Here is a 72089-nt window from a genome sequence, read left to right as displayed (position 1 = left end):
CTGATGCATGGACTTCATGGCTAATTGAATTGGGTCCAAATGAGATACTGTGGTTCGTCTCCTAGTACAACATCACCCGCTTTATCCAGGTTTGCTCTCGCCATACTCGGGTTTACCTTCTAGGCCTTACACATTGTACTTGGTACTGCGCTTCGCGCGTTTTGAGACAAATGGGGATAGACCAGACTGTCCCGATTATGGATGACTTTTCAGCGGATGCTGCCATTACCCCGGGTGTTACCCGAGCCGTCCTTAGGGCTTGGGTTCGAGATCATCATATGGTTAGGCCTTTACCTAATCCTGCCGGCGTTCAGACTTCCCCTGAATATCGGACCTGGTTCATTGCCACTGTCTGGCCGATTGAGAGACCAAGGAGGACTGCACTGCTGAGTGTACTTGAAGGTTGGGTTCAGGCTGACGCTGATGATGAGGCTGGGACTGGTGAGGAGATTGTGTTGGCTCCTCGGACAGGCGAGACTGGACAGAGTTTAACAGCTAGGGAAGACTCAGAGGATGTTGCCCCACGGAGGAGACGGGGCACCTAGACTCCTATAGGCTTTTGCTGTCTTTCTCTTATTTTGACTTTTATTTGGTACTTAGACTCTTGATGTATTTTTTTTTTGGATTTTGGACTTAGCCTTTACTCTTTGTTTGGACTCTTTTGCTTTATGCTTGACTCCAGATTGTTTGACTTTATTGCTTAAATTGAGAATGTCATTTGGCTTTTATGCTTTCCAAGCATTTTCCAACTTTATTTATTTGAGCTCTAATTTTTGCCTAAGCTGCCCTTTCGGGTTTTCAACTTAGCGAGCTACCCATCTTTACCTAAGCCGCCCTTTTGGGTTTTCGACCTAGCGGGTCCCGAATTTTGCCTAAGCCGCCCTTTCGGGTTTTCGACTTAGCGGGTTTTTTCTTTTTTTTCTTCTTTTTGCACTTTTTCTTCCTCTTTTTATTATTGTTGGCAAAGAAGAAAGAGAAATGATTTTTTTTCTATTAATGTTTAGACCGCGCCCAAAGAGGGATGCCTACATATCTCCGATATATAATTTCTTTTTTCCAAAGAGAATCAGGTCTAATGTAGTTCATCTTACATTATGCAATGATTGCAATTACACAAAATATCTTTTTAGCTGATCTAAATTACATGGATTTGTAAACTTCAAACCATCTAAATCAGTTAAGATGACGGCTCCGCCGGACAATATCTTCTTCAACACATAGGGTCCGGCCCAATGAGGAAGAAACTTCCCACATGGGTCTGTGATCGGCTGTCTAATTTCTTTCAGGACCAAACAGCCTTCTTCCAATTTTCGGTCTTTGACCTTCTTGTTGAAATGCCGTGCCATTCTTCGTTGATAAACTTGAGTTTGGTGGATTGCTCGCAATCGTTTTTCATCCATACCCAAGAGTTGCAAATGATAATTCTTGGCCCAATCTGCTTCGCTGATCTGGCTTTCCCAGATGATTCTCGCCGACTGAACTTCCAGCTCAATAGGCAATACTGCTTCCATACCATACACTAGAGAATACGGGGTTGACCCAGTAGGCGTTCTGATGGAGGTCCTGTATCCCCATAAGGCATTCGGTAATTGTTCGTGCCAAGCTCTCTGCTTTTGAACTGTCTTCTGCAAAATGACTTTTATAGCCTTATTTGCAGCCTCCACCGCCCCATTTGTCTATGGTTGGTAGGGTGAAGACTTGTTATGCTGAATCCTCTTCTGCTTTAACAAATCAGAGAACTCACTTTGAAAGTGGGACCCATTATCCGTGATGATTTCGAATGGTGTTCCGTACCGACAAAGGATGTTAGTACGAACAAATTGTGCTGCCTTCTTGGCATTCAAGACCGAATAGGAGGTTGCCTCAATCCACTTAGTGAAATAATCAACAATAACCAGGATGAATTGATAGCCATTGGAGGCCTTTGGATGGATCTTTCCGATTATGTCTATGCCCCAAGTTGCAAAAGGCCATGGTGAAGCAATGGGATTTAGATTGACCGGAGGTTGCTTTTGCAGCCTAGCAAAAATTTGACACTCATGGCACTTCTTCACGTGCCTCACGCAGTCTGCATTCATGGTCGACCAGTAATAACCCAGGTTCATAATTTTCCGAGCCAAGGCTATTCCGTGCATGTGCGGACCGGACTCCCCATTATGTAAGGAATCCATGATGGCTTGAGCTTCTCCCTCCTCAACGCACCTTAGGTGCAGGCCATTCCAACTTCTTTTATACAGAACTCCCCCAGTAAGGAAATACCCAGATGCTAACTGTCTCAATGTCCGTTGATCAGTTTTGGTGGATCCCTCCGGATAGGCTTCATTCTGAAGATAGTTCTGTATATCCCAATACCAAGGCTTGTCATCTACCAAATTCATGACGTGTGCTGGCTGTTTCTGTAGCCGGACTGTCAGAGGTCGAATGACTTGGTCTCCCCCCACATTAACCATGGAGGCCAAAGTAGCCAGGGCATCTGCAAACTGATTTTTGGCACGCGGTAGGTAGTGGAAAGACAGTTCCTCAAACCGTTGAGCCAATTCGTTCAAGCGTTGTAGGTAAGGAACAAAATGCTCTTCCTTAATTTTCCATTTCCTTAGAGCTTGAGAGACTATCAAATTGGAATCTCCGAAAACCCTAAGGACTTTTATCTCCTTCTCCAGAGCCGCTTCTAACCCCTTGATGCAAGCTTCATACTCGGCTTCATTGTTAGTGCAGTCGAAATCTAATTTTACTGCGATTGGGATGTATTCTCCACAAGGAGTTTTGAATACGACTCCAACCCCGTTTCCATGGTAGTTTGAAGCTCCATCGAAGTACATTTCCCAGATTTCACTTTCCAAGCTCAACAAGTCTTCATCAGGAAATTCTACCTCCGGCATCTGGTCTTCGACCGACAATTCCGCTAGTTGATCAGCCAAGGCTCCGCCTTTCACTGCCTTTCGCTGCACAAATTTTAAGTCATAGGCTGCGAGCACCGACACCCACTTAGCCATCTTACAGTCAAGAACCGACCTCTCCATAAGGAATTTCAAGGGGTTCGATTCAGAAATAACATATGTGGTGTAAGACGAGAGGTAGTGCTGCAACTTTGTACAAGCCCAGACTAGGGCCAGGCACAACTTCTCTATCTTATTGTATTTTAGCTCATATTCCAGCATCCTCTTGCTAAGGTAATACACGGCATTTTCTATCCTTGTATCTTCTGCTTGTTGAGCTAGCATTGCACCCATCGCTTCTTCTGTCACTGATAGATATAATAGCAAAGGCTTTCCTAGCCTTGGTGGTTGTAAAACTGGCGGGGATAGCAGATATTGCTTGACTTGGTCGAAAGCTTTCTGAAAATCCTCATTCCATTTGACTGCTACTCCTTTCCTGAGTAATTTGAAAATCGGACCACAAGTATCAGCCAACTGATTGATGAACCGGCTGATGTACTGTAGCCTTCCCAGGAAACCCCGAACTTCCTTTTCTGTCCGTGGTGCTGGCATTTCTAGAATAGCTTTGGCTTTCGAAGGGTCAATCTCTATGCCCTTCCGATTGACCATATGCCCCAGAAATACTCCGGATGTAGCTCCAAATAAACATTTTGTCGGGTTGAGCTTTAGGTTGTACTTTCGAAGTCTAAGGAAGAACTTCTCAAGTGCTGTTGTGTGTTCTTCAGCTGTTTTTGATTTAACAACCATGTCGTCCACATACACTTCTACTTCTTTGTGAATCATGTCATGGAAGATGGTCGTCGCCATTCTCTGATAGGTTGCCCGGGCATTTTTGAGCCCAAAAGGCATGACCCTATAACAGTAGGTTCCCCACTCTGTGATGAATGCCGTTTTCTCTTTGTCTGGCAAATGCATCATTATTTGGTTGTACCCGACAGCGAAATCGGTCAAGGAGACCATCTCGTGTCCAGCCATTCGGTCCATTAACAAGTCAATATGCGGCAGGGAGAAGTCGTCCTTCGGACATGCTTTATTCAAATCCCGGTAATCCACACACATTCTGACTTTGCCATCTTTCTTCGGCACCGGCACAATGTTTGCTAACCACGTCGGGTAGGCAATGGGTTCTATGAACTTGTTCTCCAGTTGCTTGGCAACTTCCTCCTTGATTTTCAAGGACCATTCTGTTTTTAGCCTCCTTAGCTTCTGCTTCACTGGCTTAGCCTCAGGGTATACTGGAATCTTGTGCACCACTATTGCTGGGTCAATTCCCGTGATGTCACTTGCCTTCCACATGAAGCAATCGGCAAAATTCTTCAAACATTTACTGACTTGTTCCCTGTTCACACAGTCATATGCAATGTATGTATGTTCATTTTCTTCTTTGCCAATTATCATTTTTTCTTTTTCATTTTTTTATTTCGCTTATTTCTTTTTCATTTTTGCTTGGAAATGCTTGGAAAGACAGACACGCGGGGTAGTCAAAAATTTGCAAGCCTTTATTGATTATGACGGAATCGTCTTCAAAAGTTACATCAAATTTGAAAACTGGATCTTCTAGATCCGACACAGATGACTCAGAACTGGAACTGGACTCTGACTCGGTTTCAGACTCGGACTCAATACAGGACTTTACTACAGACTTTGGCGCTAGTTTTGACTCGGGAGGGGGTTTATCAGCAGCGCGCTCCTCCTCGGTGTACCAATTGGTGAGAGGTCCTTCGCTTGGCTTGATCAGGTTGAGCAAGTCTCGATTCCCGTCACTTCCTGTGATAACTGCAACCTCGTCAAAAAGACTGGGCTGCATGAAGTCTTCTGCTTCCAGTTCAGTTATTATTTCAGGCTTGTTGCCCTAGACATCCGAGAATATCTCTAACCCAGGCAGCATCTTCTTAGTGGTCGGGCAGCAAAATGGTTCTTGGAAGCCACAGCAAGGAACTGCTTCTCCCGGTTTGCAGAAGTAACCATTCAGAGTCAAGAGGTAAGGCCGCATCTGTATACTCTCCTTCCTTCCCCTTCTAGTTCTCTCAGCACAGTCTTCATCGGTGGGCTCGTAACCCAGTCCATAGGTCCCTTCATTCACCGGACACTCCCAGGCTTGCAGTGCAGGATATTTCTTCCCGGACCTTGCCATAGTCATTCCTGGCAGATAGGACATTTTTAGCATCAAAGGAACTATGCAGTTTATTTGCACTGTCCCGAAATCAAAGAGAATTCGAGAGTTTGCTGTCTTCCCTTCTATAAACTGCACAGTGTCATATTGAAATCCCGAGAGGGGTAGGTTGGCAGTTTCAGGGTTGACCTCAAAGAGAGGCTGGCCCTTTGGCTTTTTCAACTGGCTGTAGTCATCTCCCTGAATGGTGATAACCTTGTCTTCATGAGGAAACTTGACCTTTTGGTGCAAGGAAGAGGGTACTGCCTTGGCATGATGTATCCAGGGTCGACCTAGAAGTAGGTTGAAGCTAGTAGGCACATCAATTACCTGGACTGGGACCTCCATTATGGCTGGTCCAATTGCCAATTTTAATGTTGCAACTCCCAATACTTCCCTCCTAGTGCTGTCGTAGGCTTTGACTATCTGGTCTGATGGAGTGAAGTCTGTTTCTTCCAACCCTAGACAGCTGGCTACCCTTAGGGGGCAGACGTTCAGCAATGACCCATTATCAATGAGAACCATGGGTACAATTTTGTCTCTGGTTTGAACCGTGACATAAAGGGCGTTGTTGTGACTGCCTCCCTCCTTAGGCAAGTCATCATCAGAAAACCCGATGCTTTGTATTTTAGATGATTGGGTGAGGGTGGACACTAGCACTTCAGGGCTAACTTCCACAGATGTTTGAAGTTGACTCAAAGCCTTGCAAAGAGCTTGGCGATGAGGAAAGGATGATGCCAAGAGTTCCCAGATTGACACTTTAGCCTGGGTCTTTTTTAATTGTGAAAGTACCGGGTCCTCCTTTGGCTCCTCTGCCCTCTGGTAGGGTTTATTTTGAATTTTATCCAAGACTAGTGGTTCATATTGTCTTCCGCTCCTGGTAATGGCATTGACCTCTTCAGTTAGGTCATTCAGATCTAGGACACAGATGTTATTCATTTCTAGGAACAGTTCGAAAGGATCGATCAGTTCCTGGTTAGCCATAATAGTATTTACCCCGTGATTTGGTAAGGGGTTAGTGCTAATGTTTGGCTTACTTCTGGGAATAATGGAACCGTTGTCCACCAGGTCCTGGATGCGGTTTTTGAGCGTCCAACATGCTTCGGTCTTGTGCCCATACCCCTGATGGTACTCACAGTATTCATCGGCTTTGTAATTCCTTGGTAAGGGGTTTGGTGGTGGCCTTGCTTCCAAGGGCTTGATGTAGTTGGCTTTGACAGCCTCTCGGAATACCACAAGGATTGGCATCCCGAGATCAGTATAGGTTCTTCTGGACTGATTGCCATTTCTCATGTTCCCCACACGTAAAGGGTTAGTGGGGGTGATGCTCGCCACTTCGTGTACTTTGCTAGCTTGGCTAGGTTTCTTGTACCTTGAGGTTCCTGAGTCTTCTTTTAGTTGCCCCATTTGAATCAAATCCTCTACCTTTGTAACAGTGGCAATGAGCGACTGAAACGTTGGTAGGTACTGGGTTTGTAGCTGCTGTTGGTAGACGAGTTGCAGGTTCTTTATTATTATGTCTACCTGTTCTTGCTCAGAAGGCCAGTTAATCATCTGGGCAGCCTTGGCTCTCCACCTCGTAAGGAACGAGGAAAAGGGTTCATTGTTTTTCTGCTTGGTGGTTTCTAATTCCTTACGAGTAACGTCCACCTCTATATTATAGCGATATTGGGAATTAAACGCATTGCAGATGTCTTCCTAGGTTTTCATTTTGGACCGGTCTAAGCTGACAAACCATCTTAAAGCAGCACCCGTCAGAGATTGTTGGAACAACTGAGCAAGGATCTCGCTGCTCAATCCAAATGGGTTAAGGGCACCCACATACATTTTCAAATGAGTTTTAGGACAAGTGGTTCCATCGAATTTGTCCATGTTGGGCATTTTGAATTTGGTTGGCAGTCTTGCCTCAGGGAACAAGGACAAGGAGTCCATGTCCACCACCTCCTTGTGTGTCTTTAGAGCAGTGACAGACCTTTCCAGCAGTTCTAGTTTCTCTCTTATTTTCTGAGCTTCCAGCTCAGAAGCAGTTCTGGCAGACATGTCATCTAGGTTTAGGGCAGGGTTTGTGGGTTCAGCAGCAGGCCCCTGATTGGAGGTGGCAGGTCCACTTCCCCCAGCGGAAGCCCCATTTCCATTACCATTGCCATTACCCAATTCAGCTATAAGGGCGGTCCTTTGGGCAGCCAGTGCCTCATTCATTCTGGCCTCCAGTTGTTCAATGAGGGTCTGGATGTCAGTAAGTGATGCCATTGATGCAGGTAGGGTTGTTGGAGTTGCAGGTGAAGCTGGTGTAGCTGGTGAAGCTAGTGAAGCTGGTGATAGTACTGTAGGTGTGGCTGGCACTGATGTTGGCACTTGGATTGTGGGCACCTGTAAGGATAAGGGTAGCTGGATTAGGTACAGTGGTTGGTGTATCAGGGTAACTGATGTAGATCGACTCTTTTGTCCAACTGTGCATGACTGAAAAGAGTGTTTTGTGTTTCTCTTAATGCGATGCTATGTCATGAATGCGCACAACATCACGCCATAATCTGTTTATGATATGATTCACATCATTGGGTGCATACAGTCCTAAAGGATAGGTTCTATAGGCTATGACGCAAATAGAGAATAGGCTTATAAAGGGACCCTTGAACCTTGAGCATGGATATACCTAACCACATGTGAAACAAAGAGTTTCGCGTGGGTCCAACAGTACGCATGCCCATGGGCCACCCCCAAAAGGATTAGGGATGGTTTGCGGTAACAGGGAGGACGCTTTGGCTGTCCGTCGACATAATCAAAGAGACCTATCGATCAGTGCTACTTGCTATCCAGACACAGAAATTTGAACAGAGAGAGAAGAAATTCATTTGAAATTCATTTTTTATGCAATGGAGAAAAAGATTCTCAATCGTGCAAATAAATCAACAAATTTAAATGTTTTCATCAAATTTGTCAATTAAGTTCAAATCTCCTCCTCAAGTATTCTTAAAGAAAGAACACCTGATTCGTGCTAGGGTACCCTATAAAACAAAGCATAGTAAAATAAAACCTTAAAGAAGGGCTGGTTAGTTTACACAGCAGTTGTAGTCCACTTATGCAAAAAGATTGCACAGTCCCCAGTGAAGTCGCCAAGCTGTGAACCCCCACCCCAAATATCATAGCATATGAATGCATGTGACTAAGGGCAGAAATGCACGTGAATGTATGAGTCGCCACCTTGTTTAATTATTTTAGGGTAAACTAGGAAAAAGCCCTAAGTGACTCCAATTTTAATTAACCTAAATGCTAGATTAATTAACCCAAAGTTAAGGCATGGTCTACAAACCCGAGGTGGATCCCGAGACTATGTCATGCTGATGAACTAACCAAAACAATGAATGCTTTGCAAGGAATATGAAGCAATTGGACCAATGAAAGTGTTTATGTGATTTTGACTTGCCGCTCGGGGTTAAATCCCAAACGTGCCTACGTACTTCCGTTTGAATGGAAGATCAAAGTCCACGTAGTTCGATATGCCTCTTTTAGAGGGCTTTGAATGGGGATGCTTTATGCATGAGTGTGTGTATGCTTTGTGTATTTTGTTTAGGCATTTTGCCAAAGAATTGATTGATTTGATTTTAGGCATTTGATGCCAAAAATGTTGATTTTAATGGCTTTTAGCCAAAAGGATTGATTTAGGCAATTAGTTTGCCAAAAATTGATGTTTGGGCTTATTATTGCCAAAAGATGTTTTGTTGGGCGATTGTCGCCAAAATGATTAAGGCATTTCTGCCAAAAGTCAGTATTTTAAGGCTTTTAGCCAAAATGTGTTGATTTAGGCAATTTATTGCCAAAAAAAAAGGTTAGGCGATTGTCGCCAAAATGATTGATTTAAGGCTTTTAGCTGAAATAAGTTGATTAATTTAAGGCATTTGCCAAAGAATTGATTTAAGCGATTTGTCGCTGAAAGTAGTTAATCTAGTTTATAGGCAATGTGTTTGCCAAAAATTGATTAACTGGATTGTAATGTAGGCAATTTTATTTCTAAGAAAAACGTGTTTGAATTAAGGCCTTTTAGTCACAATTATTGATTAATTGGACTTAAGCCGAATTTGTTCGAAATAAAGGCAATTTCACCATAGTTATTGATTAACTAGGCTTTCTTAGCCAATATTGTCGGATTTAAGCTTTAATACCACGATTATTAATTAACCGGGCATTTAGCCTAAATTATTTAATTGAGGCAGTTTACTTGCCTAATGATGACATGGATGCATTTATGCAGTTGTAGAGTTATTAGGAGTAGAAGAGAAGCATGCATGAGGTGCTAAAATTAAATAGGCAGAGTTTAGTTCATGTACCTGATTTAATCGTCAACCGCTTCTTAACTCCAGGTTAAGCTCCTCGTTAAGGGAAAATTAATTAATTTGATTTTAATGACCACTTAACAAAGCAAGAAAGCAATTAAAGCTAAACTAAAATGCAGAAAAGCAGTAAAGAATCGCAAGGAGCGTAGGGGAGAAGGAGCGTCCGTCAACACAGACTGAGTGAGTAAAACGGAGGGCCTCGGGGCCAATTTATAGGCAAAAACGGACTGTTTCGGCGGCCTGGGCCGCTGGGTTCAGCGGCTCGGGCCGCCGGGTCCGGCGGGCGGGATCGCCGGGGTCGGTGGCAAGACGGCGGCCGGAGCCGCCGTGCCTGGTAACTTTGCTAATTTGACGCTCCGGGGGCTTTTTTGAGAGTTCCGGACCTCTAAAAAATATTCCGAAACCAGTTCCGCGATCCTCGCGATGTCCCGGACGTTTCAAGTACCATATTGGCATACTTTCGGTGAACTTCCAAAATGGCCTTTGGTCCGGTCGGACTGTTTGCAGTCCGGGAAAATTGGCTCTTTGAGCCTCAGAATTTGGGTATTCACAAACATACAAAGTTCCCAAAATATATTCAAAACCCTAACCATGTAAAAACAACTTAAACAAGTGAAATTATGATTGCACTAACCTTATTAACAAGCTTCAATAAGCTTGGAAAGCCTTACTCCTTGGCTTTCTCTTTACTCTTTGAGGATGGTTCTCCAACCTCTTCAAAGCATGAAAAATCAACATTACAAGCAAAACTTGACAAAAGAAATAGTTGGAGCATGATTTAATGCATCAATAACATGTCTAAACCATGAATTCTACTTAACAATTCACAAAACTCAAAAACCACAACTTACTTGCTTCAATGGTAACTTCACTTCTCTTTGTTTTTAATCACCAATCTCAACTTCTACTCCTTAATTCTTAAGCATTAAGTCCTATTCTATGGTTTAATTAGGTAGTTTGGTGGTAAATTTGGAGGTAAGAAAATGAAGAAAATGAAAGAAGAAGGAAGAAGATGGAAATGGCGTGGAGAAGAGAAGAGAAGAAAGAAAAAAATGTTGTGGTGTTACTTTAAGTGCCAAAGTCAAATTTGACTTCCTAAAATCATGCCAAATGTGTGGCTAAGATCAAGTCCTAAATAATCTCATCCAATGGCTCTAAATATTCCTCAAATAATTCTCTTCTACTTATTATTTAACTCCACCAATTAATTAAATTAACTCCACTAAAATAATTCCTCTAGTATACCACACTAGAAATATTATGCATTTAATACATAAACTCTCCAAAAATATTCATTAAATATTTTCTACCCACCTAAATCATGCAAACATGATCCAAAAATAGTAAATAAAATATTAACTATGCATAGTAATTTTTCCGGACTAAAATAATACCAAGTCCCGGACCGATGGTACTATTCACAGACCGGTAAATCACTATTACCAACACTAAAAGAAAAATCAGTCTGTTACAGTTCTCCCCCCTTAAAAGAAATTCGTCCTCGAATTTACCTGGTGTAAATAACTGAGGATGCTGTTGTCTCATAATATCTTCACTTTCCCATGTAGCTTCCTCGGTCTTATGGTTTCTCCAAAGGACCTTTACCAAAGGAATTCTCTTATTCCTTAGTTCCTTGATTTCCCTCGCAAGTATCCTCACTGGTTCTTCCTCATAGGTCAAATCTGGCTCTATGGTAACAGACTCAATTGGTATCACATGCGCTGGGTCGGACCGATACCTCCTCAACATAGACACGTGGAAAACATTATGTATCCTATCCAGGTCTGGTGGTAAAGCTAGTCTATAGGCTAATGGACCCACACGCTCAATGATCTCATATGGACCAATGAACCTAGGACTAAGCTTACCCTTTCTTCCAAATCTCAATATCTTTTTCCACGGAGATACCTTAAGGAAAACCTTATCACCCACTGCATACTCTATATCCCTCCTCTTCAAGTCTGCATAGGACTTCTGACGATCTGAAGCTGCTTTCAATCTATCTCTGATAATTCTGACCTTATCCTCTGTGTCTCGAATCAAATCTGGCCCTATAATCTTGCCCTCACTCAATTCTGACCAACATAGTGGAGTCCTACATTTCCTGCCATATAATGCTTCAAAAGGGGCCATCTGAATACTCGACTGATAACTATTATTGTAGGCAAATTCTACAAGTCGAATGTACTTCTCCCAACTGCCTTCAAACTCAATAGCACAAGCTCTTAACATATCCTCCAAAATCTGAATAACCCTCTCTGACTGACCATCAGTCTGAGGATGAAAAGCTGTGCTGAAATTCAGCTTAGTACCCATGGCCTCATGTAGCTTCTTCCAAAATCTAGAAGTAAATCTCAAATCTCTATCTGAAATGATGGAAGAAGGAACCCCATGTAATCTCACTATCTCATCTATATAAAGCTCTGCATACTGCTCCATGGTGAAGTCAGTCCTAATAGGAAGAAAGTGTGTCGACTTAGTTAGTCTGTCAACTATTACCCATACAGCATCTTTCTTTTTAGGAGTTAAAGGCAATCTGTGAATACTCAAATTTTGAGGCTCAAAAAGCCTATTGGTTGACTTTGCTACAGTAAATTTGACTGTGCTACAATGAATTTGCTACAGCAAATTTAATTGTGCTACAGTGCATTTGCTACAGTAAATTTGACTTTTCTACAGTAACTTTGACTCACAAGGCTCAAAGAGCCAATTTTTCCGGACTGCAAACAGCCCGGCCGGACCAGAGGCCATTTCGGAAGTTCACCGAAAATATATCAATATGGTACTTGAAACGTCCGGAATTTTACGAGGATCGCGGAACAGGTCCCGGAATATTTTCGGAGGTCCGAAACTCCCAAAACAGCTCCCGAAGCGACACACGGTGGCCGCCACCGGCCACGGCGGCGCAAGCCCCCACCAAGCGCGGGCGACAGCCCTCGCCCTGCGCGGCGGGGCCTGGCGACCCAGCGCGGGCGAGAACCCTCGCCCAGCGTGGGCGGGGACCCTCTCCGCATCGCGTGCGATGCCCCTCAAACCGCGCGCGTGGCGAGGCCCCTCGCGCCGCGCGCGAGCGAGACCCTAGCCCCCGCGCAGGCGAAACCTCTCGACTCGGCGGGAGGACCTCCGCGCGCGTAGCGGCGAGGACTCTCGCCCCTCGCGAGGCGAGAGACTCCCGCACCGCGATGGGCGAGGCCTCTCGCCCGCTCGGGCGAGGCCTTCCGCGCCGCGCGAGGGCGAGGCCTCTCGCCCCGCGCGGGCGAGGCCTCTCGCCCCGCGCGAGCTAGGCCTGTCGCCCCGCGCACAGGGCCTGGCCCCCCCTCGCGCCCTGGGCGAGGCCTGCCGCCAGCACACGCGGGGCCTCTCGCCCTGCGCGGGCGGGGCCTGTCGCCCCACCGACAGGGCGGTAGCTACCGCCGAGCCTGGGCGGCAGCTACCGCCCAGATTTTCTGGCGGTGGCTACCGCCATGCACGGCGGCAGCCACCGCCCGGGACCCGAAAATGGCCTATAAATAGGCCATTTTCAGGCTGTTTTTGACACCTCTTGTCTGTATTGACGGACGAAACCCTCTCTCTCTCACGCTCCTTGCGTCTTCTTTACCGCTTTTTTGCATTTTAATTTAATTTTTATTGCACTTTTATTGTGATATTTGGTCACTAAAATTAAACAAAAATTAAAAATTAATTAATATACCTAAACGAGGAGCTTAATCTGGAGTTAAGAAGTGGCCGACGATTAAATCAGGTACGTAAATAAAATTCCGCCTATTTAATTTTAGCACTTCATGCATGCTTCTCTTCTACTCTCAATCATTCTATAACTGCATAAAAAGCATGCACGTCAACTAAAATTCCGCTTAATCAAAAAATCAAACTTTTTACGGCCAAAAGTCGTAAAATCGAACCATTTTGGCGAAACGCCTTAAAATCAACACTTTCGACTAAAAGTCATAAAATCAATCATTTTAGCGACAAATCGCTTAAAATCGACACTTTTGGCAAAATGCCTCAAAATCAATCATTTTCGTTTTAAAACCGTAAAATCAACCATTTTAGCGACAAATCGTTTAAAATCGACATTTTTGGCAAAATGCCTCAAAATCAATCATTTTCGGCTTAAAACCGTAAAATCAACCATTTTAGCGACAAATCGCTTAAAATCAACATTTTTGGCATAATGCCTCAAAATCAATCATTTTCGGTTTAAAACCGTAAAATCAACCATTTTAGCGACAAATCGCTTAAAATCGACATTTTTGGCAAAATGCCTCAAAATCAATCATTTTCGGTTTAAAACCGTAAAATCAACCATTTTAGCGACAAATCGCTTAAATGAACCATTTTGGCACAAATGCCTAAATCAATCAATTTTTGGCAAAATGCCTAAACAACATGCACAAAGCATACACACTCATGCACAAAGCATACACACTCATGCACAAAGCATACAAACTCATGCATTAAGCATACCCATTCAAAGCCCTTCAAAGAAGGCCTATCGAACTACGTTGACTTTGATCTTCCATTCAAACGGAAGTACGTAGGCACGTTCGGGATTTCACCCCGGGTGGCAAGTCAAAATCACACAAACATTTCATTAATCCATCATTCACCTTGCAAAGCATCCATCCATCGGTTAGTTCATCAGCATGACATAGTCTCGGGATCCACCTCGGGTTCGCAGACTGTGCCTTAAACATTGGGATAATTAATCTAGTAACTAGGTTAATTAAAAATGGAGTCACTTAGGGTTTTTTCCTAGTTTACCCTAAAATAATTAAACAAGGTGGCGACTCACACTCACGTGCATTTCTTCCTTTAGTCACATGCATTCATATGCCGGTGATATTTTGGGGAGGGGTACACACAATCCAGTGACAAAATCCATAGTAACCTTATCCTATTTCCACTCTGGAATAGAAGTAGGGTGTAACAAACCAGAAGGAAACTGATGCTCTGCTTTCACTTGCTGGCACGTCAAACACCTCGACACATAATCTGTGATATCCCTCTTCATCACCGGCCACCAATAGTGTGATTTCAAATCATGATACATCTTATTACTGCCAGGATGCATAGCATAGGGACTACTATGAGCTTCCTTTAAGATACTCTTTCTCAACTCTGAAATTTTAGGCACACAAATCCGATCCCCAAAGTACAAGCAGTCGTCATCTTTAATCATAAATCTCTTTTTCTCACCCTTTCTGACTAGGCCTTTCCACAAGGTAATAGTCTCATCACCCTGTTGTGCATCTCTAATCTGCTGTAGTAGGCTAGGTTTCACTATAAGCTCTGCTACAAGAGCACCATCTCTAGTCACAGATAAGCGTGCATTCATAGCACGAAGAGCAACTAATGCCTTTCTACTGAGTGCATCTGCCACTACATTAGCTCTACCCGGGTGGTAATCAATATTGAACTCATAGTCCTTAAGTAGCTCTAACCATTTGCGCTGCCTCAGGTTAAGCTCTCTCTGCGTAAGCAAATACTTAAGGCTCTTATGATCCGTATACAAGTGGCATTTCTCACCATACAAGTAATGTCTCCAAATCTTCAAGGCAAACACAATAGCTGCTAACTCCAAATCATGGGTAGGGTAGTTCTTCTCATGTGGCTTCAACTGTCGGGAAGATAAGCAATCACCTTGCCCTCCTGCATAAGCACACAACCCAGACCATTATGCGAAGCATCACTATAAACATCATATGGTTTGCTTGGAGCTGGCTGTGTCAAAACTGGAGCCTCAGTAAGCATCGCCTTAAGCTTCTCAAAACTACTCTGGCATCTATCAGTCCACTCAAAACGGACATCCTTATGGAGAAGTCTAGTCAAAGGGGCTACAATAAGAGAAAACCCCTTGACAAACCTCCTGTAATATCCAGCCAAACCTAAGAAACTGCGAATCTCTGTGACATTCGTAGGTGGCTTCCAATCTAGCACTGCCTCAATCTTCTTCTGGTCCACCCGAATACCCTCTGCAGAAACAACATGCCCTAAGAAAGCAATCTCAGTCAACCAAAATTCACACTTACTGAGCTTGGCATACAACTGTCGGTCTCTCAAGGTCTGCAGAACTGTTCGTAGGTGATGATCATGATCCTCTCTAGTCGGAGAGTACACCAAAATATCATCAATAAAAACCACCACGAACTGATCCAAATAAGGATGGAAGATCCGGTTCATCAGGTCCATAAACACTGCTGGGGCATTAGTCAACCCAAATGGCATCACTAAAAACTCATAGTGACCGTAGCGTGTCCTGAAAGCAGTCTTAGGTACATCTGATCCCTTCACCCTCAGCTGATGATAACCTGATCTCAGATCTATCTTCGAGAATACACTAGCCCCTCTCAACTGATCAAACAAATCATCTATCCGAGGCAATGGATATCGATTCTTCACAGTAACTTTGTTAAGTTGTCTGTAATCAATACACAATCTAAGTGAGCCATCCTTCTTCTTTACAAACAATACTGGAGCACCCCATGGAGATACACTAGGACGAATAAAACCCTTATCAAGCAACTCCTGAATCTGCATCTTTAACTCTTTCAATTCAACAGGTGCTATCCGATACGGAGCAATGGATATCGGTGCAGTACCAGGCATAACCTCAATACCAAACTCAACCTCTCTCTCAAGAGGTAAACCAGGCAACTCCTCTGGAAACACATCCGGAAAATCACATACTGTGGGTATCTCATGGACACTAGGAGACTCTGACTCTAGAGCAAGTACACAGGCTAAAAACGCCTCACAGCCATGCTGTATCATTCTCCTAGCGGTACTGGTTGAAATAACATTAGAGAGGTAATCCATCCTCTCCCCCACAACTACAATCTCCTCTTCAGACGGAGTCTGAAGCGAAATCCTCTTACGTCTACAATCAACAATGACCCCATGTCTAGACAACCAATCCATACCCAATATCACATCGTACTCTCGAAAAGGCAACTCTATCAAATCACCCGGAAATACATACCCACCCGGAAATACATACCCATGAATGACTACAGAGCAATCTCTATACACCCGATCAACTACTACACTCTGACCCAAAGGGCTAGTAACCTCAATGCTGTGCTCTAATGTCTCAGCACGCATACTACCCAGTCTACCCACATGTATGCATATGTATGAATGCGTGGAGCCCGGATCAATCAAAGCAAGTACAAAAGTGTCAAAGATAGAGAAGGTACCTGCTATGACGTCCGGTGCATCCCGCTGCTCCCTGGTCCTGATGGCATAAGCTCTCGCCTGAGCCTCTGGTCCCTCCACAGTCTCAAACATGGGTCTCTCACTCCTAGTACCATATCCCTCACTACGGCCTCTACCTCTGCCTCTCTGAACATAGGGAGCTGGCCTCCCAACCTGGTGAGCTGGATGAGTCACAGTCATAGGACAATCCCTAATTATATGCTCAGTGGATCCACATCTATAGCAAGCTCGCGTAGCTCTCCAACACACCCCAATATGTCTCCTGCCACACTGACTGCAAATTGGTAGACCTAACCATGCAGCACCTCCACCACTAGCAACAGATGAAATCGAAGGAGCTGATCTCGGAACTATACCCCGACCAACTGTCTGGCCCGGTCTGGCCCCCATCTGCGGTCCACCTCTAAATCTCTTGCTACTAGATTGGATCCCTGAAGTCTGTCCAGATGTAGCACTCTGAAATCTCTTATACTGACTGCTCTGCTGGATCCTCTGACCTCTGGCTTGTCTCTCATTCCGAATAAGCTCAAGCTCTGTAGCAGCCTTCACCAAACCAGCTAATGTAGTGTGGGGCTGGGATGTCAAGTGCATCCTATACTCATCCAGTAACCCCTTCCGAAACCGCTTACACCGATCTGCCTCAGTAGGGACCAACTTAGAAGCATACCTACTCAACCGCAGAAACTCCCGCTCATACTCGGAGACAGTCATCTGTCCCTGCCTAAGCTCAAGGAACTCTGCTATCCTCTGATCCGTGTATAACTCCCCTACATATTTCTCCCGAAAAGCAGAGAGAAAGAAATCCCAAGTAACATCCTCAGCTCTCGTTGTCTTAACCATAGACTCCCACCATATGTAAGCCTCTTCCTTTAGCAAGGAAACAGCACAAATCAATCTATCTGCAGGAGTACACTGCATCTGGTCCAAAACCCTCTCTGCAGCTTGGAGCCAAAATTCTGCTGTAGAAGGATCATCATCTCTCCGACCCATAAAATCCTCAACACGATACTTCCTCAGTCTCTCTACCGGGGTATGAACTAGAACAGGGGCTGGTGCGACTGGAGCTTGGGGAACAGCTCCCGCAGCCTGCCTCAATGCAGCTACCAACTGCTGTACCAAATCACCCTGATTAGGCCCTGCAGGACCCGCAGTAGCCTGCCCTACAACTGAGGCACGCTCTGCATCAGAACCCAAAATGCCACCAGCAACACCACCGGCTGGCCTACCGCCCTCTAACATAGCACCCTCTGGAGGGGCATAACTGTCCACCTCCTCATCTGGCAGGCGCTGAGACATCACTAAATACCTACAAAGACCAGCGGATTCGCATCAGAGAGAAATTCCCAAAACAAACTAATATGGCATGTATTTAACTTAAATCACTTATATCATTACTCCAAAGCGGATAAACTCTCATATCAAATCATATCTCCTAGAATCGTCTAAACCTATGCTCTGATACCACAAAATGTAACACCCACCGACCAATCCCGGAGAACCAGACGGTGGATGCCACAATCGGTGCCGGAGCACCATCTTATGTCACTTATTAAAGCTAGATCACAAATTAGAAGTGGTTAAATTTTCATAAGGAGGCAAGTAATTAACATTTTGTTTTTTTTTTCTTTCTTTTTTTTTTTACAAAAATAATGTTTAAGGAAATTCCTACGAAAATTTCGCAAGAGTTTCCCCTAAAAATTAACTTGCCACACAAAGAAAATATACACACTTCCAATTTTCTCCAAACCCCCAAAACTCCAATTCAACACAACATACCACAAGCACTTCTAAATATCCATCAACATATGCATAATATTCGAAACACATTCTTTTCAAGGAATCTATAATCATCATACACCAAAAATATAATAAGATGTTATTTTCTTAAATAATCATAACTCTTAATACATTATCAACTTATTATATCCAACCTTCACAACCCAATATTTATATACATGCCAAAATCACCATTTACAAAATATCCTACCCAAAATGTGATATCTACTCTGATGCTCGTCCTCTGGTCTTGAAGAACACCCTCCGCTCCTAACCTGCGCGTGATAAAAATCAACGCGCTGAGTGGAAGACTCAGTGGTGCTAAATAACCAACAATTTAATTAACAATAATAGCCAAGGCAAAACTTAAATTACTCAACTATATAAATACCGAAATCGCATTCATTTAATTCAAATACTTTGAAAGCAATGAGAAGATTATAAATACAAATATGTCTTCATTCTTTTATAGCAACAATAAAATTTCATTTTCCGTTAAGGCTCATACTCATGCAGAATGAACATAAGCAGATTTGATTGTGGCCTATGTTAGCGCCACCCCCATCACATACTCGTGGCCTATGAAAGCACCACCGTGGCCTATGAAAGCACCACCCCCATCACACAATCGTGGCCTATGAAAGCACCACCGTGGCCTATGAAAGCACCACCCCATCACACAAATAAGCGCGTCCGCCTATTTATAAGGGCTGATAACCCTAGCATATGATCATAGCTTCACAATAAGAAAATCCATCTCATCATACCACGTCTCAATCATGCATAGTAGAGCCCAAATCAAAATCATTTTTTGACAAAAGCAATAATTCTTAATCAAAACCTCTTCATTTAGTACTCATCAGTTCAAAATTTTTACTCAAAACACTATAGATATATATATACTTAATATAGTATAAAAGTACATAAATCAAGAACTTTTCAGCATTTTCATAAACTTGACCTTTGCTGGGTTTCTAACACATAATTTGCGTTATGGGTCTCCAAATTGAATGAAATTAGATTCATTAGAAATTTAAGACAAAATTCTACAAATGTTCAGAAGGGACCACAGCCCAGATCAAACAGTAAGATAGCAAACAAAAGCTCAGAACACAGACCAACAGATCAGACCTGATTCAGCAGAACCAAGTCCAATGTTTCTTGAATTCCTACTTCACCAAACACTCAAATGAAACAAATCTAGAACGAGAGAATTCTCAAGACACAGGGAAACAACTTTTATGAAGAACTCAGAACCTAATCTTGTCATTATAGTGGTCAAAATGGGCACTCAATTTAGTAATGCATGTGGCCCGACACAACAGAGTCAGTTTGGGTGTTTCAGCCATAAGTTGAGCTATGTGTATCCAATTTGGACACAAGAGGATGGGTTGGAAAGATAAGAAGTAAAGATATAACTTTTATGAAGAACATAAAACGTTATTTTGCAATTTGAGTGGTCAAAATGGACAATCATTTCGGATAGACAGGTAAGACATCATAACAGAACCAGTTTTGGTATTTAAATCATAAGTTGAGCTACAAGTATTGGAATTAGACATAAGAATATGTTTTGGAAAGCTGAGAAATAGAGATACAACTTTCATGAAGAAGTCAGAAACAAATGGGAAGTATAAAGGGGTCAAAAATGAGTTACAATCTCACGGCAGAACACATCTCACATTAAAATTCAGCAATTTAACCAAAACATACAAAGTTCCCAAAATATATTCAAAACCCTAACCATGTAAAAACAACTTAAACAAGTGAAATTATGATTGCACTAACCTTATTAACAAGCTTCAATAAGCTTGGAAAGCCTTACTCCTTGGCTTTCTCTTTACCCTTTGAAGATGGTTCTCCAACCTCTTCAAAGCATGAAAAATCAACATTATAAGCAAAACTTGACAAAAGAAATAGTTGGAGCATGATTTAATGCATCAATAACATGTCTAAACCATGAATTCTACTTAACAATTCACAAAACTCAAAAACCACAACTTACTTGCTTCAATGGTAACTTCACTTCTCTTTGCTTTTAATCACCAATCTCAACTTCTACTCCTTAATTCTTAAGCATTAAGTCCTATTCTATGGTTTAATTAGGTAGTTTGGTGGTAAATTTGGAGGTAAGAAAATGAAGAAAATGAAAGAAGAAGGAAGAAGATGGAAATGGCGTGGAGAAGAGAAGAGAAGAAAGAAAAAAATGTTGTGGTGTTACTTTAAGTGCCAAAGTCAAATTTGACTTCCTAAAATCATGCCAAATTTGTGGCTAAGATCAAGTCCTAAATAATCTCATCTAATGGCTCTAAATATTCCTCAAATAATTCTCTTCTACTTATTATTTAACTCCACCAATTAATTAAATTAACTCCACTAAAATAATTCCTCTAGTATACCACACTAGAAATATTATGCATTTAATACATAAACTCTCCAAAAATATTCATTAAATATTTTCTACCCACCTAAATCATGCAAACATGCTCCAAAAATAGTAAATAAAATATTAACTATGCATAGTAATTTTTCCGGACTAAAATAATACCAAGTCCCGGACCGATGGTACTATTCACAGACCGGTAAATCACTATTACCGACACTAAAAGAAAAATCAGTCTGTTACAAAACCACTTCTCCTATATCTCTCAGTGACTGACAAAGCCATAGGGGTGATGTTAGCATAAGAGATGCCAAATCCTCATAGAGAAAATGTTGTTTACGATCTGAGTAAGCGCATGTCAGCCACTGAATTGAAGTACAACAAGATTGAGAATATGTGCTTGGCTTTAGCATGGGTATGCACCAAGCTTCAGCATTACTTATGCTCTTACACCACTCAAGTCATAACTGTGCATAGCCCCTTGAAATTCCTTATGGAGAGGCCGATAGTAAAATGGGCTACCTCTTTACAGCATTTGATCTGAAGTTTGTTGCAAAGAAGGAAATCAAAGGGCAATGTGATAGTAGATTACATAGCTGCATCTCCAGGGGATGCTGAAGTAGTAGACGTCAGGTTCCCAGATGAAGATATCCTACATACCCAATCAGACACGTGGAAGATATACTTTGACGGGGCAGCTAATTATCAAGGTTACGATGCCGAGATAGTCATAGTAACTCCAGCCGGGGAGCGATTACCTTTCAGTATCACGCTGACATTCCAAGTCACAAACAATAAAGCAGAGTATGAAGCCTCCATCGCCAGGTTAGAAGCAGCATTAAGCCTTCAAATCAAGCGCTTGACATTATATGGGGACTTTATCCTGATAGTCTCTCAATCTTTGAAAAAGTGGAAAATCAAAGAACAGTGTTTGATTCCTTATCTTCAGCACCTCGATCAGCTGGCTCAGCAGTTCAAAGAATTGTCATTCCACTACTCACCTTGGGCTAAGAATCAGTTTGCTAATGCACGAGCTACTCTTGCCTAAAGGGTTGATGCTAGCCTAGACATGGTAATCGAGTTGCTGAATATTCAGATTCACCAACTGCCAACCTACTGCTGCAGCTCACTGGTGCAACCTCCAACTCGCCGATGGCAAGCCATGGCTTTGGGACATTAAGACCTGGTTAAAGAAGGAAGAATATCTCGAAGGAGCTGTAACGCCCCAAAATTTTTGAATCTTAAAATGATATTATTTTATCGGGTCATGAATGGTGCTACAGAGAGGGGGATAATATTTTATTTAGATCCGAGAAAGATATTGAGTATAATTAACTATGAATGGATAGTGATTTACCGGTCTGTGAATAGTATGACCGGTTTGTGAATAATACTACCAGTCCGGGAGTCGGTATTATTTTGGTCCGGTCAGGAAATAACATCTTATTGTATTTTTGGTGTAGAATGATTATATATATTCCTTGAAAAGAGAATGTGTTTCGAATATTGTGATGGCACCTAAGTATATTGATGAATATTAAAATGCTATTGAGGATTTATATAGTTATGAAATATAGAAGTGTTGTTTTGTTATGATGATTATTTGGAAATGTTGGAAGTTTGGAGTTTAATTGGGAGTGTTTTGTATTCATATGTTTTGCGAGCTCAGTTTTTAAAGAGAAATTCTTACAGTATTTCTGTAGGATTTTTCCCAATTTATTTTTCAAAAAAAAAAAAAAAACATAATACTCGCTAAACTTGTGAATACTCAATTACTTCTAATTCATAATCTGATTTTTTGATTTGTATGTTAAGTTAAAACGGTATCTCCGGCACCGAATGTGGCATCCGTCGTCGGGTCTCATGGGACAGGGCGGCGGGTGTTATAGGTGCCTCTAAATCTGATAATAGGACTCTTCGGGAACTGTCAAAAAGCTACCTGTACAAGGTTGGTATTCTGTATAAAAGGACATGGAATCAGGCACGTTTCAAGTGTGTAACAAAGGAAGAAGCTCAACAGATAATGGAGTGAGTACATGGCGGAGAAGAAAGCCCCCACATGAACGAAATGACTCTAGCTCATAAAATCACCAATCAGGATTACTATTGGCTTACTATGCGATCAAATTGTGCCAAGTTTATCTAGAAATGTCATAAATGTCAGATTTATGCCAAGCTTCAGAAGATGTCCCCTATAGCTCTTCATCCTATCTCCACACCATGGCCCTTTGCAACATGGGGAATTGATGTGATCAGTAGGATCACCCCAAGGTCCTCCAATCAGCATTAGTACATTCTAATAGCCATCAACTATTTCACCAAGTGAGTAGAAGCTGCTTCTTATCATATTCTGAACTCAAGGAAAGTGGCTATCATATTTTGAAGGATCAGCCATGGTCATACAAAAAAATCAGTTGCCCGAAACAGAATGGACTTAGAATTATCACAATCAGTTGAATGCTATTAACAAAAAAAAGGCTAGAAGCTCTTAATCAGATCCACAGCTACCAATAGAAAATAGCTGAGTAGGGCTACAATTCAATACTACACTAAGTCTAGCTACACCTAATAAAAACTCCACAATTGACACATAAATTAAATCTCACATAATTAAAATTACTAAAATAATTTATCACACAATAATTCATATATACGAGCATAAATCATATTTTTAATCAATTCAAATCACTATAAATTATTTCTAGATTCTAAAAATTCTAAAATACATATAAATAATTATGAATTATCTCACCACTGGATTGATTTAAAATATAAACTCCCTCGTTCAGGACCAAAATTGACCCGCCAATGACTTGATTCATTACTTGAAAAATTGGGACGTTATAGCTATGCACGTCATAACAAAATTAGTAATTTAACATTAATTTTCTTTTTTCTAATTTTAACCCGCAAATTACAATGAAAATTAAATTTCAGAATAAAATACAATGAAGATTCTCAAATTACCAAAAAAAAAAAAATATTAATTGGTTAGGGCTTATTGAAACTAAAAATAAGATTTTAGTAAAAGATAATTATGCCCATAAATTCGCTTACTAATAAGAAATTCCTAAGCAAGCTACCACATATGAAGTAAATGGTTTATTGACTAATAAGTTGGCCTTTACAAGCTTCAATATGACAGTGTTCTCCAAGTGAAGGATATGCTCGTCCGCTCCCACGAACAAGAGCTTTGATGCTCATGTTGAGTGCTTTGTCCTTCATCAGAGACTCCAGTGTCACATGTACACCTACGTTACCGTTCGTAAACCAAAATTACTAAAATGCCATACACAGCCTACTTAGCTAACCAAATTTGAGAAATAAGATTAAAAACATACGATATCTCCAATAGTGCTTTGGATTTGTGGGATCATTTATCGTCTCCTCTGTCGCAGGGCGTGTCATGTACTCTTCTTTCAATGCTAGCAAATCCTAATCATTCAATAATAACTCCTTGTTCATATATTGCTGAACATTAATTCTTTATATATTACAGCCACCCAGTTTTGCATGATACCTGAAGAGGGAAAATTGCCCACATTGATGGAGCTTCAACATGTTGCCTTATGATGAAATCTGCAATCTCTGGCGTACATCGACTAGGTGGCAATGCATCAGAGCCCACCACATTCTTGAAGAATCTAAACCTTCTTTCTTCGTCTTCTTCCCACCAAGCACGCATAGTGGAGCAGTCATGGCATGATGGAGCACACACCTGAAGCATAACCATTTCATTGCAAACAGAAAATAATTTTATGTTCTAGAAACATAAAATAAGGATATTGGACAACTATAGGAAACAAATATTTAAATTTCAGGGAGAAGAGGTTGCCTTGTATTCCACAGTGCAATACCACAATCAACAAATAAATAAGCTCTAACATGTCCACTTATTTGAGAATAGAAACATACAAACAGTCTCTCTAGTATGGCATTTACAAAGTTTCTACTGTTTCAGTAATGATATCTTGTCTCAGTTGTGCCAATTGTTGTTCAAAAGCTCAAAATGGCTGTTATAAATGAATGAACATTGATCATGGAATCTGCCACTTCTTTTCAGATTTGGAAATTCTCTGAAAGAGATTGTTCAGATCAAATGTTGATGAAGCCAGTATGAATAAATAATAATCAGTTAACCTTTTCTTGTGCTATGAGATCTACTAAAATGTTAGGAAAACACAATCAAGGGAATAGATCTGAATAGATCTTGCACACTCTAGGGTCAAACAAAGTTCATTTAAAACCGAAAAATCAAAACAAACCATCTAGTTTGTGTTTTTTGGTTTCATTGTTCAGTTAATAGATTCTGTTTTGGTTAATAAGAAAATTTTCATTTGTTTTTGTTTTGGTTATAGGACAAAAATTTGTCTAAAACTGAATGACTGGTTCGGTGGAAGAGAAAATAAAACATCGCTTTTCAATTTTTTGGGTTCGGTTTTGATTGCACAACCTAGCTTACTGGATGATCGTGGCAAATTCCCATTAAAATCCTCTTCACAAGCAAAGGATCTTGAAGTGCTAACTTTTAAAAAGAGTATCAATGGAAATTCTTTTCATCCTTTCTGCTTCACTTTCTTCTATTTCCACTCTAACTTTCTAGACATCTAAACTGATATGAATTAATTCTCATTCAACCCATAATCAAATCGAAAGCTAATGGTGAAGGTACTCAATTTAAGATGCTCAAAGCCATATTTAAAGGCTAGATGTAACCAGCAGAATTGGCCAAACCCTACCTCTAAACAGCTTGGTGGTCAAACCTGGCCGGTTCACTTGGCCAGCCATCAGATTTGACCATTTTTGATAAATTGCAAACCTGAACTGGAAGTATGACCAGTTCCCAGTTAAACCAGTTGAACCAACTGGTTTGATTCCGTAAGTGATGTCAAGTTTTGAAGATCATGGTGATGGTATGGCTGTCGGCAGCTATGCTTTCAAGATGGAAAGAGGTATATTTTATTATGTTGCAAATTCTAACATATTTTGACTACAAAAATTTTGACATATCAACATTATTTGAACTCATTGATAATCAGCATGAATAGTAGTAAATCTTCAGGAAAATGTTTTTTCTGGAAAATATTTCATACCAAATAGAAAAGTGAAACACCTAAAAAGCTTAACTGCATGTTTTGGAATCAGAGAAGCGCTTAATATTGTAGTTAGCCAGTAATTTTTTTTTTTTTAAGAAAAAAGACATTATGTACCATAAGGCCAAGCCTTGTAGCCAGTATGTTCAAAGTAAAGCTAAATAACATTGATTTGCAGCAAAGTGCCAGTATGTTCAGTAAGTGAAACTATTCTATATAGCCAGTAGACAGCATCCATTTTGAGCAATTTTTTTCAAATAGTTCGCTCAAAGAAGATCCTTTTTAGTAGTTGCAGAAAATGATACTATTTCTGTTTTTCACTATTTTGGTAGCGACTTCATTTATCGTTGCCATAAATTTATTACTAGCCACTATGATTACAATCAAGAGTAAAATTATTACTAGCCATTATATTATAAGATTTGGAACTTACAGTCATGTAGCTGTAGTGAGAAGGATTGCCAAACTCCACACCAGGTTCACTAGGCATACGTTGAATACGCAAACCAATCAATCCCAAATCTTGCATAACCTGCATTAGAAGTTCAAGCCTAGACATATAAGACTCTAAAAAGAGAAGCAAACAAGTAGGTAATTAGGCTCAACTCCGAGGAAAGTTGAATGCAAATACAGGGTGAACACAGGCAGGAATCAGGCCCAAATCTTCTCCACAGGCTAGCATGTCTGATGAGTTCAGGAGGACAGGCAATGTTTTCATAGCATTTTGCCTCCATAGAGTTTCTTGTCGGTGGAAATAGTAATCATGGTACAATCTTTTCAGAACATTTTTGCTGCAAAGCATGACAGCTAGTGAGATATGCTGCATTGGTGGAAATCAAGAAAACAGAAGAAGAAGAAGCAGAAGAAGAAGAAAGAATTTCATGAGCTGAATCCAACGTAAATAAAAGAAAGATGACGCAAACTCGAATAGTCTTTATGTTCTTCAATAGGGCTATTCAAATTCTTAAACTTGCAGTAAATTTTCAGGTTGAGTCCTTGAACTAAAGGAAAGGCACAATCGAGTCCTCCTATTTTACTTTTTAGTGGAACAATGTTAATAAGCCAATTCTTCATTTCGAATCCCTTATAAATTGTTTGAAAGAAAAAATGTATCATTTTTCTCTTATAGAGGCAGGGGATAAGATCAATATGATCAATTTTTGAACACAAGGACTTAATTGCACAAAGATGTCAAATTTGAAATTTGATAGCTAATTTTTTTAGCTTAGTGATTCAATCAAATATATGTTACAATTTCAGGAATTAAGAATTTCCTTGCCTAGATTACATAGAAATGTAGAATGTGAATTCAGGTACATGAAATGAAAAGAGGAATGTAACATCCTTACAATAACGATAGGTTTCTCTCAAATCACTCAGTAGGAACAAAATTATCAAAATTGCATATATAACAACATATTGAAAAATATCACTATACTAGATTCAAATAGAAAAAAACCAAAAAAGATGGTCAATTTAGCTTGAGTTCGTCTATCCGTAACTTAAACATCTGTATATATGTGTCTACTGAAGTATAATATAATTCACTCTTATCAGAGCAATCTAGGGTGAAATCTTTGTGTCTGCCAATTTTTTTTTTCTCTGCTAATTATTTTTCCTTTCAATTTCAGCCAGTAGAATTCTAGGTCACCCATCTACAGTCGTTGGATCCACTCCACCATCCACTCCTCTAGCTACCAACTAGCCTATCTGTTAATGACACGAGCGTAGGACTGAGTCACAGGGCGGTTTACTGGAAAATCTATGTCAATTGCCATTCCCTTCTTTTGATTCTTCTTGCAACCTATTTTTCCTAACTAATTCAAGCTCTTCAAAGGGAACTTGAAAACCTTGGACCTCGTTAGAGAGAGAGCTCCAATCTCAGAAATTTAGTAAAATACGATGTAGGTCTTTTTACTATTTAATTGTCCCTTTAAATAGGACTAGTCTTATTACAAGATTAGGAAACCTATAATTTTAGACTCCTTAATACTGAAACCTCTGCTAAAAAGGAAATAACCAACATGGTTCGGCCCACAAATGCATCCACAACATTACTCCCCTCCTGGACAAAGAGCTTGTCCGCGAGCTCAAAATCTGGATAAGCTTGCTGAAAATGAGCCAAATCTTCCCAAGTTGCATTAGAAGCAGCCATACCACTCCACTACACTAAAATCTCTTTTTGACCCGATTAAGGCAACCCTTAGGACAGATGCTGGAGTATAAACCACATGGACTTCATCAATAGGAGGAAGAGTGGAAGGAATAGGGGGTGAAGCACCCTTAAATGCCTTCAATAAGGAAACATGGAAAACATTATGGAGCTTGCTATCCGATGGAAGTTGCAGCTCATGTGCCACAGATCCAATTCTGCAAAGAATTTGAAAAGGACCATAGAATTTGGGGGACAGCTTGTGGCGCTTGGAAGGAGAGAGGGAATGCTGGCGATGGGGGCGTAAACGAAGCCACACAAAGCTGCCCAGAGCATATTCCACATCAAGGTGGCCCTTGTCATAAAATTCTTTCATCCTATTTTGTGCCAGCAGAAACTTGTTACGAATGTCATTCAAAATCTGATCCCGGTTCACTAAAGCAGTGTCAACATCATCTACACGGGAAGAACCAGCCACATCAGAAAGCAAACGAGGGGGTTGCGCCTATACACAACCTTGAAAGGGGTTGTTTGAAGTGATGCACGAAAGGAAGTGTTATAACAGTATTCAGGCCATGGTATCCATGGAACCCCCTTACTGGGAAACTCGCCAGCCAAGCACCGAAGATACATCTCAATTGTGCGGTTGACTACCTCAGTCTGACCATCCGTTTGCGGCTGATAAGCTGTGGAAAACTGCAGGTTTGTGCCACTCAATTGGAAGAGTTCCCTCCAAAAAGCACTAGTGAAAACCACATCTCTATCACTAGTAATAGTTTCTGGTAAGCCATGTAAACGCACAATCTGCTCAAAAAATACCTGAGCAGCTCGAACAGCTTATAAGGATGTGCTAGAGGAAGGAAGTCCGAATATTAGAGAAACGATCTACCACCACTAACAAGACCATTTTGCCCCAAGACTTGGGCAGTCCATCAATAAAATCAATGGAGATGTCAGCTCAAATTTGTGTAGGAAGCTGAAGTGGTTGAAGCAACCCAACAGGATTTAGATTTTCGACTTTATTGCGCTGGCATACTGGACAAGCTGAAACATAGGCAGCAATGTTGGATTTCATTCCCTTCCAATAGAAATCGCTATGGATTCGATGAAGAGTCTTCTGAATTCCCTCATGTGCACTATCGTAGCAAATAGATAAAATGGAGGAGAGCAAGGTAGAGGATGGCAAGAGGTAGAGTCGATCCTTATATAATAATAACCCATCCTTGGTTGCCCAAGAGTCTCCTAATGCAGCCTGTTCAGCTTTAGCATACAGCTCCTTTAATGTATCAGACCCAAGAATCTCCTCCCTTATTGCATCAAGTAACATAGGACGAGGTTGACTAATAGCAAACCCCATGAGTTTACTAAGCCAATGTTGTTGTGGAGGAGTGTTAAGTCGCTGTTCCAGCAAGTACTTCAAACTATAATGGTCAGTTCGAATAAGAAAAGAACGTCCCCATAAGTATGGTCGCCAATGTTGCACGGCTTTGGCAAGCCCAATTAATTCTCTTTCATAAGCTGCTAATTTAAGGTGTCTAGCAGCCAATTGATGGCTAAAAAAAGCAATTGGGTGACCTGCTTGTTGTAAAACCGCTTAAATTCCTCCACCCGAAGCATCACATTCCACTATAAATTCAAGATTAAAAGTGGGCAATTGTAAAACTGGTGCTTCTGATAATGCTTGCTTAAGTTTAGTTAGGGAAGTTAGTGATATGGATCAAGGGAGCAAGTTGAAGGATCCTCTAGCTCTACCCGTGGGACCAATCACAAGAGCTCGTGCAACCAAGCTACGAGCAGCCTTGAATGCATTTACTCAAGAACAACAAGCTACGAGCAGCCTTGAATGCATTTACTCAAGAACAAATCACATTAGAGCTTCAAGATCATAATTATGCAAGATGTGAGATTGAACTTGAAGAAACGCCAAAGCTTGTTATGGTGCTTGAGGCGTGCAAAGAGGCTGCCCATTGATGCATTCTACATGGTTCTATACTTAGGCAAATTTAGGAGGATGTTATTTTATTATGAGCTTAAGTATGGGCTGTGTAGGGCCTCTGGCCCATTTGTCCTGTTTTTGTTTAAATTCTATTAGTGAACTTAATTAATTATTGTAAGGCTGGTCGGGCTTATTTTCCAGAGTTGGCCAGTCCTAGATTAGTTAATGTTTAAGTCAGGCTTGTTTTAATTAGTTAGCTTGGACTTGTATTTAATTAAGCCCATTTGGGCCACATTAGGTTTAGGCCTGGGCTAACTTAAATTAATAGCTAAATTAGGGTTAGCTTAGGTTATTTATATTGTTGTAAGAGCTGCACGGCAGCCACCTTAAATTTTAATCAAAAACAAACGTGTTTTTCTTTGTTCTTCAAGAACAACCGTGTTCTTCATCCTTGCATGAATAGAACCGAATCTTCCTTAGTAATTAGGCTTGTGAGTTCTACAAGATTAATTGCGCCAAGAATTTCAGAGTTGTTTTCAAGAGTACTTGAAGGTAAGTTTCTGATTCTTGTTCTAAATTCCTTGTTTTTCTCTCTTCAAGAGTACTTGGGGGTTAAAGGGATTGACGGGTACTTCCGTGATTGCATGCTTTTCCGCTAGATTTCCTTGTTGATTTGCAAGAGTACTTGTTAATTGGCTAGGGTCGTATTATCTGGTATCAAAGCACTGTGGTTGTGGATTTCAATCTATCCTAGGGTTAGGGACTTAAAAAAAAAAAAAAAAAAAAAAAAAAAGGAATTTTGTGAGAATTTAGCTGGAAATTCGTATTGAAAAAAAAAAAAATTGTTGTTATTCGTTTTACCTGAGAATTATATGCTAGTAAACTATATGCTTGTCTGAAGCACTTGAAGAATTGATTGGTGACAACCTGAAACTGTGCACTGAAGTGAATTGATATTCTAGCACTGCTATAGTTACATATTGTTCTTGGGAAATTTTCTTGCATACTTGATTTAATAATTAGATTGATTAGGCCCATAGTTAATTTTGCTTTGTAGTGAATTAACTTCGTTCATCTTGTCCAGAATTGTCTATTTGTTGATTCTAGTAATCTATTATTTGTTTGTGTGGAACAATTAGAGCTGTAGTAGTTAGGAAATTTTGGATTTCGCACATTCAGGGAGAAGCACGCCCGTGCCACCTCCATAATCAGCCCGTGCCTGCCACTGGAAGTCCAGGCGAATCTGCAGGCTAGGAGAAGCACGCCCGTGCTACCTCTCTAATCAGCCCGTGCTTGCTTCTGGAAGTCTAAGCACACCTGTGCCAAGCAAAGCACGCCCGTGCTCACCTCTGGAAGTCCAAAACTTGCCCGTGCCGTTCCAACACGCCCGTGCCTTGCCTCTTATCATTGCTAAAGTGTTATTTGCTTGTTCCTACACTTTAGTTTATTAATTTCTAGCAATACACCTTTCTTATTCTTGTATTGCCATTCAAAACGTTGTGATTTCTTGATAGAGTTTGTGCATTACTTGATTATATTCTTTGCTTTCCTAACTTTCTCTTGACTTTTGTAGCAACTTTGGGATTCTGAAGTGCAATTATTCAAGTGGAAAGAGTGGTAAAAGGCTGGAGTGAAACCCACATATTGTGAAAAGCCAAAATAAAGAGAGAAACACGTGAGGGAGTGATAAACTAACCATTTCCTTTAGATTTGTGTTTGCAATCTTATTTGAGGATGTCTGATTCATCTAGAGACAAGGATAACAGCCCTCTCAAAGTTGAAGATCCAAAACTAAAAGCCTTTCTAGATGCCTTCTCTAGAGAGATGGGACGAATCACTAGGCTTATGGAGAGTTTTAATGACAGACTAGAGATTCAAGAACAAAAGACAAAAAGACATGACCCTAATGCCACAAGGAGGGGTGCAACCACTTCCAAAGAGCACTCTAGACAACCTTGGCATGAAGAGTATGAAGAAGAGAATGAAGAATGGCATAGAGAGCTCTTGTGGGCAAGAGGAGGTAGAAACAACAGAGGAAGAGGAAAAGGGATTGGTAGAGGCCGTGTTTACAGAAATGAAACCTACTTTGGGGAGGATGAAGAAGAGGTTGATACACCATTAGATGGTAACTCGGGTAACATCAAACTCAAGGTGCCACCTTTCAAAGGCCGAAACAATGTAGACGAATACTTGGAATGGGAGAGGAAGGTTGAGATGATCTTTGAATGCAACAGGTATACTGAGGAGAAAAAGGTGAAGATTGCAGCCTTAGAATTCCAAGACTACGCTCTATTTTGGTGGGATCAACTTAATCAGAGTTGAAGAAAAGTGGGAAGACGACCCATCCACAATTGGGAGGATATGAAGGAGGTAATGAGAAAACGTTTTCTTCCTGAACATTATTTCAGGGAGTTGCATCAGAAGCTTCATAGACTCATCCAAGGAGCCAAATCAGTAGAGGACTACCATAAAGATATGGAGATGTGCATGGCTAGAGCACACATCGAGGAGAATGAGGAGGTGACTATGGCTAGATTCCTAGGTGGCCTTAATAAGGACATAGCTGATGCACTCGAGATGTACAGGTATGATTCCATGGAGGAGATGCTGAATATGGCTATGAAGTTAGAGAAGCAGAGAAAAGGAAAGAACACCACATCATATAGGGCTGCCAACAACAACAGCAACTCTTGGAGTGTTAGATGGCCTAAAAGGGAGGAGAAAAAGGAGTTTCAAAGCTCTACACAAAAGGGGGCAGATTCGGTGCCTAAGGCATTCACGCCTAATGCTCCAACTTATTCGAAAGGATCAAGCTCCAATACTCCTAGTAGAGACATCAAATGTTTCAAGTGTCTTGGGAAGGGCCATATATCTTCTCAATGCCCTAACAAGAGGGTAATAGTGATTAGAGATGGATACACCTATTCTGAATCTGAGGATGAAGAAAACCCAATGCCGCCACTTGAGGACTGCAATGATGATGATGAGGTTGATGAAGAAGTTTTGCAACCCGAGATGGGTCAGTTATTAGTTACCAGGTGAGTTCTCAACATGCAAGTTCAAGAGGAGAGCTTAGAATAAAGAGAGAATATCTTCCATACTAGATGCTTGGTACTTGACAAGGTATGCCTTTTGATTATTGATAGTGGAAGTTGCACTAATGTAGCTAGTTTGAGCATGGTGCAGAAACTGGGTTTGACATGTGTACAGCACCCAAGGCCATATAAGCTTCAATGGCTAAATGATATGGGTTCTGTAAGAGTAAACAAGCAGGTGAAGGTGCCATTCTCCATTGGATGGTACACGGATGAGGTCACTTGTGATGTAGTACCTATGCTAGCTGGGCATATTCTTCTAGGCTGCCCATGGCAATTTGACAGGCGAGTCCAGCATGATGGGTACACCAACCGGTTCTCTCTTACCTATTTTGGTAAACATGTGGTTCTAGCTCCTTTGACACCACCAGAGGTCTATCTGGACCAAAAGAGGATATTAGAAAGTGAGGGGCAGAATTGTATTCAGGGGGAGGGAGAAAATAAAGATAAAGAAAAAGGGGAAAAAGAGGCCAAGAGTGAAAAGAAACAATTGAATGGCCCATTGGTGAGTGAAACAACAAGAGAGGGAAGAAAGAAACAAAACATGTATGTAAGAGAGAGAGAGATTCGCAGTAGTGTTAGTGAGGGTAGACCAATCTTAATGATTCGATTTAAGGAAACTTTGCTTAATTTGACTAACATTGACACTTCTTCTTTGCCTTCTAGTTTTGTTTCTTTGTTGCAGGAGTTTTCTGACGTGTTTCCTGATGAAATGCCTAGCGGACTGCCACCCCTAAGAGGCATTGAGCATCAGATTGACTTTGTGCCTGGAGCTACAATTCCTAACAGGCCAGCATATAGAAGCAACCCCATGGAGACTAAGGAGTTGCAGCGCCAAGTTGATGACCTGTTGTCTAAGGGATTTGTGAGGGAAAGTATGAGCCCATGTGCAGTTCCTGTATTACTTGTGCCTAAGAAGGACGGTTCTTGGAGGATGTGTGTTGACTGCCGAGCTGTCAATAAAATCACAGTTAAGTATCACCATCCAATTCCTAGGCTAGATGATATGCTAGATGAACTGCATGGTAGTAAGTACTTTTCTAAAATTGATTTAATGAGTGGATATCATCAAATTAGAATGAAGTTAGGTGATGAATGGAAAACTTCCTTTAAGACTAAATATGGTTTATATGAGTGGATGGTTATGCCATTTGGTCTAACTAATGCACCTAGTACTTTCATGAGATTAATGAACCATGTCTTACGTGTTTTTCTAGGCAAATTTGTTGCGGTTTATTTTGATGATATACTGATTTATAGCCAATCTATTGATGACCATATTGAGCATGTTAGGTTAGTATTGATAACTTTGAGAGCTGAAAAGTTATATGCTAAGCTACAGAAATGCACTTTTTGCATAGATAGGCTTGTTTTTCTTGGTTTTGTTGTGAGTGCACAGGGGATTGAGGTTGATGAGGAGAAGGTTCAAGCAATTCGGGAATGGCCAATTCCTAAATCCATCTCTGAGGTGAGGAGTTTCCATGGCTTGGCAAGCTTCTATTGGAGGTTTGTGAAGGACTTCTCTACCATAGCAGCCCCACTCACAGAGGTGGTAAAGAAGGAAGTTGGGTTCAAATGGAGGGAAGCGCAACAAAAGGCGTTTGATACTTTAAAATCCATTCTTTGTTCTGCTCCTATTTTAGTTTTACCTGACTTTGATAAAACATTTGAGATTGAGTGTGACGCTTCTGGTGTAGGTATTGGTGCAGTGTTGATGCAGGAACGAAAGCCTATTGCCTATTAAATTGGAGAACAATTGGAGATATCTTTACAAAAGCTCCAATGGAGCTCATATTGACTACAATTATAACAAGTTAGGCATGATAAACATTTATGCTTCAACTTGAGTGAGAGTGGGTTAATGTAACATATGTACATAAATAGGAAGGAACGAGTTTAATTTGATTTCCTTTATAAGTATTTGTTATAATTTGGATCTAATAGGAAAGAGATGGCACAAGACCATAGAGCTTGAGTGCATAAAATTAGGCTTGTGATGAAGTCCAACCATTGCCAATTAACTGTGGTCATCCAAAGCTTGTAAATTAACCACCCCCAATTACGTTCATTTTCTTTTTTTTATTAATATATACATAAATAGCCACAAGATGGGCATTAGGATCTCTTGGCTGCATATTACTCCAACAATGAGAAGGGGAAAAAGATTACAAAGAACAACAAATTTAAATAGATAAAAAGAAAAAGGAATAAGAGAAGTAAGAAGTGATGGATAATTAAAACATTTTTCCTAACTCACACTTTCCTTCTTCTCTCTTAATTGAAAAAAATGGATATATGTAATTTTCTCCTTTCACTTCTCTTGGTATAAAGTTCTAACTCTAGGTCATATTAAGTTAAATGACGCTTTGGTAAGAAGCTTTTTAACTTTGGTATAATTTCTCAAAATTAAATATACTAAATTAGTTGATATATTAGTAAAAGAATTTTGAACTTTAGACCAAAATTGTAAAATCAAAGTTGTCGACTCGTAAAAGTTTTTGAACTTTGGAGCAAAGATGTCAATTTCAACTAAATAAGTTAAATTACATGTTGGCGTTAGTTTCCAACTCTAGGCCAAAATTTTCAATCCAATAGAATATGTTCAACTTGATTGTATAAAAGTGGAAATAAAAGCAACCAAAACTTGCTAAGCAAATCCAAAATTAATTCCAAATGATCCAAGTAGGAGAGTGTTTAGTAAGAAGAATACAATTATAGATTATAACACTCGTGTTCCATTAAAAATGGCACAATTTGAATTTGTTTTTGCCCATCTCATTTTCAATTTTAGAAAATTAAGGAACCATTGATTTTTTTTTTTTTTTCAACTTTTTCTTGGTATCCCACTAAATAAACATTAATTATTTAGATAATTAACAAAAAGGTAATTTAGTCAACCACAACTATTTTTTCCTAGAATTTAGGTAGTTTAATGATTTTCTTAATCTGTTAAGAGTGCAAGAATAGGATCGTGTCTCAAGGCGATTTACAGGAAAGTCTGATTCAATTAACTTTCCCTTGTCTTGATTCTTCTTGCGACCTATTGTGATAATTAACTCAAGCTCTTCAAAGGGAACTTGAAAACCTTGGACCTCGTTAGAGAGAGAGCTCCAGATCTCTGTGTTTGAGTGAAATTCTGACTTCGCTTTTTATTATTCTAACTGTCCTTTAAATAGGACTAGACTTGCTACATGAATTGGAAACTTATAAATTAGGCTCCTTAAAAATAGAGATGAATGCAACTCCTATACTAAAGGAGAGTAGACAACTTGAATTAAAATATTAATCCTAAAGTGACAGCCAAGCCCTAAACAACAGCCAAAATTAATTGCCTTTCCTAACATAGGATCGGCCCACAAAGGCATCCACAACATAATCCATGTGTGCCACTTTTAATGGGACAGATGGAGTAATACATATCACAAACATCACAAGCTTGTGCTTTAGATTATTAAAGAAGCTCAGTAGTCTTAACACATGACTCACCACTATTATGACCACACAAAAGGAAATTCCATATATTATTGACCACACAAAGGCTTATCTTTAGGTAGAATCCTAGCCTAGACAAAAGTATATTTCATATTTTTATATCAATCTCTTTGAATACAAATATTCCTAAGCAAGAATTCTGAGGAGAATTATAATCGACATACCTGTGGTCATCCAAAGCTTGGAAACTTGAAGTATCCTCGAGGTTGAAACGAGGATAGAATTTCCTTGAATCTTCTGGATCTCTAATAAGAACTATATTCTACAAATGCAATAAAACATATCAGAAGCCAAGTATTGGGACAAGTTAGACGAATCCAGAAATCAAGAAAAAAAAAACTTAAGGATCCAGTACAACAAATATCTTATCATATTACATAATCATAGAAACTAAATTTGTTTTTTACACTACAATACCTTCAAAAGATCAAATAGATCATTGCGAATCTTGTCCTCACTCTCCAACAACATGGACTTCTCTGAAAAGGTCTTCAACTTGGAAGCGATTTTTTTCTCTGTATTACAGTCCTCTTTGAACTAAAATATATCAAGGGAAAGCCAAGTCAGTCTACTCAGTTTAATATTTCATGCAAAATTAGAACACTTACATTAATATGGAATAAGACAAATCTGATGCAAATTCAGTTAAGGAAATAAGAACTAAGGACACCCTTTCATGGATATTAAAATATGTTGTTTAATTGAAGGATATGATGCTCTCTACCCTTAACTGGGGCATAGCAAATTCTCCATCTCAGACCAATATCAATGGGACTACAACTGTAGAATAGCAGATTTGTCACCACATTCACACTCCCACATCAGTGGAATATAATTAGATATCAAATAATGCACTTAATCTTGCATGATGACTAAATGATATTTAAGCAGTGACCCTGATCTCTCATTTCCTTAAATCAAAGGATGATGATAAGTCTCAAGATGACGACGCATAATTGTGAAGTTTCCCATAAATGATTTATGCGGATGGAATAACGTATCCTAACCCAATACTTAACTAGAAGTATGAACCAAAAATATCAAAGTGAAAGAAAGGACGCCGCAAAAATTAACTATATTTGATAATTTCGAGTAGCGAGTTCAATGAAGAACTGTCGAGGATTCACCTCTCTTGAATTCAATTGCATAAAACACATAAATTGTTATCCACATATCCTACAACACTTGAAAGCCAAGTATTTATATGCTGAGAAATTCTAAAAACTAATTAAAACGTAAAGCACAGTTCATCCAGGCCCAATTATGCTCATTAAAACATAAAACTAAGTGGAAGACTTAAAATCCACATGTTTGGATCATGTTAATTAGACTCAGATCTTCTTTCAATCCCATCTCTTCACTTAGGAACTTGTAGATCCTTATGATCACCATATGCTTGCTGATTTCTATCACTTGACGCACATCAATAGGCTTATGTCAATAATGAGGGGAGACACAAGTTGAATTCCAATCAGAAAATGCTTACAGCAATCATCAACATTAACAAATCATTTTTCTCCAACCTCAAAACTGGTCAGTGGACATACATACACTCCAAGAGATCCCTAATAGTGTGACGTTGCTAACAGCCTAAAACATTACGAGCTATGAGGGGCAAAAAGGAAAAGAAATCTAAGTAGCTGCAAGAATGACAATGAAATTAATTTTTCTTAAATCTAGAAGTTTATGTTAAGGCTGAATCCATCAGTTGTAAAGTTGAGCACTGTAGATTTAATGTGGGAAAATATTTTTCTGTATTTGATTCATCAATAGGGACACATATATATACACATACAAGATACTATAAACCTATTAAGAATCTAACTCCTAATAGAGTTCTATTTACAACTCCTAATAGAGTTCTATTTACAACTAATCCTTAACACTCCCCCTCAAGTTGGAGCATAGATATTAATCATGCCTAACTTGTTACAAAGATAGTCAACCCGGGGTCCGTTTAGAGCTTTTGTAAAGATATCCCCTAACTGTTCACTTGTTTTAACGTGTCCTGTAGAGATAACACCCTGTTGTATCTTTTCACGAATGAAATAACAATCAATCTCGATATGTTTTGTTCGTTCATGGAATACTGGATTTGATGCAATGTGAAGAGCAGCTTGATTATCACACCATAACTTTGCAGGCAAGGATGACTTGAAGCCAATTTCCTCTAACAACTGACGAATCCAAATTAATTCACAAGCAGATTGTGCCATAGCTCGATATTCTGATTCAGCACTCGATCGTGAAACTACATTTTGTTTCTTGCTCCTCCATGATATCAAGTTTCCACCTACAAAGACACAATATCCTGAAGTTGATCTTCTATCAACCTTCGAACCTGCCCAATCCGCATCTGAAAAACATTCAATGTTCAAATGCCTATGATTACTGTAAAGCAGGCCACGACCTGGATTACCTTTCAAGTAGCACAAAATCTGTCCCAAAGCTTCCCAATGGATAACAGTAGGAGAAGACATAAACTGGCTCAAGACGCTCACAGAGTAAGCAATATCTGGACGTGTTACGGTAAGATAATTCAATTTGCCCACTAACCTTCTATACATCTCAGGATCATCAAATAGCTCACTACCAATTGAAAGTTGCATATTTGGAGTCATTGGAGCACTGCGTGGCTTGGCACCCAACTTTCCGGTTTCCTTCAGTAAGTCAAGGACATACTTCCTTTGAGATAAGAAGATGCCTCTCTTACACCTAGATACTTCAATACCCAAAAAATACTTCAACAAGCCTAAGTCTTTTGTCTGGAACTGGGTCTGGAGAAATGATTTGAGTGATGTAATGCCGGCTGAATCACTCCCTGTAATAACAATGTCATCAACATAAACCACAAGTAGAATCAAACCAGTCTTAGTACTTCTGAAAAATACAGAATGATCAGAAGTACTCTTCTGCATGCCAAATTGATGTACCACATTGCAAAATCTACCAAACCAAGCTCGAGGACTCTGTTTTAGGCCATAAAGAGATTTTCGAAGTTTACACACTTTACCCGACTCCCCCTGAGCAACAAAGCCTGGTGGTTGCTCCATGTAAACTTCCTCCTGAAGATCCCCATGAAGAAAGGCATTCTTAACGTCCAGCTGATGTAAAGGCCAGTCAAAAGTAGCTGCTAATGAAATAAATAAACGAACAGAAGACAATTTGGCAACAGGAGAAAAAGTATCAGAATAATCAAGGCCATAGATCTGAAAATAACCCTTTGCAACTAATCGAGCCTTGAGACGAGCAACAGTCCCATCAGGATTCACTTTAACGGTGAAAACCCACTTACAACCAATAGCTTTCTTACCTGCCGAGAGAGGCACAAGATCCCAAGTACCATTAGTATCTAAGGCAGCCATCTCCTCTTTCATTGCTGCACACCAACCAAGATGGGACAAGGCTTGGACAACAGTTTTAGGAATAGAGACAGAGTCTAAGTTACTTACAAAACAACGAGATGAAGAAGAAAGATGATCATAACTAACAAAAGAGGAAATAGGGTAGGTACACTTGCGTTTACCTTTTCTAAGAGCAATGGGAAGGTCAAGGTCTGACTGGGGAGTGGATGGCACAGGCTCAGGTTGAGTGGAGAGAACCGGATCTTCTGTTGAAACGGCAGGTGGAGGAAGTGAGTCAAGAGTTCCTGGTCTCCTGGAATAAACCTGTTCAAAACGAGGGCGTGTAGATTCTGGTGCAGGAGCGGGAATAGGAGCAGCAGACACTGGAGTAGGAGCAGGAGCAAGGTCAGGAATACGAGCAGGAGCAGGAGAGTTATGAACTTGCTGGATAGCATAGACTAAAAGGTCATCATCCTCCCTCTCACTCTTATATATAGAAGAAGGAAAAAATGGAGTATTCTCAAAAAATGTGACATCTGCAGAAATAAGATAACGGTCAAGATCGGGAGAGAAACAACGATACCCTTTTTGATGCCGAGAATACCCAAGGAAAACACAACGAAGGGACTTTGGATCTAATTTGGAAACCTGTGGACGAACATCACGAACAAAACAAGTACAACCAAAAATACGAGGTTCAATGGGGAATAGAAGTTTAGAAGGAAACAAGACATTATAAGGAATTGCACCATTAAGCACAGAAGAAGGCATGCGATTAATCAAAAAACATGCAGTAGAGACAGCATCAGCCCAAAAATGTTTAGGGACTTTCATTTGGAATAAAAGTGCCCTAGCAACTTTAAGAAGATGTCGATTCTTTCTTTCTGCAACCCCATTTTGAGAAGGAGTATCAACACAAGATGTTTGATGGAGAATACCATTTTGTGACATATAAGATTGGAAGGAACTAGATAGGTATTCTTTAGCATTATCACTGTGCAATATGCGAACAGAAGTATTAAATTGAGTTTTAATTTCAGCACAAAAAGAACAGAAAATAGAGAATATCTCAGAACGAGTTTTCATTAAAAATAACCAAGTAACACGAGAATAATCATCCACAAAAGTTACAAAATACCGAAAGCCAGTTTTAGAAATAACAGGACATGGACCCCAAACATCAGAATGAACTAACTCAAAAGGGGATGAAACCCGTTTATTGACTCGAGGAACTAAAGGTAAACGATGATGTTTGGCAAATTGACAAGATTCACATTCTAAACTTGATAAAGACTGAAACTGCGGACACAACTTCTTTAAAGTAGACAATGATGGATGACCCAAACGACAATGAACCTCAAGAGGAGATAGAGCACCAGCACAAGCCAGAGATAATGAAACGTGTTCATCCAGAAGATAAAGGCCACCAGACTCACGTCCTCTACCAATAATCCGCTTCGTCAAAAGATCCTGAAACACACAATATGTAGGATAAAATTTGACACAACAATTCAGCATACGAGTAATTTTGCTAACAGATAATAGATTAAACGAAAAACGAGGCAAACAAAAAACAGAAGACAATGGAAGAGATGGAATGGGATTGGCAGTGCCAATACATTTGACAGGAGATGTGGACCCATCAGCTAGAGTAACATGACGATTAAATTGTTTAGGTTCTTTTAATGAGGATAAGAGACTAGGGTTACCTGTCATGTGATCGGTGCAACCAGAATCAATGACCCACTCTGATGAGGTAGACATAAGACAAGAAGGAGGAGTACCTGAGTTGGCAGCAGCAGCAATTGAGGAATTAGTAGACTTAGAGGAACGGTATCTAGAGAGCTCAGCATACTCCGCAGCAGAAATTGTTACATTGTTGTCAGAAGAAGTAACTGCATAATCTTGATGTGCCATATTTACCCTTGGTGGCTTATTTATTAGTTTCTTGCAATACCGTTTAGTGTGACCAGGTTCATGACAATAATGACAGATAAGAATGCTTGTCTCCCGAGTGATTGGTCCATTACCACGGTTATTTCCTCCTCTTCCTCTGTTTCCTGGCTGTCTAGCTACCTGATTATGACTCACAAGGGCACTATTATCAGAAGGGGAAGGTGTATGAGAACCTTCAGTACGGAGCAATCTAGCAAAAGTCTCCTGAAGAGAGGTAACATCACTGCCTGAAAGAACTTGTGATTTGGCAGTTTCAAAAACTGGAGCAAGACCTGCAAGAAAACTCATTACAGCCATTTGTTCTCGCTGCGTTTGTTGAACCTTAACATCGGGACTAAAAGGCAATAAAACATTAAGTTCCTCGTAAATCTTTTTAAATTCCATGAAATAAGCTGTAAGGGTCATATCTCGCTGGTTAGCCCGATAAAATCCTTTGCAGACCTCATACATACGAGACAGATTACCTTTTCCCGAATACAAGAATTCAAGATATTCCATTAATTCTTTAACAAACTCACAATGATTGATTAATCCAACCACTTCACTGTCAATAGAATTGCGAATCAGTAGGAATAACTTAGCATCTTCCCTGAGCCAACGTTGCCTAGTGTCATCAGTTGGTGGATCATCAATTAAATGATCATCTTTTTCAACGCTTCGCAAATAAACTCGAATTGTCTTACTCCAATCTAAATAATTAGTTCCTTTCAATTTATGTTCTGTGATCTTATTCATTGCTGGGATTAATTCAGTAATAGTAGTTTTAGAATCTGTAGTTGGAGGATCCATTATTAACAAAAACTAAACACCCTACCAGCAACCCAGAAAGAGATCCAAAAAAAAAAAAAAAATAGCCTTTCAAAAGCAAACAGGAGCAAACAGTAACCTGAAAACGCCAAATTGACAAAAACTGAGAACGCCCCTACCAAAACTTCGCCGGATCGGAAAAACAACCACCTGAGTAGATTGCTGAAGTTGAAACGAAGCCAGAGAACTATTTCCGATCGCCGGAAATATCCGGACGCGCCGCCACGCGCCGGCGCGTGGTACTGTAGCAGAAACACAAAAGCGGCGCGTGGGGCCCACGCGCAGGGAATCCGGTGACCGGATTTGGAGGGAACGCCGATCGGCAGCTGGGGAACCTTCTGAGGTAGGTGGTGAGACAAAACGGTGACCCTAGAACTGTCACCGAGACCGACAGCCGCTGGACAGCCGCTGGAATTTCAACGCAAATGGAAAAAAAAAGGTTTAACGAGCCAAAGGCTCTGATACCATGTAGATTTAATGTGGGAAAATATTTTTCTGTATTTGATTCATCAATAGGGACACATATATATACACATACAAGATACTATAAACCTATTAAGAATCTAACTCCTAATAGAGTTCTATTTACAACTAATCCTTAACAAGCACTAACAATATTCTGAAATTCAGAAGCATGAAAGCGATAGCGTGCAGCATATTGGACTGGCTAGTGGCTACCCAAAAATAGTTATTATTCAAACGATTCCAGAAGATCAAGATTCAAAGTAAGCCAGAGACCAAAATTGACCAACCATGACTAGGTGATTATGAGGACAAGTTAAACATTGGAAGTAATCAACCAAAATATTATATAGGTCCTCACCTCATACCGACCCTTCTGAAGTTCATTAAGAAAATTTGAGGCAATAAAAATCCATGAAGCTCCAAAAGTTTCCTGAAATGGGAAGGAAAATACATACAAGCAAAGAACAGATTCACTACATCTAATTTACCATAGGGAAAGTGTAATTAAGTTGATATTCCTTGGAGGAAACCAGAATACAAAGGACAAGGAAAACTCAGTACCTGCAAAAATTCCTGTCGTATGTATGGGCGGCTCAAGCGATCGAAGTCCCAAATTCCCTCTCTTTCAAGCTCTTCCTAAAATAAAAAATTTATTTCTGTTCATATTACCAAAAGAAAATGAAGAGGAACTTGCTCTTGTAGGCTTGCTAACAGTATTACTATCCCCAGTAGCAAGCTGCAGCTATGCTTCTGTATCATCTACCACTTATTGTTCTTTATAAGTAATAAAAGGAGAATGCCACTGTACCTGACTTAGAGGGATAGATGGTCTGAATTTTCCAACTAGACCAGTCAGACAATGCTCTGGAAGTTCCCAGATCCTAAAGAAACCCAATATATGATCAATCCTGTATGCTGTAAAGTATTTGGCCATCTGTTATAGAATCAAAGAAATTATTCTTCAAAATAAAAAACAAAAATAAAAAAAAAAAAAAAATTAGAGCAATTGAATGCTATTTCAAAATAAAGATAGGATGAAAACAGATCACAAGAAGAGTACAAAACCTGTGTCAAACGAGCTCGCCACCAGGCATAGTTGTCTTTTGACATTTCCTCCCAGTTATAAGTGGGAAAGCCCCAATTTTGTCCATTTTTGGCAAAGTAGTCCGGAGGTGCTCCAGTAGATGTGTTCATGCGAAATAGATTTGGATAGACCCAAGTATCCACACTGTTTCTGTCAACACCAATAGGCAAATCTCCTTTCAACACTACTCCTTTTTTTCTTGCATACTCTGCCGCTTCTGACAACTGTATATTCATATGGTTTTCTTTTATGGTCAGTGAAACTGACAATAGTTCATGGTGAAGTACAGATGATTCACAAATATAATCAACTTACTTGCAAATGTAAATGGAACTGGATATAGTAATGGAAGCAAATTATGTCATAGTGCAAGCTATCTTTTGAGACAAGTTTCTCAATCTGTAAAAAATCATCTATTGCAGTCAGATCTTGAAGAATATTACCTTATTTGAAAAATATATAAAACAAATTCCATATGTGAACAAGAACAACATTTAAAAACTACCAAAGAGCTTAAGCAACTCCAGCTAATTTAAATGTTAACCAAAAAGAATTATATGAACAAGAATAACATTTAATTAATGACAATCAATCTCAACTCGGTTGAAAACAACCAAAGAGCTACTTACCCTTTCCTTGGAATAATGAGAAAAACGACCCCATTGGCTGTGATCTGATGTTTCAAAGAAGTCTCGCAAAAAGCAGAAGGCCGCATAGGGTTTTAGCCAACCCTTTAATCATGTAAAATGCAAGTCAGAAAAACAATTTTGGTATAAAAGAGTACAATAGAAAATATCAACAAACTTTCAAATAAGACATACAAGAATTAAATTAAAGTGAAGATATTAAGCTTTTTTAATCATAATAATGTTATAGACAGGAATTAAAAATCCACAGGAATTAATAATGTTATAAGACCTCATTCTCTAAGAAATATTGCTGAAAGGAACTAGAGTCAAGTATCAAACTCTTCTCTCGGGCAAAAACTTTCTTGGCAATTGAAAGTTTAGCAGCCATAGTAGCCTCATAATCAACATCCTGCACAAATTCCAAATTTTAATATATTAACACAAGGAGAAGTGCATCTGCTAAAACACATTCTTAATTCCACATTCAGAACTGATCACTAGTATTTATTTTTAGAAGAACTAGAACTTGTCAAAAAAATGTGTAAGATTTCTTCCACAACTTCCTACCATCGAAGACCTGAGGAACTAAACTAGATATTCAATCTGCCCACTTTAAATGGTAGCAGAAGCCAAAAGTTAGCTCTTTGGCTCATTGACTGCACAAACATCATCAGAACAAATTAGATTCTTTATTTACATACAACTTGAGCAACCAACAGAAAAACCTCTATTCATCCAAACCGTTATGAGACACATCATTTCTATATTCTGAACAAGAAAATAATTACCATGAGCAAAAAGCTCTCACTCATGCACATATGACATTAGTAACTACATCAGAAAAGAGGCACTCTAGTGAATGCATTTCTTTTTATTTCCCCTTCCCACATGTTTTTTCTATCAATTTCCGCAAAAACACTCAAATAAAAGTTCTATGCCCAATGATCTACTTATGTAGAGCCTTCAGCAACAAAAATGACCAACTAGCACTTCGTTCTTGCTTGAGTTGTTTTGTACATAGACGAATTCTATGATTTAGCATACTCAATTTCATTTTCATTAGTAATACAGCAAATTTTTTTTAAACCTACTATAAAACAAGATACGACTTTTTTTTCCACAAAGAAATGCATGCAAAATATCTAGTTCAGTTTTTCTATTAGTTTTGCTTTCCAATATTTTTGTAATGGCATAATTTTTTAGAAAAACAAATAACAGCTCTACCTGGTAATGGTATCTAACCCCATTAAAGAAGATGGATTGCAATAAAAAATATTCCATTTGTCGACAAATAATAGTCAGTATTTCCTTTTGGGAATATTCAAAAAGAAAAAATATACTTTCTTTTTACGTTATGTTAAAAGGCCAAGAAATCAAAAGGTTATTTTGTCAATAATACCCTCCAACTTTTAAGATAGAAGTCAACAAGCCAAAAGGTTATTTTTGTTGACTTGTATTATTTTGGTGTATCAATTTAGAAGGATTTCTTGCTAATTTCTTTTTATATAGTTTTCAGTTATGTGCCTTAGCATAGGATCGCGTTATGGTTCTAGAGGCTGAAGGGTTAGATTTTGGTGAAGGTAAGGTTGAGTGTGGTTTAGGGTTTTTGCTTCTTCTACCTATGGTCACGGCTTGATTCAATTAAAGAGAGAACTCAAATCCCTGAGTAAGAAGTACTCAACTTTTTTGTAAATTCTGCTTGATTTTTATTGAACAAAACAACTGCAATATATACATCCGTGGAGGATAAACAAACTCCTAAACTTAAGGAAAATGGGAAAAGTGGAGGTATACCCTCCTACAACTAAGGAATCAAAAATACATTAAAAAAACATAACAAAATCAGGAATAAATGGCTGAGTGGCTTCCTAATTATCAGTGCATGACTTCTGCCTTTTAAGAAGTGTCAAAAAAAAATGGGGTTCGAGACATCGCTTTCCCATGTGTGAACCGTTTATAAACTGTAACATTTTCCTATTCTAGGTTTTAGTATATATAACAAACTGATGTATAAGCTTTTGTATAAAACATAACAATAAAGTTTTCTTGTTTCTTTTGCCTCTCTCTTTCAACATGGTATCAGAACCAAGTCAGGCCTGATAAACCTTTCTTCTTATTAACTATTATTGAGAAACAGAGGCTTGTGTTTTTTAAGAACAAATCTACTGAGTTCAAGGTTCATGGTCTTCTAGGAGGGCATTGTTGACACCGCCTAGCCAGAACCCTTCACTAGTCACCAATTAGTGACCGCCAAAAAGAATTTTTCTGAAATCCTCGTCAATGGCCTCCAAGCACTGTCATCACCTCTAGGCTTCTGATACACTTGGCGTGACACCTCTCACTCACTTTCTGGGGTCCTTTCCCAGTGATCACACTAGACAACTCATCAAACTCCGACAATCTCCCTTAATTATTGTTTGTCACCTGGGTTTCTCTTTTTTCACACCTAAAGAAAAATTTCAACCTTAAGGTACAATTTTTACGTGTTAAAGAGAAAATTATTAAAATGATGGGTAAGAATCTGTCATTGCTCAGTCCCATAAAACTAGATAGAACCAATTATCTTGCATGGCCAAGACCGTATCTTTTATTCATCCAAGCTACCAAACCACAAGGATACCCCACTGGTGATAAACTGAAACCAGAAGCCGCAAATCCACCTATCAGCAATGGGAATCTAAGAATCCTTTGGTCATGTCATGGTTTGTTAATTAATATCACAGTACAAAAATAACTGATCAACCATCATCTCTGCAACTAGCTCATAAAAAATGAATGCAGCGAGTACCCTCTATTTCTCAGGTTGTAAAAATGAGAAAACTAAAGGGAAAGTTTGCATTTTAAAGAAAGCATTATATGGATTGAAGTAGTCACCCAGTGCATGGTTTGACAAATTCAGTAAGGCCATGATCTCATTCAGGTATTACTAGAGTAATAACAATCATATCGTGTTTATTAAACACTGTAATGGTAAGATCACATTACCAATTATCTAAGTTGCTGATATGGTTGTAACTGCAGATAATAAGGAGGAGAATGCACGCCTAAAGAAATTATTGATTCAAGAGTTTGAAACTAAGGATTTTGTGTGTGTGTGTGTGTGTGTGTGTGTGTGTGTGCTCGTGCGTGTGTGTGTGTTGGGTTGCTATTGCATGTTTGCAAGAGACAAGTTGAAAAGGAGAAACAGCCAGAGAGATTGGTAACACGGGATATGAGTTGAGGGAAGATATGTATACTTTAATGCAAAGGATTATTGTTGAACCAGGACTCAAGGATAAAGCAGTGAACACGAAAAGTATTGGTGATGGGATAATTTCCTTAAAACTAGTTTTGGCAAAGGAGACAATCAACATCATTATTGCCGATGCTCCTCAAGTAGGATTAGATGGAGCATCTGGAGCTAAGTTGGGGAACGATATGTATACTTTAATGCAAAGGATTCTAAGTGAGCAAAATCCTCATCATAGGGGATGTACATGGACATGTACGTAGAGGTTGTAACGGCTTTGACTTAATAGCTGCCTCTATAACAGCCTTAATTGGCTGCCTTAATTACAGGGCATCAATCCCATAATTACAGCCATGTGTCTCTAATTATAGCCCTAAATTATTGCCTTAATTACAACCATGTGGTCCCCTAAGCCCTAAGTTACTGCCTTAACTGCAGCATTCTAACAATCGGCATTTCATAGGTTTCTTAAAACTTACTCATGTGACCTCAGAAAATCAACTCACTGATATGTTTACTAAAAGACTTAACAGAAAACAGTTTCATAATTTAGTTTGCGTGTTGAGCATGTAAAACATCTATGCACCAACTTGAGGAGGAGTATTAAATTGTATTATTTTGGTGAAGAAGAAGCATGAGAGGAAATATTAACTTGATTATTCCCTCAAGAATTGGGGATATAAATAGTACTACATACGTACAATATAGGTAACTAATCAAGGATCCCAAATAATCTGCTAATGATATGCTAATTATAGCTCCTAATCTCAGCAGCTAATTACAACTAATTACAGCTAATTACAGCTAAATACAGCAGCTAATCATAACACTCCCACTCAAGCTGGAGCATACATGTTGTATGTTCCTAGCTTGCCACAAATGTATTCAATTCGAGGTCCTCATAAAGATTTGGTCAGTATATCTGCCTGGTCAGTATATTTGCCAATTGATCATTCGAACTGACAAAGGAAGTAGATATGCATCCTGACTCAATCTTTTGTCTGATGAAATGACAATCGATCTCAATATGTTTCGTTCTTTCATAAAACATTGGATTTGAGGCAATATGGAGTGCTGCTTGATTGTCACATATCAGTGTCATCTGTTTTATTTCTCCACACTTCAACTCTTGAAGAAGGTGCTTGAGCCAAACAAGTTCACAAGTGGCTAAGGCCATGGCTCGATACTCTGCTTCTGCACTTGACCTAGCCACAACATCCTGCTTTTTACTTTTCCATAATATCAAATTTCCTCCAATCATGATACAATAACCAGAAGTGGACCGTCTGTCAGAGGGAGAACCTGCCCAATCTGCATCTGAATAGCCAACCACTTGTGAATGACCCTTGTTCTCATATAACAGACCTTGCCCAGGAGTTCCTTTGATATATCTCAGAATGCGAACAACAGCATCCCAATGACTACCACATGGAGACTGAAGAAATTGACTAACCACACTCACAGCAAAAGAAATATCCAGTCGTGTAATAGTAAGATAGTTTAATTTTCCAACAAGCCTTCGATATCTGTCAGGATCTTTAAATGGCTTCCCCTGTCCTGGAATAAGTTTTACATTGGGATCCATAGGAGTATCCACAGGTTTACAATCCATCATACCTGTTTCTTCTAGTATATCAAGAGGTACTTTCTTTGTGAGATTGCAACTCCAATCTTGGACTGTGCTACCTCAATCCCAAGAAAATATTTTAGCTTCCCAAATCTTTAGTTTGAGAGTTGCTAAATAAATGCTACTTTAGTTGAGAAATCCTTTCATGATCATTGCCAGTTATAACAATATCATCAACATAAACAACTAGATAAGTACGTTTCCCATGATTTCCATGCCGATAGAAGACTGAATGATCAACGTCACTTCGACGCATGCCAAATTTCTGGACAACAGCACTAAATCTTGCAAACCATGGACGTGGAGATTGTTTCAAGCCATAGAGAGATCGACGTAGTCGACATACCAAACCAGACTCCCTGTTGAAATCTTTATAATTAAAATCAATATTGTCTTTCCTAGTTTAGGTTTATTGTCTTTCCTAATTTAGGTTTATTCCTATTTAGATCTCTTCCTATATTGGAACAATCTTGTGTATATATATAGTGATGTAGAGATTGAAAATATAACACACAATAAAAAGAAATTCGAAATATTCTTTCAACATGGTATCAGAGCCATTGCCGTGAATTTTTTCGGCGACGGTTTCGGTTTGAAACAGGGCTGAGATATACACAGTGCCGCCGGAGTTAGGAGTTGGCCGTCACCGCCCAGCTCAGAAGGAAGAGGGACTGCCGATCGGCCCTCCATCCAAGCCGCGTCGCCGTCCGACCAAGCGCGTGTGCACACGCGCCGCCAGAAGTTTTCGGCCGTTCTTCACGCGCCGGCGCGTGCGGCTGTTTCCGGTGAGATCCGTCGACGTTTTTTGTTCCGGCGGCCTCGATTTGTTGTGGCGTTCTTCCCTTGCTGGTTCTTCAACACCAGTTTTGCTTTTTTGCAATTTTTTCCTTTTTTTGGTTGATTTCTGCCGCTGCCAGTTCTTCGCCACTGCCGCTTAAAAATTTTTTTCTGACAATATGGCTAACGGAAAAAAGGTAGATATGGGTTTTCACTCAGAGAGCCCCTCTCTTCAGATTAGTCCGGTGAAGTTAGATGGAACAAACTACCTGGCTTGGTCTCGATCTTGCTTATTATTCATTGAAGCAAGAGGTTTGCGGGGATACCTTGATGGTGGCGCAACTAAACCAGGTTCGACAGATCCAGGCTTTAACAAATGGAAATCCGAGAATTCTCTTATTATGTCTTGGTTAATAAATTCCATGCAGCCAACTATTTCCCGAGGCTATTTGCTTCTCGATACAGCTAAGAAGATATGGGATGCCGCTTCATAGACGTATTCGCAAACTGGAAACTATGCTCAGAGGTATGAATTGCGACAGAAAGTTCATGGAACCAAACAGGGAGATCTGACTATCGCTCAGTATTTTGCTGAACTTAGTGGGTTATGGCAAGAACTGGATTATTACCAAGACTTTCAAGCCAAATGTACTGATGATGCGACTCAAGTTCAGAAGTTGATTGAAGTAGAACGTGTGTATGATTTTCTAGATGGCCTAAACAACGAGTATGATCAGATTCGAGTCCAAGTTCTTGGACGAGATCCTTTTCCATCCTTGCGACAAGCATATTCTTTTGTACAGCAAGAGGAGACCCGGAGGAATGCAATGGTTCACAGATCTACAATTGATAAAGCAGGGTTGATTGCTAATTCTGCAAGAGAACATATACAGGCTGCCAAGAATGGTTCTTCAGACAGAGATCAATTATTTTGTGACTATTGTGGTAAGAACAGGCACACGAAGGAGTTCTGCTGGAAATTACATGGACGCCAAACTAAAGGGCGTGGAGGAAAGCGGGTCAGTTCTACTAGACTGCAGGCACACATATCTGATGGTGGAGCTTTATGTGAGGAAACATCTACTACTGGTAGATTTTCTGATAAGGAAATTCAGTCCCTGAAACGATTGTTGTCACAGCTTGATTCTTCCTCAACTCAGACTGCAGCTTCTAATTTTGTTAATTCAGGTAATGCTTTTCTTACCTTTCTTGCAAAAATTGCAAAACCCTCTTGGGTTATAGATTCAGGAGCAAATAAACATACAACAGGCTCTATAAAACATTTCCTCACATATTCTAAGTATCAAGGCACAGAAAAAATTCGCATTGCGGATGGCTCCTTAGTACCCATTGCTGGCACAGGTTCTATTAACTGTACTTCCAATATTAAACTCTCCTCTGCTCTTCATGTCCCTAGATTCCCTATTAATCTGTTATCTGTTAGCTTAATCACAAAAGCGCTTAATTGCAAAGTAACCTTTTACCCTACTCATTGTATATTTCAGGAACTGAACACGGGGAGAACGATTGGCTGTGGTAGCTTGCGCGATGGACTGTATCTGTTGGATGACGTTTGTCTTTTTTCAAATTCGGGTACCGGTCAAGCTTTGTTAGGAACTTCTAGAAATCCTTCTCATGAAGTTATTCAATGGCATAGGAGATTAGGACATCCCTCTTTTTCTGTTTTAGGACGTTTATTTCCCACTTTATTTGCTAAGTGTGATTTCGATTCATTAGTATGTGATGCTTGTGAACTTGCCAAACACACCAGGCATTCTTATTCTCAAATTAATAATAAAAGCTTGATTCCTTTTGCTACTATTCATTCTGATGTATGGGGTCCTACTAAAACTGTCTCTCTTTCTGGTTATAGGTGGTTTGTGACCTTTATTGATTGTTGTATTAGATTAACTTGGGTTTATTTCATGAAAACAAAAAATGAAGTTTTTTCGTGTTTTCAGAATTTCCATAGAATGATTTGTACTCAGTTTGATGCGCATGTTAAAATCCTAAGAACTGATAATGGTACTGAATAAATGAATGCAGTTTTTCGTACCTATTTAGATTCTAATGGTATTATACATCAAACTAGTTGTGTCAATACTAGTGCTCAAAATGGAGTTGCGGAAAGAAAAAATAGGCATTTACTGGAAGTAGCTAGGTCTCTTATGTTCACTATGAATCTTCCCAAACCATATTGGGGGGATGCTATTTTGACTGCTGCTTACCTTATCAATCGTATGCCTCTTCGTACTTTAAATTTTAAAACTCCATTAGAGGTTCTTCAAGGCAAAAACTCTTATATTGTACCTCCTAAAGTCTTTGGTTGTGTTTGTTTTGTTCATCAGAATGGTGTAAGCAAATTAGATCCTAGAGCCTTGAAGTGTGTGTTTGTTGGTTACTCTGCTACTCAAAAAGGATACAAGTGTTATCATCCTCCTTCTAGAAAATATTTTGTGAGTATGGATGTTACCTTTCGGGAATTTGAGTCTTATTTTCCTTCCCAATCACCTCTTCAGGGGGAGAAATATCAGATGGAAGAGGTGATGAATGACGTTCCTTTCCAGGGGGAGTTTCCTGTAGACATAGATAGTAGGAGAGAACAACCCAAACCTCTAGAAAGATTGGATAGACCTGATTTGAAAACCTACACACGACGGGCTAATACAGATACAACCATGGAGCATGAGACCTCTGATCAACCGTCTTCTCCAATTTCAGGCTCTGAAAATACAGCCGAACAAGAACTTAGTGAGTCTTCTTTAATTCCTGATGATTCTGATCCTAATCTTGATTCCAGCCCTTCTGACAATGACCTTGATATTCCTATTGCTCTTAGAAAAGGAGTTAGAACATGCACTAAACATCCTATCTCCCATTTCATCTCTTATAATGCTCTGTCCCCTTCCTATAGAGCCTTTGTTTTGTCTGTTTCTTCTGTTTCTATACCGTAGGATTGGCAAGAGGCATTACAGGACTCAAAATGGAAGGCTGCAATGGTTGAGGAGATGAGAGCTTTGGCAAAAAACGAGACATGGGATCTTGTAACTCCTCCATCAGGAAAGAAGCCAGTTGGATGTAAATGGGTGTTCACAGTTAAACATAAGGCAGATGGTTCCATTGAGAGGTACAAGGCCAGATTGGTAGCTAGAGGGTTCAGTCAGACCTATGGAGTTGATTACCAGGAAACTTTTGCCCCTGTAGCCAAAATTAATACAATTAGAATTTTGTTGTCTTGTGCAGCCAATCTTGATTGGGAATTACATCAGTTTGATGTTAAAAACGCTTTTCTACATGGTGATTTGAAAGAAGAGGTGTATATGGAGATTCCTCCTGGATTTGATGATGACAAGACCAGAGGAAAAGTTTGCAAGCTGAAGAAGTCATTATATGGGCTGAAGCAATCACCAAGGGCATGGTTTGAAAGGTTTAGTAAAGCTATGCTTTCTTTTGGGTACATGCAGAGCGATGCTGATCATACTTTGTTCATCAAACATCATAAAGGTAAGATCACCTTGCTTATTGTTTATGTTGATGATATAGTGATGACTGGAAATAATGAAGAAGAAATGATTCACTTGAGAAATTTGTTAGCTAGGGAGTTTGAGATTAAGGATTTGGGAAAGTTGAGATATTTCCTTGGGATAGAAGTTGCTAGATCAGAAAAAGGGATTTTTATTTCTCAAAGAAAGTACATCCTTGATCTCCTTAAAGAAACTGGTATGTTGGAATGTAAACCCGCAGAATCACCTATTGAAGCCAATCATAAGCTTCAAGCTGAAGTGGGAAGTTCAGTTGATGTTGGCAGGTATCAAAGATTGGTCGGGAGGTTGATTTACCTTGCCCATACTAGACCAGATATTGCCTATGCTGTAAGTTTAGTGAGTCAGTATATGCATGACCCTCGGGAGTCTCACTTAGAAGCTGTGCATCGAATTCTAAGATATTTAAAATCAGCTCCTGGTAGAGGACTTTTATTTTCTAAACTTGGCCATTTGACAATAACAGGCTATACAGATGCGGATTGGGCTGGTTCTCTTGATGATAGGAGATCAACCTCAGGATATTGTGTTTTTGTTGGAGGAAACCTTGTCACATGGAGAAGCAAGAAGCAGGCTGTTGTTGCAAGGTCCAGTGCAGAAGCAGAATATAGAGCTATGGCACAAGGAATATGTGAACTCCTATGGTTGCGCAGATTAATGGAAGAGTTAAAGTTGGTTGAAACAACAAATATATCCTTGTTTTGTGATAGTAAAGCAGCCATCAGTATTATGAATAATCCAGTCCAGCATGATCGAACTAAGCACATAGAGATTGATCGTCACTTTATAAAAGAGAAGATAGTTGAAGGCCTTATAAATGTCTCCTATATAGCTTCAAAAGAGCAACTAGCCGATGTTTTCACGAAGGGTTTGAATAGCAAACTGTTTCATCCTTTGGTTTGCAAGTTGGGCATGAGTAATATCTATGCACCAACTTGAGGGGGAGTGTTGAAATCTTTGTAATTAAAATCAATATTGTCTTTCCTAGTTTAGGTTTATTGTCTTTCCTAATTTAGGTTTATTCCTATTTAGATCTCTTCCTATATTGGAACAATCTTGTGTATATATATAGTGATGTAGAGATTGAAAATATAACACACAATAAAAAGAAATTCGAAATATTCTTTCAACACTCCCCTTGAGCAACAAAACCAGGAGGTTGCTCCATATATACTTCCTCGGTCAATTCCCCATGCAAGAAAGCATTTTTGATGTCAAGTTGATGAAGATGCCATTGATAGATAGCTGCCAAAGAAAGAAGAAGACAAACAGAGGCTATTTTGGCCACAGGGGAAAAAGTATCACTATAATCAAGGCCATAAACCTGTGTGTACCCCTTTGCCACAAGCCTAGCTTTCAACCTATCAATTTTACCATCTGGTCCAATTTTAACTGTGTAAACCCATTGACAGCCAACAGTGCTCTTCCCAGGAGACAAAGAAACAAGTTCCCATGTACCATTATTATGCAAAGCAGTCATCTCCTCCGTCATAGCAGCAGACCAACCAGAATGGTTAAGTGCTTCACTAACACTCTTAGGGATAGAAACAGTAGACAATGTGGAGACAAAGGCATAATAAGAAGGAGATAAACGGTGATAGCTCAAAAAATTGTAAATAGGATGAGAATCACGAGTGGAGCGAATACCTTTGCGAAGGGCAATGGGAGCATTTTCTGCCTCTGAGTTTGGCACGACCGGTGCAGGAGATGAGATCGGAATAGGAGATGAGTCACTAGACTGTATATCTACATTCAAAACAAGGTTAGTAGTAGGACGACGAGAATAGATCTGAAGAGGACGAGATGTAGCTGGAGGAGGAAGAATAGGGAAGGGGAGAACATTGGCAACAGATTGTTCAAGCTCTGGCTGTTTAGAAAAATAAGGGGTAGTTTCAAAGAAAGTAACATCACCGGAGATAAAGAACTTGGAAGAGATTGGGTCGTAACACTTGTACCCTTTCTGAAGACGAGGATATCCTAAGAAAATGCACTTGATGGACTTTGGTTGAAGCTTGTCCCTGCCACGGGTATGATCATGAACAAAACAAGTACTTCTAGAAACACGAAGTGGCAGATGAAAGGGGTCCTGTTCGGGGAACAAAACAGAATGAGGGCTTTGATTCTGTAAAACAGAAGAAGGCATCCTGTTAATAAGAAAACAAGTAGTAAGTACTGCATCCCCCCAGAAATGAAGTGGGACTTGATTATGAAGAAATAATGTTCGTGCTGTTTCAATAAGATGACAATTCTTTCTTTCGGCAATTCCATTCTGTTGGGGTGTATAAGCACAAGAAGATTGATGGAGAATACCATGAGAAGACATAAACTCATTAAATTGCTGAAAAAAATATTCCCAAGCATTATCCTTGCGTAATGTTTTTAGGAAACACCAAATTGAGTTCGAATTTCAGCACAAAATTTTTGAAGATAGAGTATAGTTCAGAACGACTTTTCATTAGAAACACCCATGTACAACGAGAATAGTCATCAATAAAAGTAACAAAATAATTAAATCCCAGAATTGTACTAACACGACTAGGACCCCAAATGTCTGAATGAACAATATCAAACATAGCCAAAGCTTTGTTATTGACAATCTTAGGAAATGAAACACGAGATTGTTTTCCAAGTTGACAAGATTCACATTCCAAAACACTTAATGACGATAAGCTAGAAACTAAATGTTTAAGTTTAAGAAGACTAGGATGACCAAAATGATTGTGTAGAAGCTCAGCAGAAGCAGTAGAAGCTAATGTAATAGTGGCTTTCAGAGGGGATATGTAATACAAGCCATGTGACTTATATCCTATTCCAATCGTCTTCCCCGTACGCCGATCCTGCAAAATACCATAGTTAGCTATGAAAAAGACAATGCAATCAAGTTGTTCGGTGATTTTGCTAACGGAAATTAAATTATAAGGACAGTCAGGGGTGTATAAGACAGATTGTAAAGTTACTGATGGAATAAGTTGAACTGTCCCAATGCCTTTAACTTTAGTTTCTAAACCATTAGCTAAGGTGACTGTGGATGAGTCTAGAGTAGGAATGAGAGTAGAGAACAATGTTTCATTATCAGAAATGTGATCGGAAGCGCCGGAATCAAGTATCCAAGGAGTACCAGTTGAGGACTGAGACAAACAAGCAACTGAAGTGGTAGAGTGCTGTAGACTGGGTGATTGTTGTTGAGCTTGTTGTTTGGCTGCCTGGAATTGGGCATATTCTTCATATTCTGATCCTGTCAGAGTGATGTAGTTGCTTGATGTACTAGGCAAAGGAAGAATTCCAGCTCCATTACTCTGAACCATATGAGCTACAGGTCGTCCAATACCAGCAGATTGATTCTGAGATGGTTTACCATGTAATTTCCAACAGGTTTCACGAGTATGTCCTGGTTTATCACAATAAGTGCAGTGTACCTTATACCTATTACCTTTCCATTTTTTATTACTATTCTGGACAGCAAAAGCAGAGGCTTCATGTTAGGAGGTGCAGCTGGAGTGGTGGAAATACGAAGAAGTCGAGCAGAGATATCTTCTAAGGTAGGAACAATGGAACCAGTCAAAATTTAATCTCGAACAGAGCTAAGATCAGGTCGAAGGCCGATTAGAGCCAAGACCATAAAAAACTTATCTCTTTGTTTTTCTTGTTCAGCAATATTCTCTGTGAAAGACATAATGAAAACAAACTCATCTTTCAATGTCTCAACTTCCCAATGTAACTAGCCATATCCATTTGATTTTGCTGCAAATGGACAATATTAGAGACAACATTGTAAATTTGTTGTATATCATTGGTATACAATGTTTTGGCTTTTGTCCAGACCTTACAAAAGGTTTTACAGGACTGAAAAAGAGGAAGTAATTTGGGATCAAGAGTATGCCATAATAGGCTACACAACTGAGCATCAATTTTAATCCATGCTATCCTATCGGTTGCAACGATATCAGTAGCATTCTTAATGAAATGATCATCATATCCTTGACCTAAGAACCATAGCTCAATAGAATTGAACCACGAAATGTAATTGCTACTGCCTTGAAGTTTTACAGTAGTAATACCAGTAGAATTAGGAAGAAGAGACTTGATTAGACCTGATTCAGCCATATTCAGTAGCAGAACAGTGAAGAGGAAGGTGGCAGAATCTGTCGACGGCGTGTGGCTAATGACAACGAGGATTCCGGTGACGCGACTTGGTGTCTGAGGTTGCCGGTCACTGGGTAGGCCTGGGATAGTGGCTGTGACTATAGAAGAGAGAGAATAATAGGGTAATTGGAAATCCCTTAGAAGAGAGAAAGAGAAAAGAAGAGGAATGTATTCAGGCCCTTTGTTGGCTCTAATACCATGTGAAGAAGAAGAATGAGAGGAAATATTAACTTGATTATTCCCTCAAGAATTGGGGATATAAATAGTACTACATATGTACAGTATAGGTAACTAATCAAGGATCTCAAATAATCTGCTAATGATAATCAAGGATCCCAAATAATCTGCTAATTAGAGCTCCTAATCACAACAGCTAATTACAGCTCCTAATCTCAACAGCTAATTACAGCTAATTACAGCTAAATACAGCAGCTAATCATAACAATTTTAACATATCAACTTAGGAGGATTTCTTGCTAATTTCCTTTTATGTAGCTTTTCTATTCAAGGTTTAAGTTAGCGTGAGAAATAGTTATATAAACTTTTGTACGATAGTTCTCTTTTGTCTCTCTTTCAACTATATTGTCAATAATACCTTCCAAAATGACTCCCGTTGATTTTATATAACTCTATCACTTAAATAATTAATGAGGAAAAATTTGTAAAATCAACAAGCATACTTCTTTCAAATGACTCTTCTTAATCTCCTTGCCATAAGTAATATGAACTATTATTTGCGACGGAGAGAGTATATATTCAAGACTTTCAGCCTTTGGCTATATGGATTTATGGATTAATCTATTACTAAAATGGACCTTAAAGAGGCTATACTTAGGCCTAATCCTCTCTTTCTACTGGGATAGTTATCCTACCCCCTTCCATCCCCTCAAAAGGGATGTATGGGCCAGGCTTGGGCTTTGAAAATATACAATTTTCCAAGCATCAGCCTGGCTGGCTCACAATTTTCTTCACAAATTCAAACCCCTGACCCACCCTGTTAACAAGTTAGGAAAATTGTACCCTAATCATTTTGTAAGTCATACAATCAAAACAAAGAACCACTAGAAAAGATAAAAACCAGAGTACTAGCAGGTGAAATAATCTTATTTCTTAATCCTTGTTTCGTTGCATATCATGGCATTAATGTTTGACAACATTTACCTCCATCCTTAGTTCCATCACAGTAAGTTGCATGTTAAAAAGGTGAGTTCAAAGAGCAAGAAGTTGGGAAGCATGTTTCATCCCAAAATGACTAAGTAGAAGATTGTTAGTATGGCAGAAATTGTCATACAAGACATATGGATGTTGACTTCCAAGATTTAAAGGAATGTTCAGAAGTACCAGAAGGAGGAATCAATTGTTAGTTTGATGCTTCAGATATCAGCAAAGATGGAGAGGCACGTCTATAGTATTTCAATTTAATATATTTTACATCTACTAAGGATATGACATAATATTAGAGTTTTCCAGATAAGATTTTGTAACAATTTACTACTCTCATGCCTATAACATGGGTAATATCTCCCATAAAATTTATTCATCAAGAAATTCAGGTAAAGCTGCTTTACAATATCAGTGATCATTCTAGTGTAATTTCTGTCTATCTTCACCTTCACTGAAATCAACAAATATATAAATCAGAAACACCATAAAGAATGAAGGGGCTACCTTTCCATTCAGTCGTACTTTTGCTTCCCGAATTTCTCTCTGCAAGATAAGCAACATAACAGAAGTTAGTCTACTAGAAGAAAGATTAATCAGGAAAATATGATCAATGGAAGTTACAAAAAAAAGCATATCCTTGTTCATATTTAAGAATAAATGTGCAAAGCATGAAACTACCTTAACATTCTCTTGCAGATTTTTTGAAAGTGCGTCTACTCTCAAATATAGTGGGTGCAATGCAAAAACAGATAGTGAGCTGCATGGCAATGGAAAGAGCAGTAAACTTTTAATGAGATCACCAAAGCAGCTTAGAACTCGAACGTAAAATGCAAGTAAAAAAAGAACTAAATCTGAAAAGGCTACTTCTCTTTATTACGTAAAATTATATATGCAATAAAAAGAACATGGCCATGAGCCAGCCAGAAGAGAAGAAAAAGAAATGTGAACATCAACATTTTCAAGCTAGTTCTACACGTCATTTTCCTTGGTCCTTAAAAACTCAATTCAATTATGCCTTGATTCAAATTTATCAAGGTCTTCTTCACTAGAGCTTATACCTGTAAGGATATGAATCCCACCACATTCCATGCACAGATGTGTCATTGATCGGCAAAAGCTGAACTAAATGAAACCCAGATTCCACTGCCCAATCAACAAGAAGTTTGAGGTCAAGAAATTCACCAACACCGAGATCATTTTCTGACCTAACAGAGAACATGGGGATAGCAACACCAGCACCACGCCAAGGCATTTCCTAAGGGAAAGAATTGATCAATTAACATAATAACTATAAATTTCTCTGCAGCACAAATTTGCTTACATGTAACTTAAACTCAATAGCTTACTCGAAACATGCCATCTGAAAGGAAAATATATCTTGGTGGAATTTTAGAAGAGTCAAGACAGAGATCCCTATTTTGACCAGTTTCCAAAGATGAATTTCCTGTCTTGTTATATTTGCAGTACCTATATGTAAGCAATGTCAAGGAAGAGATACAGAGAGATGGAACACAAGAATAGCCGAAATTTCAGGGAACCATCAGATTACTGAATGTAGCTTTGCAAAAGGATATTTTATTGGAAAATCGCCCCTCGGCATCACAAGATCTGCTTGCCAAATTGAGTCACCAGCATAGCTAAGTTTAAGTCCATCCTCAACCTTCCATAGTCCTAATTTTGTACTGCTGCCAATAACGAATATCTGCAAAATCAAACTTCATAAGTAGGCACAAGTGTCGGGGCACTCATGTTTTCCATGCAGATAAATGAGGAAAGCTCAACAGAAAGGACAAGAATTTACTGATGTCTCTTCTTCAACATTGGGGCAGCAAATTTTGAAATGGACAAGGACTGCATCTATTATATTCAGAATTGTAGGGAAATGAATTAGCAAACAATTTCCCAAAACAAATACCAATAACACAGATAATCAACATCTGAGTAATGAAAGAGAGTGTAAATTACCTTCATTATCCAGCTTATTCTGCACACCTAGAGGTCTTTCTATTTTCAAATTAAAACTTCTGCAAAAGATGACATTTTTGAAAGCGCTTCTGAAAGGGATAGCGTCATCACCAGTCTGGATTTAATAAAATGAAGCTTTTTCAATCACTATCTAATGAAGAAAGTTATGAGTAAGTTCTAGCAACCAACTAATTAATCAATCATGATGAAACTCAAATTTATTTATACTAGAACCTCTCACGACCAACACATTCAACCACTAAAGGTCTATTCAGCAAAATTAGTTATTGTAATAGTTGTTAGTTGTCCCAGTAGTTGTCAGCTATTCAACTAGCATTTCATCAAACGTTTAAGGGAGTAACATTTTATAATCTGCTCCCTCATACTCTAAATGATAATATAAATGTTATGCTAATATAAATGTTATGCTAACAAGCACTGTAAATAATAAAAATAGTGTTTTAATTTAGTCAAAACACTCAAAGCTACATGAAAAGTTGTTGCAAAACAAGGCCTAAAACTGAGATACAGTTTATCCATAAATTTCAAGCAAGCAAAGATCAGATAAGTTTCAACACAATCAGCATTAGGATCACCAAAGTCTTCCCTACCATATTTAACCCCATAGGCCCAGTCACTGGAAAAGGGAAAGAAAATAAAGATCAGAAAAGGCAAAAGAAACTATATTTTATAATAGTCAAAATCAAGCCAAAACTACATAAAATCGACCATGCCTATTTATCAGTATCTGATACTTAATCACAGGAATAAATCTTTACATAAGTAATGATTGAAAGGATTCAACAGTCAAAGATATGCCTAATTACCATTTCTTTTTTCAATCAGAACATATTCTACCAAAAATAAAACCCATGAACCTCGAAGCATCCAAATGACAAATTCAACCTCTTTTGTTTTCTTGTTTGAGGGAAAAAAATAAATACAATTAAAAAAATTTACTGGAATTGACATAAATGAAATGGTCAGGAAGGGAAACCACTCTATCATGAATATTCAGCTATTGGATGGTCGAGAAAGTAGAAGCTCAGCTGGAACACTTGGTCGGTGGAGACTGATATGTAGTTGTTGTTGCTTTTTTATTCTTTTTTTTTTTTTTAATCTTTCTCAGTAGAAGAAGAAGAAGAATGAAAATCAACATTTGATTCTGCAGAATTCATTCCAACTTTAGAATTTTCAGACAACTTATCCAGGACAAATCTTCCAGCGCAAGAGGAACAACAATAAAGTATATTCAGATGCATTTTCCAAAATAATTAAAGCAAAAAAAGAATCCCAGAAAAAATATTTTATAAGAAATAAGGAATCAACCAATATAGCTTATAGCATCTTGAGAAGGGAACAAGTGTAGCCAAAAAAAAAAAAAAAAAAAAAAGCATCACCTGCCAAAGATCATGAAACTGCACAGTCTCTCCACCACTTGTCCCCTCAGGAAGTAACAGTTTACGCTTGTTTCCCATCTCCCATCTTAACACATTTTTCTCGTCATCCACCACATAATAACTATACTCGCAACTAAATTCGCTGGGAACTGCAATACGTCCACACCATATGAGTTCCCCACCTTCATGAACAGGATTCAATAATAAGCCCTTCTTCACATTCCATGAACCCAGGAGCGGTGCAGAACCGCATACAAGCAGGGTCTGACCCCATTGAGTGTAATACGGAATTCTAAAGTTCACATTCACTGATTTCACAGACTTGGTCCCAGATATCAATCCCAAATTCACCATGTCTTTATGAGAGAAATCGAACCCCGTTGGTATATCTCCGAATCTAGCAAAGTTGTGTAAATTTATAAGTAAAAATCAAAGATATAATCATAGAAAACTAACTGAGATTGCCATTGCTCAGAATGAAATTAGTTAACAAAAGAAGTAACAAAACATTGACCCAGAAAGCGAAAAACTGAGAATCCAGAGAATTGGCAAATTTTTATCTACAGATGCAAAAAAATCCAATACGCAGATGGAAATTATAATTAAACTTCAAAATTGATACATAAATGAATTTGAGATTTTATTTGAGCAGTAGTCACCTGTGAGTGAATTAAATACGATTGGTTTCAATTCTTGGGCTTGAAGGGAATGGTATGTATTATAGAGGGAATCTAACAGTGAGATTTTTTAGGCTTCAATAAAACAAATAGAAAAGGTGTATCGTTTTCTGTCTCGTCTGAGAAAAGATATTTCTACATGCAAAATGTCGGATCCAAAAAATGATTACTTTCCGAAAATAAGTTGCAAGATTTTTTTCTGTGAAAGGGACACAGAAGTGTGTTGTTTAGCTCATTAGATGAAGAAACCGATTTTTTCCCCTTTCACGAGAAATTGACGCCCGCTAAGTGCACGTTCGACGATAACAGTTATTTGGACAATTGTCAGCCGTTTAAATAGCATGTAGTTTAGAATGAAAGTGTGGAATAACAGTTAAATTTAAGATGATAAAAAATGACTTTGGGATTTTAACTTTTCACCATATATAAAAGAACAAAAAGATGATTTTTTTTTTATGCATATTATATATACACACATAGAAAGATTAACGTGTGTGACTATTTTTCTATTTAAAGAAGATGAATTTATGGTTTGTCTCAATTATATAGTTTATAAAATGATAAAACAATTTTCTCAAATTTGTCTTTATTAATTAATTGCCAAATTATTTTGGTTAAATTTATTGTGTAAAGTAATGTAATTTTTTTATATAATAATTAAATCAATTAATTTCATCCTTCAGAATATATTTTATTTCATGTAAAATTTATTTATTAATGTTGGGTTAAATATCTAATAAAAGTATAATAGGATGCAATATGTTGCATGCTTACTACAATTTAATTAAGAATGCTTGTCATAGAAATTTTTAAACCATCTAAATTTTTTAAAATGTCTGTCATTTTTTATTTAGTAACAATGAAAGTATTTGACATTTCGAATAGGATGACTCAAGTATTAAAATTAATCACAAAGTAGCATAAATTAATATTCTTCCAATGAATCAATGAGAGAAAAATACATGTTACAAGACTAAATTAAACTAATTTCGTATTTTATTTTGCCATAAAGAATCAACAATATGATCACGAATATTTTTCATTTCAACATATCTTCTTCTCATATTTTCACTATTTGTAGAAATACTTGTTGGATTTAATTTTCTATTGTGGGCTTAATATGTAAAATTAAATATGTACAGCAGTCTAATTGTAAAGTCAATTTCAAATGTGGTCTTGATTGTGAATAATTAACTATTGAGGTATCAACTAATTATAGATATTAAGTGTAGAGACCATTATATAATTCCTATTTCGTTAAAGGACCGAAATAGGAATTGTACTAACGCTACAGGTATATAAAGGTCGTGGTCCCCAGAGGAGTTGAATACTATTCAGTTTTACGTTCCTTTCGTATTGCTTCCGCTAAATCGATTCTTCAATTCTCTAGAAGGCTGCAAACCTAATTCTACACATCAAGATCGACAAACAACGATGTCAGGTACGCAACCTTTTTTATTCAATCTATTTTGTTGAATCTAGTAGTTTGCATGATCTGGGTTATTATGGAATTATTTGAAATTAATTCTTAACAAGTGGTATCAGAGCCTTGTGCATAATTGCTAGATTTTAGATTGATTTTCGTATGTTTTTTTTGTTTTCCCTACTGTTTACGGATTGAGGGTTTTGTTTAATAAACAAAAAAAAAAAAAAAAAAAAAAACAGTATAGGTTTGTGAATTTTGATTGAAATTTTGGCTTGAGTATAACGCCATAGACGATTTCAGGTAATTATTGAACAAAGTTTGTGTTTATTTCATGGTTGCCGTCGGTTTAACACCTGAAAACCTCCATTGTTGCCGGCGAATTTGTTTTGAAGTTGCAGTTTGGGGATTTGTGATTTCAACACCGGTTTTTGACTCCCTTGGCTGCCGTTCACCGTCCAATGGCGACCGGAGCTTGTCTTCGGTTGGAACTGGTGGTGTTGGCGGCGGAAAGAGGCTGAAACTGCAGGTGGAGAGAGTCGGCAGAAAAAGAAAAACCTGTAATTTTCGTCTCTGGTCTTTTTTTTTGGTTTTAAGGTTAGGGATAGTAAATTACGGTTAGATCCCTAAAAAATTTCAGATTAGGCCCCTAAGTTTCTGTAACTTCATATTAGGCCCCTAATTTTCTGTAACTTCAAATTAGGCCCCTAATTTTCTGTTTTCTTTCGTCTAGACCCATGGACATATATTTAATTAAATTAGAACCCGAACTTTATTTATTCAAATTTATTTAGTCCTATTTTATAACTTAGTCTCTAATTTAGTGACTTAAAGACTATATTATAATTTTTTTTTGGGCTAAATAATTTTAGATTATTAAATATTTAGATAATCAATTCATTTAATTGCAATTGTTTTGTTTTAATTACAATTAAATGATTTGATTTGTCGACTTGAGATTAAATTTTGGAGTGATTAAATCCCTATTGTGTTTGATATTTGTTAAAATAAATTGATTTGATCAATAAGTCACCAAAGTGACCTCTATTGCTTGAATTGATTTATTTTAGAATATTAGACAGGTGTATTAGAATTCGTTGCGGATAGTTAATCGACCCAAAGGAAGGTTGCTATCTGGCTGAGTTTTGAATACATGTTTGGCAATAAATATCTGATAATTGTTTGATTATTTTCCATGACAATGATATATCGGCCTAAAGGAAGATTTATTATTTGTCAGGACTATGTTATCAATATTTGATTGCTGCGTTGAGATACTAATTACAAGTTAATGTTTACATCCAAAGATGAGAATATTAATGTTGTGTCTGTATCTTATTTCCATTTTTTGATCTCTACTTATGTGAATTGTTTCATTTGTGGATTGTGAGCTTATACTTATCTATTTGTTTATTTTCTCTAATGTCAGCTAACATGTCATTTAATCCTGATTTTGTCCCTAAACTTGAGGGATCAAATTTTGAGTCTTGGAAATCAGACATTATGATTTTTCTGGGCTGTATGGATTTGGATCTTGCATTCAGGATGGACGAACCTGCTCCTCTTATTGATACGAGCACTGATGTTCAAAGGGTTCAGTATGAGAAGTGGGAGCGTTCTAATCGCTTAGGTCTGATGATCATGCAGAAAGGAGTCCCAGAACATGTTCGAAACTCTGTCTCAGCTGAAAAGAACAATGCTCAAAACTATCTTGCCGAGCTGGAGAGGGCTTATCTCAAGAATGACAAAGCCGAAGTGGGAACACTTTTAGGAAAATTAACCTCCATGAAGTTTGCTGGCAATGGTGGTGTTCGGGAGCATATTCTTAGCATGTCTCAGATTGCAAAGAGACTGAAGGCGCTGGGTATGGCTTTACCAGATGACCTTTTAGTCCATTTGGTTATGAATTCTCTTCCTTCTCAGTATGGACAAATTAGGACTTCCTATAATTGTCAGCCGAATAAATGGACTCTTAACGAGCTCATTTCTCATTGTGTTGATGAGGAGGAAAAGATGAATTCTAACAAAGAGAGAGTGCTCATTTTGTTTCTTCAGCTAGAAAGGGCAAGAACAAGAAAAGAAAGAGGCCTTCTGCAAAGACTGTTGAAAAGGCTATTGAGAAACCTGCTGCTGCTACTGCTGTAGATCCAGTACAAAAGAAGCCTTATGTGCCAAAATGTTTCTTTTGTGGAAAGACAGAATGATACGGATCAAGGGAGCAAGGTGAAGGATCCTCTAGCTCTACCCGAGGGACTAATCACAAGAGCTCGTGCAACCAAGCTACGAGTAGCCTTGAATGCATTTACTCAAGAACAAATCACATTGGAGCTTCAAGATCATAATTATGCAAGATGTGAGATGGAACTTGAAGAAGCACCAAAGCTTGTTATGGTGCTTGAGGCGTGCAAAGAGGCTGCCCATTGATGCATTCTACAAGGTTCTATACTTAGGCAAATTTAGGAGGATGTTATTTTATTATGAGCTTAAGTATGGGCTGTGTAGGGCCTCTGGCCCATTTGTCTTGTTTTTATTTAAATTCTATTAGTGGACTTAATTAATTTAAGGCTGGTTGGGCTTATTTTCCAGAGTTGGGCCAGTCCTAGATTAGTTAATGTTTAAGTCAGGCTTGTTTTAATTAGTTAGCTTGGACTTGTATTTAATTAAGCCCATTTGGGCCACATTAGGTTTAGGCTTGGGCTAACTTAAGTTAATAGCTAAATTAGGGTTAGCTTAGGTTATTTATATTGTATTGTAAAGAGCTGCACGGCAGCCACTATTGAATTTTAATCAAACAAATGTTTGTTTCTTTGTTCTTTCAAGAGCAGACCGTGTTCTTCATCTTTGCATGAACAACCCCATATCTTCCTTAGTAATTAGGCTTGTGAGTTCTACAAGATTAATTGCGCCAAGAATTTCAGAGTTGTTTTCAAGAGTACTTGAAGGTAAGTTTCTGATTCTTGTTCTAAATTCCTTGTTTTTCTCTCTTCAAGAGTACTTGGGGGTTAAAGGGATTGACGGGTACTTCCGTGATTGCATGCTTTCCGCTAGATTACCTTGTTGATTTGCAAGAGTACTTGTTAATTAGCTAGGATCATATTATCTGGTATCAGAGCACTGTGGTTGTGGATTTCAATCTATCCTAGGTTAGGGACTTTAAAAAAAAAAAAAAAAAACGAAAAGAAAAAGGAATTTTTGTTTAAATCTTGCTGCAAATTCGCATTAAAAAAAAAAAAATTGTCAGTCGTTTCTTACCTGAGACTTATATGCTAGTAAACTATATGCTTGTATCAAGCACTTGAGAATTGATTTGTGACAACCCAAAATTGTGCACTGAAGTGAATTGATATTCTAGCATTACTATAGTTACATTCTGTTCTTGGGAAAATTTTCTTGAATACTAGCTTTGATGATTAGATTAATTAGGTCCATAGTTAATTTTGCTTTGTAGTGAATTAACTTCATTCATCTTGTCCAAAATTGTCTATTTGTTGATTCTTGTATTCTGCTATTTGTTTGTGTGGAACAATTAGAGCTGTAGTAGTTAGGAAATTTTGGTTTTCGCACATTCAGAGAGAAGCACGCCCGTAAGCACGCCCGTGCGCACGCCCGTGCTCGCCTCTGGAAGTCCAGGCGAAACTGCAGGCTGGGAAGCACGCCCGTGCTACCTCTCTAATCAGCCCGTGCTTGCTTCTGGAAGTCTAAGCACGCCCGTGCCAAACATAGCACGCCCGTGCTCACCTCTGGAAGTCTAAAACTTGCCCGTGCCGTTCCAGCACGCCCGTGCTTTGCCTCTTTTCATTGCTAAAGTGTTATTTGCTTGTTCCTTCACTTTAGTTTGTTAACTTCAAGCAATACACCTTCTTATTCTTGTATTGCCATTCAAAACGTGTGATTTCTTGATAAGAGTTTGTGCATTACTTGATTATATTCTTTGCTTTCCTAACTTTCTCTTGACTTTTGTAGCAACTTTGGGATTCTGAAGTGCAATTATTCAAGTGGAAAGAGTGGTAAAAGGCTGGAGTGAAACCCACATATTGTGAAAAAGCCAAATAAAGAGAGAAACACGTGAGGGAGTGATAAACTAACCATTTCCTTTAGTTTTTGTGTTTGTTATTCTATTTCAGGATGTCTGATTCATCTAGAGATAAGAATGACAGCCCTCTCAAGGTTGAAGACCCAAAGCAACAAGCCTTTCTAGATGCTCTCTCTGCAGAGATGGGAGGATTCACTAGGTTTATGGATAGCTTTAATGATAGATTAGAGCTTCAAGAACAGTAGAGGAAAAGACATGACCACAATGTTACAAGGAGGGGTACAACAAGAGCTCGTCTTAGTACTACACCAATTAGATTTCAAACTCCTGAAGATGAGGAGGTTGATAATCTTGATCATTACTTTAGGGATTTGAATAATAAGTTAGGAAGGAAAAGTGTGGATTACCTCAATAGGTATTCAATCACAAAGGATGAGCGGAAAACCATTCTAACACTAGTTTGGTCACAAGAAGTGTATGTCAATCAATATAAAAAGCAAGGTATGAGACTTGAGGGTGAAAAGAAAGAAAAAGAGAGTGAAAATAAAATGAGTGAAAATACACAAAGTGCAAATAAAAAGATAGAGGGAGAAGAAAAGGAAAAACATGTGAGTTTAATAGCTAAGACAAGTGAGGTTAAACATGTTTTGCACAACAATCAACCTATATTTGTAACTTTGTGCAAAGAAGCTTATTTGTCCAGTAATGATCCTAACCCACATTTGCCAAGTGTGTTTGTGGACCCTTTGCAGGAATTTGAAGTATATGCTAATCAAAAGAAGCTACTTGAGAGAGAGGCTTCAGCTTTGAGGGAAAATGGAATTGATGCTTTGAGCTCGAGAGAACGAACGAGTGTAAAGAGTGAGGTTGAAAAAAAAGAGGCCACAAAAGACATAAAAAAAATTTATGGCCCAATGGTGAGTGAAACACCAAGAGAGGGAAGAAAGGAACAAAACATGTATGTAAGAGAGAAAGAGATCCGCAGCAGTGTTAGTGAGGGTAGACCAGTCTCCATGATTCAGTTTAAGAAAACTTTGCTTAATTTGACTAACACTGACACATCTTCTTTGCTATCTAGCGGTGTTTCTTTGCTGCAGGAGTTTGTTGATGTGGTATTTAAACCTGGAGATTGGGTTTGGGTGCACATGAGGAAGGAAAGATTCCCAAACCAAAGGAAGGGAAAGCTTGCTGCCCGAGGTGATGGGCCTTTTCAAGTGTTGGAGAGGATCAATGACAATGCCTACAAGATTGATCTACCAGGTGAGTATGGCATGTCTACTACCTTTAATGTTTCTGACCTTTCTCCATTTGATTATGATTCAGATTTGAGGACAAATCTTTTTGAGGAGGGAGGGAATGATACGGATCAAGGGAGCAAGGTGAAGGATCCTCTAGCTCTACCCGAGGGACTAATCACAAGAGCTCGTGCAACCAAGCTACGAGTAGCCTTGAATGCATTTACTCAAGAACAAATCACATTGGAGCTTCAAGATCATAATTATGCAAGATGTGAGATGGAACTTGAAGAAGCACCAAAGCTTGTTATGGTGCTTGAGGGGTGCAAAGAGGCTGCCCATTGATGCATTCTACATGGTTCTATACTTAGGCAAATTTAGGAGGATGTTATTTTATTATGAGCTTAAGTATGGGCTGTGTAGGGCCTCTGGCCCATTTGTCTTGTTTTTATTTAAATTCTATTAGTGGACTTAATTAATTTAAGGCTGGTTGGGCTTATTTTCCAGAGTTGGGCCAGTCCTAGATTAGTTAATGTTTAAGTCAGGCTTGTTTTAATTAGTTAGCTTGGACTTGTATTTAATTAAGCCCATTTGGGCCACATTAGGTTTAGGCCTGGGCTAACTTAAGTTAATAGCTAAATTAGGGTTAGCTTAGGTTATTTATATTGTATTGTAAAGAGCTGCACGGCAGCCAACATTAATTTGAATCAAAACCAACGTGTTTTCTTTGTTCTTCAAGAACAAACCGTGTTCTTCATCCTTGCATGAATAGAACCGAATCTTCCTTAGTAATTAGGCTTGTGAGTTCTACAAGATTAATTGCGCCAAGAATTTCAGAGTTGTTTTCAAGAGTACTTGAAGGTAAGTTTCTGATTCTTGTTCTAAATTCCTTGTTTTTGTCTCTTCAAGAGTACTTGGGGGTTAAAGGGATTGACGCGTACTTCCGTGATTGCATGCTTTCCGCTAGATTTCCTTGTTGATTTGCAAGAGTACTTGTTAATTAGCTAGGGTCGCATTACGGATCACTTGAGAAAGGACTGTCCTAAATTTGCTATTTGGCTTGCAAAGAGGGGCAAGTACCTTGTTTTAGTCTGTTATGAAGTTAATTTAACTTCAGCTCCTAAAAACACTTATTGGATGGATTCTGGTGCTACCGCTCATATAAGTGTTTCATTGCAGGGCTGCCTTAACTACAGAAAGCCAACTGACGGTGAAAGATACGTCTATGTAGGAAATGGCGATCCGGTTGAAGTAGAGGCAATTGGACATTTTAGATTATGTTTAAGTACTGGTTATTTTTTGGATATTTACTTTATCTATGAATTCAAAAATTTTGGGTACTGGTTGCTTGAATGAATGTGATAATCTATATATGTTAGACATTGATACTAGTTATCATGAATCCCTGCATGTTACTACAAGAGGTACCAAAAGAAAGTTGAATATTGATAACTCAGCTGTACTTTGGCATAGACGTTTGGGTCATGTATCCAAATCAAGAATTGAGCGTCTTGTTTTTGATGGTATCTTAGATACACTTGATTACACAGGTTTGGATTCTTGTATTGAGTGTATTAAAGGAAAACAGACTAAACAAAAGAGACTAGGTGCCATTCGGTCATCCAATGTTTTAGAACTGATTCATACAGATATTTGCGGTCCATTCCATATTGCAGCTAGAAATGGCCAAAGATATTTTATATCATTCATTGATGACTATTCTCGTTATGGTTACTTATATCTCATTCATTAAAAATCTGAGTCTTTGGACGTGTTTAAATCTTATAAAGCCGAAGTTGAAAATCAACTAGGAAAGAAGATTAAATCTGTTCGATCTGACCGTGGTGGTGAATATTATGGTAAATATGACGGTTCAAGCGAACAACGTCCAGGACCTTTTGCGCTTTTCCTACAGGAATGTGGAATTGTCCCTCAATATACAATGCCTGGTACTCCCAGCATGAATGGTGTATCTGAGAGACGTAATAGGACTCTTATGGATATGGTAAGGAGTATGATTAGTCA

The 72089-nt window shown here is 38.8% G+C and overlaps 1 protein-coding gene across 2 annotated transcripts; it reads right to left on the bottom strand.

Annotated features, from left to right (window-relative positions):
• Nucleotides 1–23655: 23655 nt before the first annotated feature.
• On the bottom strand, nucleotides 23656–63645 carry DPE2 (disproportionating enzyme 2). 2 transcript variants are annotated; one of them, XM_089718603.1, is made up of 23 exons: nucleotides 63356–63645; nucleotides 62697–63093; nucleotides 61297–61411; nucleotides 61133–61188; nucleotides 60906–61033; nucleotides 60678–60804; nucleotides 60390–60586; nucleotides 60010–60088; nucleotides 59836–59874; nucleotides 45139–45258; nucleotides 44850–44951; nucleotides 44536–44619; nucleotides 44202–44444; nucleotides 43945–44070; nucleotides 43698–43772; nucleotides 43495–43566; nucleotides 36982–37101; nucleotides 36729–36826; nucleotides 26521–26680; nucleotides 26323–26421; nucleotides 24317–24514; nucleotides 24138–24231; nucleotides 23656–24047 (listed from the first exon to the last, which is right to left on the bottom strand). In XM_089718603.1, exons 2-23 carry the CDS (start codon nucleotides 63048–63050, stop codon nucleotides 23899–23901), a joined length of 2835 nt encoding a protein of 944 aa, XP_089574729.1. In that variant the 5' UTR covers nucleotides 63051–63093; nucleotides 63356–63645; the 3' UTR covers nucleotides 23656–23898. The 2 variants fall into 2 exon arrangements, with proteins under 2 accessions (XP_089574729.1, XP_089574730.1); XM_089718604.1 differs by lacking the exon at nucleotides 63356–63645 and having other exon boundaries at nucleotides 62697–63325.
• Between the last annotated feature and the right edge of the window lie 8444 nt (nucleotides 63646–72089).

This window comes from Jatropha curcas, chromosome 2 (genome assembly GCF_041381405.1).
Source record: "Jatropha curcas cultivar XTBG-Jc1 chromosome 2, XTBG_Jcur_1.0, whole genome shotgun sequence".
NCBI classification, from domain to species: domain Eukaryota; kingdom Viridiplantae; phylum Streptophyta; class Magnoliopsida; order Malpighiales; family Euphorbiaceae; genus Jatropha; species Jatropha curcas.
The sequence above is the reverse complement of the archived record's forward strand: the minus strand, read 5'-3'. Positions and strand labels throughout refer to the sequence as shown.

What these genes read in the sequence shown, in the direction of transcription:
- DPE2 (XM_089718603.1), bottom strand. Translation starts at nt 63,050, where the DNA reads ATGGTGAATTTGGGATTGATATCTGGGACCAAGTCTGTGAAATCAGTG. An exon ending in AGGGGCGATTTTCCAATAAA is followed by an intron (nt 60,805 to 60,905) that starts ATATCCTTTTGC and finishes GACATTGCTTAC; the next exon opens with ATATAGGTACTGCAAATATA. An exon ending in TGGGATTCATATCCTTACAG is followed by an intron (nt 60,089 to 60,389) that starts GTATAAGCTCTA and finishes ATTGCCATGCAG; the next exon opens with CTCACTATCTGTTTTTGCAT.